At 42.2% G+C, this 72089-nt stretch overlaps 1 protein-coding gene and 1 long non-coding RNA gene across 2 annotated transcripts; both read left to right on the plus strand.

Moving 5' to 3' along the window:
- Positions 1-19819: 19819 nt before the first annotated feature.
- Positions 19820-20656, plus strand: LOC132142751 (mucin-5AC-like; the record flags this gene model as incomplete). Its single annotated transcript, XM_059552859.1, has 1 exon — positions 19820-20656. A coding segment is annotated over one exon (837 nt), but the record flags the coding sequence as incomplete, so codon positions are not given.
- A 44984-nt stretch (positions 20657-65640) lies between these two features.
- Positions 65641-66298, plus strand: LOC132142764 (uncharacterized). Its single transcript, XR_009434109.1, has 3 exons — positions 65641-65833; positions 65953-66011; positions 66151-66298. It is a non-coding gene; the product is annotated as an uncharacterized LOC132142764 (long non-coding RNA).
- Positions 66299-72089: the final 5791 nt, after the last annotated feature.

The raw sequence follows: 72089 nt of genomic DNA on the forward strand, positions 1-72089 counted from the left end.
AGCTCCTGTAGAAACCTCTATCACTAGAACAGCAGAAACATCTACAACAACAGAGACTTCCACATTCACAACAGCTCCTGCTGAAACATCCACCACTAGTGCAGCAGAAACATCTACAACAACAGAGCCCTCCACATTCACAACAACTCCTGCAGAAACATCTACCACTAGTACAGCAGAAACATCTACAACAACAGAGACTTCCACATTCAAAACAGCTCCTGCTGAAACATCCACCACTAGTACAGCAGAAACATCTACAACAACAGAGACTTCCACATTCACAACAGTTCCTGCTGAAACATCTACCACTAGTGCAGCAGAAACGTCTACAACAACTGAGCCCTCCACAATCACAACAAGTCCTGCAGAAACATCTATCACTAGTGCAGCAGGAACATCTACAACAACAGAGCCCTCCACAATCACAAGAACTCCTGCAGAAACATCTATCACTAGTACAGCAGAAACATCTACAACAACAGAGAATTCCACATTCACAACAGCTCCTGCTGAAACATCCACCACTACTGCAGCAGAAACATCTACAACAACAGAGCCCTTCACAATCACAACAACTCCTGCAGAAACCTCTATCACTAGTACAGCAGAAACATCTACAACAACAGACACTTCCACATTCACAACAGCTCCTGCTGAAACATCCACCACTAGTACAGCAGAAACATCTACAACCACAGAGACTTCCACATTCACAACAGCTCCTGCTGAAACATCCACCACTAGTGCAGCAGAAATATCTATGACAACAGAGACTTCCATGATCACAACAGGTCATGCTGTAACATTCACAACTATTGTAGCAGAAACAACTACAACAATAGAGACTTTGACAATTCCAACAACTCCAGTTGAAACATCCACAATTATCACAGCAGAAATATATACAACAACACAGCCCTCAACAATCACAAAAGCTACTGCAGAAACATCTACCACTAGTGCAGCAGAAACATCTACAACAACAGAGACTTCCACATTCACAACAGTTCATGTTGAAACATCCACAACTAGTAAAGCAGAAACATCTACAGCAACAGAGACTACCACAATCACAACAACTCCTGTTGAAACATCCACTTCCATTGCAGCAGAAACATCTACAGCAACAGAGACTTCCACATTCACAACAAATCCTGCAGAAACATCCACCACTAGTGCAGCAGAAACATCTACAACAACAGAGCTCCCCACAATCACAACAACTCCTGCTGAAACATCCACTTCCATTGCAGTAGAAACATCTTCAACAACGGAGACTTCCACATTCACAACAACTCCTGCAGAAACATCTACCACTAGTACAGCAGAAACATCTACAACAACAGAGACTTCCACATTCACAACAGCTCCTGCTGAAACATCTACCACTAGTGCAGCAGAAACATCTACAACAACAGAGCCCTCTACCATCACAACAACTCCTGCAGAAACATCTATCACTAGTACAGCAGAAACATCTACAATAACAGAGACTTCCACATTCACAACAGCTCCTGCTGAAACATCCACCACTAGTGCAGCAGAAACATCTACAACAACAGAGCCCTTCACAATCACAAGAACTCCTGCAGAAACCTCTATCACTAGTACAGCAGAAACGTCTACAACAACAGAGACTTCCACATTCACAACAGCTCCTGCAGAAACATCTACCATTAGTGCAGCAGAAACATCTACAACAACAGAGACTTCCACATTCACAACAGTTGCTGCTGAAACATCCACAACTAGTGTAGCAGAAACATCTACAGCTACAGAGACTACCACAATCACAACAACTCCTGTTGAAACATCCACTTCCATTGCAGCAGAAACATCTACAACAACAGAGCTCCCCACAATCACAACAACTCCTGCTGAAACATCCACTTCCATTGCAGTAGAAACATCTACAACAACGGAGACTTCCACCTTCACAACAACTACTGCTGTAACATCCACCTCTAGTGAAGCAGAAACATCTACAGCAACAGAGCCCTCCACAATCACAACAACTCCTGCAGAAACATCTACCACTAGTGCAGCAGAAAAGTCTACAAGAACTACAGCAGAAACATCTACCACTAGTGCAGCAGAAACATCTACAACATCAGAGACTTCCACATTCACAACAGCTCCTGCTGAAACATCTACCACTAGTGCAGCAGAAACATCTACAACAACAGAGCCCTCTACCATCACAACAACTCCTGCAGAAACATCTATCACTAGTACAGCAGAAACATCTACAATAACAGAGCTCCCCACAATCACAACAACTCCTGCTGAAACATCCACTTCCATTGAAGTAGAAACATCTACAACAACGGAGACTTCCACCTTCACAACAACTACTGCTGTAACATCCACCTCTAGTGAAGCAGAAACATCTACAGCAACAGAGCCCTCCACAATCACAACAACTCCTGCAGAAACATCTACCAATAGTGCAGCAGAAAAGTCTACAAGAACTACAGCAGAAACATCTACCACTAGTGCAGCAGAAACATCTACAACATCAGAGACTTCCACATTCACAACAGCTCCTGCAGAAACCTCTATCACTAGTACAGCAGAAACATCTACAACAACAGAGACTTCCACATTCACAATAGCTCCTGCTGAAACATCCACCACTAGTGCAGCAGAAACAACTACAACAACAGAGCCCTTCACAATCACAACAACTCCTGCAGAAACATCCACCACTAGTGCAGCAGAAACATCTACAACAACAGAGCCCTTCACAATCACAACAACTCCTGCAGAAACCTCTATCACTAGTACAGCAGAAACATCTACAACAACAGAGACTTCCACATTCACAACAGCTCCTGCAGAAACATCTACCACTAGTGCAGCAGAAACATCTACAACAACAGAGACTTCCACATTCACAACAGTTCCTGCTGAAACATCCACAACTAGTGTAGCAGAAACATCTACAGCAACAGAGACTACCACAATCACAAAAACTCCTGTTGAAACATCCACTTCCATTGCAGCAGAAACATCTACAGCAACAGAGACTTCCACATTCACAACAACTCCTGCAGAAACATCCACTACTAGTGCAGCAGAAACATCTACAACAACAGATCTCCCCACAATCACAACAACTCCTGCTGAAACATCCACTTCCATTGCAGTAGAAACATCTACAACAACGGAGACTTCCACATTCACAACAACTACTGTTGTAACATCCACCTCTAGTGAAGCAGAAACATCTACAGCAACAGAGACTTCCACATTCACAACAGCTGTTGTAGAAACCTCTATCACTAGTACAGCAGAAACATCTACAACAACAGAGACTTCCACATTCACAACAGCTCCTGCTGAAACATCCACCACTAGTGCAGCAGAAACATCTACAACAACAGAGCCCTCCACATTCACAACAACTCCTGCAGAAACATCTACCACTAGTACAGCAGAAACATCTACAACAACAGAGACTTCCACATTCAAAACAGCTCCTGCTGAAACATCCACCACTAGTACAGCAGAAACATCTACAACAACAGAGACTTCCACATTCACAACAGTTCCTGCTGAAACATCTACCACTAGTGCAGCAGAAACGTCTACAACAACAGAGCCGTCCACAATCACAACAAGTCCTGCAGAAACATCTATCACTAGTACAGCAGAAACATCTACAACAATAGAGACTTCAAAAATTCCAACAACTCCAGTTGAAACATCCACCATTATAACAGCAGAAATATATACAACAACAGAGCCCTCCACAATCACAACAACTACTGCAGAAACATCTACCACTAGTGCAGCAGAAACATCTACAACAACAGAGACTTCCACATTCACAACAGCTCCTGTAGAAACCTCTATCACTAGTACAGCAGAAACATCTACAACAACAGAGACTTCCACACTCACAACAGCTCCTCCTGAAACATCCACCACTAGTGCAGCAGAAACATCTACAACAACAGAGCCCTTCACAATCACAACAACTCCTGCAGAAACCTCTATCACTAGTACAGCAGAAACATCTACAACAACAGAGACTTCCACATTCACAACAGCTCCTGCAGAAACATCTACCACTAGTGCAGCAGAAACATCTACAACAACAGAGACTTCCACATTCACAACAGTTCCTGCTGAAACATCCACAACTAGTGTAGCAGTAACATCTACAGCAACAGAGACTACCACAATCACAACAACTCCTGTTGAAACATCCACTTCCATTGCAGCAGAAACATCTACAGCAACAGAGACTTCCACATTCACAACAACTCCTGCAGAAACATCCACCACTAGTGCAGCAGAAACATCTACAACAACAGATCTCCCCACAATCACAACAACTCCTGCTGAAACATCCACTTCCATTGCAGTAGAAACATCTACAACAACGGAGACTTCCACATTCACAACAACTACTGTTGTAACATCCACCTCTAGTGAAGCAGAAACATCTACAGCAACAGAGCCCTCCACAATCACAACAACTCCTGCACAAACATCTACCACTAGTACAGCAGAAACATCTACAACAACAGAGACTTCCACATTCACAACAGCTCCTGCTGAAACATCCACCACTAGTACAGCAGAAACATCTACAACAACAGAGACTTCCACATTCACAACAGCTCCTGCTGAAACATCTACCACTAGTGCAGCAGAAACGTCTACAACAACAGAGCCCTCCACAATCACAACAAGTCCTGCAGAAATGTCTATCACTAGTACAGCAGAAACATCTACAACAATAGAGACTTCGACAATTCCAACAACTCCAGTTGAAACATCCACCATTATCACAGCAGAAATATATACAACAACAGAGCCCTCCACAATCACAACAACTCCTGCAGAAACATCTATCACTAGTACAGCAGAAACATCTACAATAACAGAGACTTCCACATTCACAACAGCTCCTGCTGAAACATCTACCACTAGTGCAGCAGGAACATCTACAACAACAGAGCCCTCCACAATCACAAGAACTCCTGCAGAAACATCTATCACTAGTACAGTAGAAACATCTACAACAACAGAGAATTCCACATTCACAACAGCTCCTGCTGAAACATCCACCACTACTGCAGCAGAAACATCTACAACAACAGAGCCCTTCACAATCACAACAACTCCTGCAGAAACATCTATCACTAGTACAGTAGAAACATCTACAACCACAGAGACTTCCACATTCACAACAGCTCCTGCTGAAACATCCACCACTAGTGCAGCAGAAATATCTATGACAACAGAGACTTCCATGATCACAACAGGTCATGCCGTAACATTCACAACTATTGTAGCAGAAACAACTACAACAATAGAGACTTCGACAATTCCAACAACTCCAGTTGAAACATCCACAATTATCACAGCAGAAATATATACAACAACACAGCCCTCCACAATCACAAAAGCTACTGCAGAAACATCTACCACTAGTGCAGCAGAAACATCTACAGCAACAGAGACTTCCACATTCACAACAGTTCATGTTGAAACATCCACAACTAGTAAAGCAGAAACATCTACAGCAACAGAGACTACCACAATCACAACAACTCCTGTTGAAACATCCACTTCCATTGCAGCAGAAACATCTACAACAACAGAGACTTCCACATTCACAACAAATCCTGCAGAAACATCCACCACTAGTGCAGCAGAAACATCTACAACAACAGAGCTCCCCACAATCACAACAACTCCTGCTGAAACATCCACTTCCATTGCAGTAGAAACATCTTCAACAACGGAGACTTCCACATTCACAACAACTCCTGCAGAAACATCTACCACTAGTACAGCAGAAACATCTACAACAACAGAGACTTCCACATTCACAACAACTCCTGCAGAAACATCCACCACTAGTGCAGCAGAAACATCTACAACAACAGAGCCCTTCACAATCACAACAACTCCTGCTGAAACCTCTATCACTAGTACAGCAGAAACGTCTACAACAACAGAGACTTCCACATTCACAACAGCTCCTGCAGAAACATCTACCATTAGTGCAGCAGAAACATCTACAACAACAGAGACTTCCACATTCACAACAACTACTGCTGTAACATCCACCTCTAGTGAAGCAGAAACATCTACAGCAACAGAGCCCTCCACAATCACAACAACTCCTGCAGAAACATCTACCACTAGTGCAGCAGAAAAGTCTACAAGAACTACAGCAAAAACATCTACCACTAGTGCAGCAGAAACATCTACAACAACAGAGCCCTCCACAATCACAACAACTCTTGCAGAAACATCTGTCACTAGTGCAGCCGAAACATCTACAACAACAGACACTTCCATGATCACAACAACTCCTGCTGAAACATCCACCACTAGTGTAGCAGAAACATCTATAACAACAGAGATTTCCACAATCACAGCAGCTCCTGCTGAAACTTCCACCACTAGTACAGCAGAAACATCTACAACAACAGAGACTTCCACAATCACAACATATTCTGCTGAAACTTCCACCACTAGTGTAGCAGAAACATCTATAACAACAGACACTTCCATGATCACACCAATTCCTTCTGAAACATCCACCACTACTGTAGCAGAAATATCTACAGCAATAGAGACTTCGACAATTACAACAACCCCAGTTGAAACATCCACCATTATCAAAGCAGAAACATCTACAACAACAGAGCCCTCCACAATCATAACAACTACTGCAGAAACATCTACCACTAGTTCAGCAGAAACGTCTACAAGAACTACAGCAGAAACATATTCCACCAGTGCAGCAGAAACATCTACAACAACAGATTCCTCCACAATCACAACAACTCCTACAGAAACATCTATCACTAGTGCAGCAGAAAAACCTACAACAACAGACACTTCCATGATCATAACAACTCCTGCTGTAACATCCACCACTAGTGAAGCAGAAACATCTACAACAGCAGACACTTCCTCAATCACAACAACTCCTGTTCAAACATCCATGTTCATTGCAGCAGAAACATCTACAACAACAGACACTTCCATGATCACAACAACTTCAGCTGCAAAATTCACAACTAGTGTAGCAGAAACATCTACAGCAACAGAGACTTCCACATTTACAAGAATTCCTGCTGAAACATCCACCACTATTGTAGCAGAAACATCTACAGAAATAGAGACTTCGACAACTACAAAAACCCCAGTTGAAACATCCACCATTATCACAGCAGAAACATCTACAACAACAGAGCCCCCCACAATCACAACAACTACTGCAGAAACATCTATCACTAGTGCAGCAGAAACACCTACAACAACAGAAACTTCCATGATCACAACAACTCCTGCTGAAACATCCACCGTTAGTGTAGCAGTAACACCTACAACAACAGAGACTTCCACAATCACAACAACTCCTGTTCAAACATCCACATTCATTGCAGCAGAAACATCTACAACAACAGACACTTCCATGATCACAACAACTTCAGCTGCAAAATTCACAACTGGTGTAGCAGAAACATCTACAGCAACAGAGACTTCCACAATCACAACAACTCCTGCAGAAACATCTATCACTAGTGCAGCAGAAACATCTAAAACAACAGACACCTCCATGATCACAACAACTCCTGCAGAAACATCTATCACTAGTGTAGCAGAAACATCTGCAACAACAGAGACTTCCACAATCACAACAACTTCTGTTCAAACATCCACTTTCATTGCAGCAGAAACATCTACAACAACAGACACTTCAATGATCACAACAACTTCTGCTGAAACATTCACAACTAGTGTAGCAGAAACATCTACAGCAACAGAGACTTCCACATTTACAAGAATTCCTGCTGAAACATCCACCACTATTGTAGCAGAAACATCTACAGAAATAGAGACTTCGACAATTACAAAAACCCCAGTTGAAACATCCACCATTATCACAGCAGAAACATCTACAACAACAGAGCCCTCCACAATCACAACAACTACTGCAGAAACATCTACCACTAGTGCAGCAGAAACATCTACAACAACTGACACTTCCACAATCACAACAACTCCTGCTGAATCATCCACCACTAGTGTAGCAGAAATATCTACAACAATAGAGAATTCGACAATTACAACAACTCCAGTTGAAACATCCACCATTATCACTGCAGAAATATCTACAACAACAGAGCCCTCTACAATCATAACAACTACTGCAGAAACATCTACCACTAGTGCAGCAGAAACGTCTACAAAAACTACAACAGAAACATATACCACTAGTGCAGCAGAAACATCTACAACAACAGACACTTCCATGATCACAACAACTCCTGCTGAAACATCCACCACTAGAGTAGCAGAAACATCTACTTCCATGATCACAAAAACTCCTGCTGAAACATCCAAAACTAGTGTAGCAGAAACATCTATGACAACAGAGAGTTCCACATTCACAAAAGCTCCTGCTGAAACATCCACCACTAGTGTAGGAGAGACATCTACAACAACAAAGACTTCCACAATCACAACAACTCCTGGAGAAACATCCACCATTATGACAGCAAAAACATCTACAACAACAGAGCCCCCCACAATCACAACAACTACTGCAGATACATCTACCACTAGTGCAGCAGAAAAGTCTACAAGAACTACAGCAGAAACATCTACCACTAGTGCAGCCGAAACATCTACAACAACAGACACTTCCTTGATAACAACAACTCCTGCTGAAACATCTACCACTATTGTAGCAGAAACATCTATAACAACAGAGATTTCCACATTCACAACAGCTCCTGCTGAAACTTCCACCACTATTGTAGCAGAAACATCTACAACAACAGAGACTTCCACAATCACAACAAATACTGCGGTAACATCCACAACTAGTGAAGCAGAAACATCTACAGCAACAGAGACTTCCACATTCACAACAACTCCTGCAGAAACATCCACCACTAGTGCAGCAGAAACATCTATGACAACAGAGACTTCCATGATCACAACAGGTCATGCCGTAACATTCACAACTATTGAAGCAGAAACATCTACAACAATAGAGACTTCGACAATTCCAACAACTCCATTTAAAACATCCACCATTATCACAGCAGAAATATATACAACAAAAGAGCCCTCCACAATCACAAAAGCTACTGCAGAAACATCTACCACTAGTGCAGCAGAAACATCTACAACAACAGAGACTTTCACATTCACAACAGTTCCTGCTGAAACATCCACAACTAGTGTAGCAGAAACATCTACAGCAACAGAGACTACCACAATCACAACAACTCCTGTTGAAACATCCACTTCCATTGCAGCAGAAACATCTACAGCAACAGAGACATCCACATTCACAACAACTCCTGCAGAAACATCCACCACTAGTGAAGCAGAATCATCTACAACAACAGAGCCCTCCACATTCACAACAGCTCCTGCTGAAACATCTACCACGAGTGCAGCAGAAACGTCTACAAAAACTACAACAGAAACATATACCACTAGTGCAGCAGAAACATCTACAACAACAGACACTTCCATGATCACAACAACTCCTGCTGAAACATCCACCACTAGAGTAGCAGAAACATCTACTTCCATGATCACAAAAACTCCTGCTGAAACATCCAAAACTAGTGTAGCAGAAACATCTATGACAACAGAGAGTTCCACATTCACAAAAGCTCCTGCTGAAACATCCACCACTAGTGTAGGAGAGACATCTACAACAACAAAGACTTCCACAATCACAACAACTCCTGGAGAAACATCAGCCAGTATTGAAGCAGAAACATCTACAGCATTAGAGACTTCGACAATTACAACAACCCCAGTTGAAACATCCACCATTATCACAGCAAAAACATCTACAACAACAGAGCCCCCCACAATCACAACAACTACTGCAGATACATCTACCACTAGTGCAGCAGAAAAGTCTACAAGAACTACAGCAGAAACATCTACCACTAGTGCATCCGAAACATCTACAACAACAGACACTTCCTTGATAACAACAACTCCTGCTGAAACATCTACCACTATTGTAGCAGAAACATCTATAACAACAGAGATTTCCACATTCACAACAGCTCCTGCTGAAACTTCCACCACTATTGTAGCAGAAACATCTACAACAACAGAGACTTCCACAATCACAACAAATACTGCGGTAACATCCACAACTAGTGAAGCAGAAACATCTACAGCAACAGAGACTTCCACATTCACAACAACTCCTGCAGAAACATCCACCACTAGTGCAGCAGAAACATCTATGACAACAGAGACTTCCATGATCACAACAGGTCATGCCGTAACATTCACAACTATTGAAGCAGAAACATCTACAACAATAGAGACTTCGACAATTACAACAACTCCATTTAAAACATCCACCATTATCACAGCAGAAATATATACAACAAAAGAGCCCTCCACAATCACAAAAGCTACTGCAGAAACATCTACCACTAGTGCAGCAGAAACATCTACAACAACAGAGACTTTCACATTCACAACAGTTCCTGCTGAAACATCCACAACTAGTGTAGCAGAAACATCTACAGCAACAGAGACTACCACAATCACAACAACTCCTGTTGAAACATCCACTTCCATTGCAGCAGAAACATCTACAGCAACAGAGACATCCACATTCACAACAACTCCTGCTGAAACATCTAACACTAGTACAGCAGAAACATCTACAACAACAGAGCCCTCTACAATCATAACAACTACTGCAGAAACATCTACCACTAGTGCAGCAGAAACGTCTACAAAAACTACAACAGAAACATATACCACTAGTGCAGCAGAAACATCTACAACAACAGACACTTCCATGATCACAACAACTCCTGCTGAAACATCCACCACTAGAGTAGCAGAAACATCTACTTCCATGATCACAAAAACTCCTGCTGAAACATCCAAAACTAGTGTAGCAGAAACATCTATGACAACAGAGAGTTCCACATTCACAAAAGCTCCTGCTGAAACATCCACCACTAGTGTAGGAGAAACATCTACAACAACAAAGACTTCCACAATCACAACAACTCCTGGAGAAACATCAGCCAGTATTGAAGCAGAAACATCTACAGCATTAGAGACTTCGACAATTACAACAACCCCAGTTGAAACATCCACCATTATCACAGCAAAAACATCTACAACAACAGAGCCCCCCACAATCACAACAACTACTGCAGAAACATCTACCACTAGTGCAGCAGAAAAGTCTACAAGAACTACAGCAGGAACATCTACCACTAGTGCAGCCGAAACATCTACAACAACAGACACTTCCATGATAACAACAACTCCTGCTGAAACTTCCACCACTATTGTAGCAGAAACATCTACAACAACAGAGACTTCCACAATCACAACAAATACTGCGGTAACATCCACAACTAGTGAAGCAGAAACATCTACAACAAAAGAGACTTCGACAATTCCAACAACTCCATTTAAAACATCCACCATTATCACAGCAGAAATATATACAACAAAAGAGCCCTCCACAATCACAAAAGCTACTGCAGAAACATCTACCACTAGTGCAGCAGAAACATCTACAACAACAGAGACTTTCACATTCACAACAACTCCTGCTGAAACATCCACAACTAGTGTAGCAGAAACATCTACAGCAACAGAGACTACCACAATCACAACAACTCCTGTTGAAACATCCACTTCCATTGCAGCAGAAACATCTACAGCAACAGAGACATCCACATTCACAACAACTCCTGCAGAAACATCCACCACTAGTGAAGCAGAATCATCTACAACAACAGAGCCCTCCACATTCACAACAGCTCCTGCTGAAACATCTAACACTAGTACAGCAGAAACATCTACAACAACAGACCCCTCTACAATCATAACAACTACTGCAGAAACATCTACCACTAGTGCAGCAGAAACGTCTACAAAAACTACAACAGAAACATATACCACTAGTGCAGCAGAAACATCTACAACAACAGACACTTCCATGATCACAACAACTCCTGCTGAAACATCCACCACTAGTGTAGCAGAAACATCTATGACAACAGAGAGTTCCACATTCACAAAAGCTCCTGCTGAAACATCCACCACTAGTGTAGGAGAGACATCTACAACAACAAAGACTTCCACAATCACAACAACTCCTGGAGAAACATCAGCCAGTATTGAAGCAGAAACATCTACAGCATTAGAGACTTCGACAATTACAACAACCCCAGTTGAAACATCCACCATTATCACAGCAAAAACATCTACAACAACAGAGCCCCCCACAATCACAACAACTACTGCAGAAACATCTACCACTAGTGCAGCAGAAAAGTCTACAAGAACTACAGCAGAAACATCTACCACTAGTGCAGCCGAAACATCTACAACAACAGACACTTCCATGATAACAACAACTCCTGCTGAAACATCTACCACTATTGTAGCAGAAACATCTATAACAACAGAGATTTCCTCATTCACAACAGCTCCTGCTGAAACTTCCACCACTATTGTAGCAGAAACATCTACAACAACAGAGACTTCCACAATCACAACAAATACTGCGGTAACATCCACAACTAGTGAAGCAGAAACATCTACAGCAACAGAGCCCTCCACAATCACAACAACTCCTGCAGAAACATCTATCACTAGTACAGCAGAAACATCTACAACAACAGATCTCCCCACAATCACAACAACTCCTGCTGAAACATCCACTTCCATTGCAGCAAAAACATCTACAGCAACAGAGACTACCACAATCACAACAACTCCTGTTGAAACATCCACCATTAGTGCAGCAGAAACATCTACAACAACTGAGCTATCCACAATTACAACTACTGCAGAAACATCTATCACTAGTGCAGCAGAAACATCTACAACAAAAGACACTTCCATGATCACAACCACTCCTGTTGAAACATCCACCACTAGTGTAGCAGAAACATCTACAACAACAGAGACTCCCACATTCACAACAACTCCGGCAGAAACATCTACCACTAGTGCAGCAGAAACATCTACAACAACAGAGCCCTCCACATTCACAACAACTCCTGCAGAAACATCCACCTCTAGTGAAGCAGAATTATCTACAACAACAGAGCCCTCCACATTCACAACAACTCCTGCAGAAACATCTATCACTAGTGCAGCAGAAACATCTACAACAACAGAGCCCTCCACAATCACAACAACTCCTGCTGAAACATCCACTTCCATTGCAGCAAAAACATCTACAGCAACAGAGACTACCACAATCACAACAACTCCTGTTGAAACATCCACCATTAGTGCAGCAGAAACATCTACAACAACAGACACTTCCATGATCTCAACAACTTCTGCTGAAACATTCACAACTAGTGTAGCAGAAACATCTACAACAATAGAGACTTCGACAATCACAACAACTCCTGCTGAAACATCCACCACTAGTACAGCAGAAACATCTACAACAACAGAGACTTCCACATTCACAACAGCTACTGCTGTAACATCCACCTCTAGTGAAGCAGAATCATCTACAACAACAGAGGCCTCCACAATCACAACAACTCCTGCTGAAACATCCACCACTAGTACAGCAGAAACATCTACAACAACAGAGACTTCCACATTCACAACAGCTACTGCTGTAACTTCCACCACTAGTAAAGCAGAAACATCTACAACCACAGAGACTTCCACATTCACAACAGCTCCTGCTGAAACATCCACCACTAGTGCAGCAGAAACATCTACAACAACAGAGCCCTTCACAATCACAACAACTCCTGCAGAAACATCCACCACTAGTGCAGCAGAAACATCTACAACAAAAGACACTTCCATGATCACAACCACTCCTGTTGAAACATCCACCACTAGTGTAGCAGAAACATCTACAACAACAGAGACTCCCACATTCACAACAACTCCGGCAGAAACATCTACCACTAGTGCAGCAGAAACATCTACAACAACAGACACTTTCACGATCACAACAATTCCTGCTGAAACATCCACCACTAGTGCAGCAGAAACATCTACAAAAACAGAGACTCCCACATTCACAACAACTCCGGCAGAAAAATCTATCACTAGTGCAGCAGAAACATCTACAAAAACAGAGCTTTCCACAATTACAACAACTACTGCAGAAAAATCTATCACTAGTGTAGCAGAAACATCTACAACAACAGACACTTTCATGATCACAACAATTCCTGCTGAAACATCCACCACTAGTCTAGTAGAAACATCTACAACAATAGAGACTTCGACAATTACAAAAACTCCAGTTGAAACGTCCACCATTATCACAGCAGAAACATATACAACAACAGAGCCCTCCATAATCACAACAACAACTGAGGCTGAAATATCAATTACTAGTGCTTCAGAAACATCTACAATGACAGAGACTTCCACATTCACAACTACTGCTGAAATATCCACTACTAGTGTAGCAGAATCATCTACAACAGTGGAGCCAGTATATGAAGTGAATATTAAGCTGGAATTCCGCTCTAAAGATTCTTTCATAGATGACCTCAATGATCGACAGTCTCCTGCTTTCAAAAACAGGGCTATGCTTGTTCAGGATATTGTGAGTTCAAACCCACATACTGTATTCACTATATAATCATTAAAATTATGAACGTATTAATTATTTACATTTAATGAATTATAAATAGTTTCATCATAACTTTCTGTACTTTATTACAGCTTACACTTATTTTCAAGAATTTCCATTCCTTCCTTAGAGTCACTGTGCTACTATTCAGGTAAATACTGAATACTTCACTGCTGATAATTTTAAATGCAATGCCTTTGTGTATGTTTTCAACTGTGAGAGATAACTCATACATGCGATTAACCCATTTATTAGTCCAATATGACAGTATTTCTAAAAATGTATTTCAGCAAGGGATCGGTCATTACCACATCAGAACTTGCTTTCAACTCTACACAGACTGTGCCATCAGAACTCCAAATTGCAGAAGAATTTCTGAGTGATGATACAACTATCAATGCCCTGAACATAACTTCATTTTCAGTTAATAATACAGGTTTGTCTGACAATATATTAAAAGCAAAAGGTTAGAAAAAAACGTTGTATTGTACATACGTGAGGCATTGAACAGACTGTAAAAAATAGTCAGATTAGACATGGTTTTACATAAACTTTGGTGTTTTATAAATATTCTATTAAAATATGCATTCAAAATGTACACACAATTTATTTCTTTTGTCATTACTTTTGAGAGTGCCTTCTAAACTGATAAGCATTTTTTATGAACCAACAACAGAATACCTATCAATAACAACAACTCCTGCTACAACATCTAAAGCAACAACAGAGCTGTCCACAATCACAACTACTCCAACTGAAACAACCGCTACTAGTGCAGCAGAAACATCTACAACAGCAGACACTTCCTCAATTACAATATCTACTGCAGAAATATCTACCACTAGTGCAGCAGAAACATCTACAACAGCAGACACTTCCTCAATTACAATATCTACTGCAGAAACATCCACCACTAGTGAAGCAAAAACATCTACAGCAACAGAGACTTCGACAATAACAACAATTCCAGTTGAAACATCCACAATTATCACAGCAGAAACATATACAACAATACAGACTTCGACAGTTACATCAATTCCAGTTGAAACATCCACCATTATCACAGCAGAAACATCTACAACAACAGAGCTCTCCACAATCACAACTGTTGCAGAAAAACCTATCACTAGTGCAGCAGAAACATCTACAACAACAGACACTTCCACGATCACAACAACTCCTGCTGAATCATCCACCACTAGTGTAGCAGAAATATCTACAACAATAGAGACTTCGACAATTACAACAACTCCAGTTGAAACATCCACCATTATCACTGCAGAAACATATACAACCACAGAGCCCTCCACAATCACAACAACTACTGCAGAAACATCTACCACTAGTGCAGCAGAAACGTCTACAAAAACTACAACAGAAACATCTACCACTAGTGCAGCAGAAACATCTAAAACAACAGAGCTCCCCACAATCACAACAACTCCTGCTGAAACATCCACTTCCATTGCAGTAGAAACATCTACAACAACAGAGACTTCCACATTCACAAAAGCTACTGCTGTAACATCCACCTCTAGCGAAGCAGAATCATCTACAACAACAGAGCCCTCCACATTCACAACAACTCCTGCAGCAACATCTATCACTAGTGCAGCAGAAACATCTACAACAACAGAGACTTCCACATTCACAAAAGCTACTGCTGTAACATCCACCTCTAGCGAAGCAGAATCATCTACAACAACAGAGCCCTCCACATTCACAACAACTCCTGCTGAAACATCCACCACTAGTGTAGTAGAAACATCAACAACAACAGAGACTTCGACAATTACAACAACTCCAGTTGAAACATCCACCATTATCACAGCAGAAACATATACAACAACAGAGCCCTCCACAATCACAACAACTCCTGCAGAAACATCTATCACTAGTGCAGCAGAAACATCTACAACAAAAGAGACTTCCACATACACAACAGTTCCTGCTGAAACATCCACCACTAGTGCAGCAGAATCATCTACAACAACAGAGCTATCCACAATTACAACAACTGCTAGAGAAACATCTACCACTAGTGCAGCAGAAACATCTACAACAACAGAGACTTCCACATTCACAACAGCTTCCGCTGAACCATCTACCACTAGTGCAGCTGAAACATATACAACAACAGAGCCCTCCATAATCACAACAACTCCTGCAGAAACATCTATCACTAGTAAAGCAGAAACATCTACAACAACAGAGCCCTCCACCATCACAACAACTCCTGCAGAAACATCTATCACTAGTAAAGCAGAAACATCTATAACAACAGAGACTTCCACATTCACAACAGCTCCTGCAGAAACATCTATCAGTAGTGCAGCAGAAACATCTACAACAACAGAGACTTCCACATTCACAACAACTCCTGCAGAAACATCTATCAGTAGTGCAGCAGAAACATCTACAACAACAGAGCCCTCCACCATCACAACAACTCCTGCAGAAACATCTATCACTAGTAAAGCAGAAACATCTACAACAACAGAGACTTCCACATTCACAACAGCTCCTGCAGAAACATCTACCACTAGTGCAGCAGAAACATCTACAACAACAGAGCCCTCCACAATCACAACAACTCCTGCAGAAACATCTATCAGTAGTGCAGCAGAAACATCTACAACAACAGAGACTTCCACATTCAAAACAGTTCCTGCTGAAACATCCAGCACTAGTGTAGCAGAAACATTTACAACAACAGAGACTACCACAATCACAAAAGCTACTGCTGTAACATCCACCACTAGTGCAGCAGAAACATCTACAACAACAGAGCCCTCCACAATCACAACAACTCCTGCAGAAACATCTATCACTAGTGCAGCAGAAACATCTACAACAACAGAGACTTCCACATTCACAACAGCTACTGCTGTAACATCCACCTCTAGTGAAGCAGAATCATCTACAACAACAGAGCCCTCCACATTCACAACAACTCCTGCAGCAACATCCACCACTAGTGCAGCAGAAACATCTACAACAACAGAGCTATCCACAATTACAACAACTACTGCAGAAACATCTATCATTAGTGCAGCAGAAACATCTACAACAACAGACACTTCCATGATCACAACAACTTCTGCTGAAACATTCACAACTAGTGTAGCAGAAACATCTACAACAATAGAATCTTCGACAATTACAACAACTCCCGTTGAAACATCCACCATTATCACAGCAGAAACATATACAACAACAGAGCCCTCCACAATCACAAGAACTACTACTGCAGAAACACCTACCACTAGTGCAGCAGGAATGTCTACAAGGACTACAGCAGAAACAGCAACGGAGCCCTCCACATTCACAACAGTTCCTGCTGAAACATCTAGCACGAGTGTAGCAGAAACATCTACAACAACAGAGACTACCACAATCACAACAACTCCTGCAGAAACATCCACTTTCATTGCAGCAAAAACATCTACAGCTACAGAGACTTCCACATTCACAACAAGTCCTGCAGAAACATCCACCACTAGTGCAGCAGAAACATCTACAACAACAGAGACTTCCACATTCACAACAGTTCCTGCTGAAACATCCACCACTAGTGTAGCAAAAACATCTAAAGCAACAGAGACTACCACAATCACAACAACTCCTGTTGAAACATCCACTTCCATTGCAGCAGAAACATCTACAGCAACAGAGACTTCCACATTCACAACGGCTACTGCTGTAACATCCACCTCTAGCGAAGCAGAATCATCTACAACAACAGAGCCCTCCACATTCACAACAACTCCTGCATCAACATCCACCACTAGTGTTGCAGAAACATCTACAACAACAGACACTTCCATGATCACAACAACTTCTGCTGAAACATTCACACCTAGTGTAGCAGAAACATCTACAACAATAGAGACTTCGAAAATTACAACAACTCCAGTTGAAACATCCACCATTATCACAGCAGAAACATATACAACAACAGAGCCCTCCACAATCACAAAAACTACTACTGCAGAAACACCTACCACTAGTGCAGCAGAAATGTCTACAAGGACTACAGCAGAAACATCTACCAATAGTGCAGCAGAAACATCTACAGCAACAGAGCCCTCCACAATCACAACAACTCCTGCAGAAACATCTATCACTAGTGCAGCAGAATTATCTACAACAACAGAGACTTCCACATTCACAACAGTTCCTGCTGAAACATCCACCACTAGTGCAGCAGAAACATCTACAACAACAGATCTCCCCACAATCACAACAACTCCAGCTGAAACATCCATCACTAGTGCAGCAGAAACATCTACAACAACAGAGCCCTTCACAATCACAACAACTCCTGCAGAAACATCTACCACTAGTGCAGCAGAAACATCTAAAACAACAGAGACTTCCACATTCACAACAGCTCCTGCAGAAACATCTACCACTAGTGCAGCAGAAACATCTACAACAACAGAGACTTCCACATTCACAACAGTTCCTGTTGAAACATCCACAACTAGTGTAGCAGAAACATCTACAGCAACAGAGACTACCACAATCACAACAAGTCCTGCAGAAACATCCACCACTAGTGCAGCAGAAACATCTACAACAACAGAGCCCTCCACAATCACAACCAGTCCTGCAGAAACATCTATCACTAGTACAGCAGAAACATCTACAACAACAGACACTTCCATGATCACAACAACTTCTGCTGAAACATTCACAACTAGTGTAGCAGAAACATCTACAACAATAGTGACTTCGACAAATACAACAACTCCAGTTGAAACATCCACCATTATCACAGCAGAAACATATACAACAACAGACCCCTCCACAATCACAACAACTACTACTGCAGAAACATCTACCACTAGTGCAGCAGAAACATCTACAACAACAGAGACTACCACATTTACAACAGTTCCTGCTGAAACATCCACAACTAGTGTAGCAGAAACATCTACAGCAACAGAGACTACCACAATCACAACAACTCCTGTTGAAACATCCACTTCCATTGCAGCAGAAACATCTACAGCAACAGAGACTTCCACATTCACAACAACTCCTGCAGAAACATCCACCACTAGTGCAGCAGAAACATCTACAACAACAGATCTCCCCACAATCACAACAACTCCTGCTGAAACATCCACTTCCATTGCAGTAGAAACATCTACAACAACGGAGACTTCCACATTCACAACAACTACTGTTGTAACATCCACCTCTAGTGAAGCAGAAACATCTACAACAACAGAGCCCTCCACAATCACAACAACTCCTGCAGAAACATCTACCACTAGTACAGCAGAAACATCTACAACAACAGAGACTTCCACATTCACAACAGCTCCTGCTGAAACATCCACCACTAGTACAGCAGAAACATCTACAACAACAGAGACTTCCACATTCACAACAGTTCATGCTGAAACATCTACCACTAGTGCAGCAGAAACGTCTACAACAACAGAGCCCTCCACAATCACAACAAGTCCTGCAGAAACATCTATCACTAGTACAGCAGAAACATCTACAACAACAGAGACTTCCACATTCACAACAACTCCTGCAGAAACATCCACCACTAGTGCAGCAGAAACATCTACAACAACAGAGCCCTCCACAATCACAACAACTACTGCAGAAACATCTACCACTAGTGCAGCAGAAACATCTACAACAACAGAGCCCTCCACAATCACAACAACTACTGCAGAAACATCTACCACTAGTGCAGCAGAAACATCTACAACAACAGAGCCCTTCACAATCACAACAACTCCTGCAGAAACCTCTATCACTAGTACAGCAGAAACATCTACAACAACAGAGCCCTTCACAATCACAACAACTACTGCAGAAACATCCACCACTAGTGCAGCAGAAACATCTACAACAACAGAGCCCTCCACAATCACAACAACTACTGCAGAAACATCTACCACTAGTGCAGCAGAAACATCTACAACAACAGAGACTTCCACATTCACAACAGCTCCTGCAGAAACCTCTATCACTAGTACAGCAGAAACATCTACAACAACAGAGACTTCCACATTCACAACAGCTCCTGCTGAAACATCCACCACTAGTGCAGCAGAAACATCTACAACAACAGAGCCCTTCACAATCACAACAACTCCTGCAGAAACCTCTATCACTAGTACAGCAGAAACATCTACAACAACAGAGACTTCCACATTCACAACAGCTCCTGCAGAAACATCTACCACTAGTGCAGCAGAAACATCTACAACAACAGAGCCCTTCACAATCACAACAACTCCTGCAGAAACATCCACCACTAGTGCAGCAGAAACATCTACAACAACAGAGCCCTTCACAATCACAACAACTCCTGCAGAAACCTCTATCACTAGTACAGCAGAAACATCTACAACAACAGAGACTTCCACATTCACAACAGTTCCTGCTGAAACATCCACAACTAGTGTAGCAGAAACATCTACAGCAACAGAGACTACCACAATCACAACAACTCCTGTTGAATCATCCACTTCCATTGCAGCAGAAACATCTACAGCAACAGAGACTTCCACATTCACAACAACTCCTGCAGAAACATCCACCACTAGTGCAGCAGAAACATCTACAACAACAGAGCCCTCCACAATCACAACCAGTCCTGCAGAAACATCTATCACTAGTACAGCAGAAACATCTACAACAACAGACACTCCCATGATCACAACAACTTCTTCTGAAACATTCACAACTAGTGTAGCAGAAACATCTACAACAATAGAGACTTCGACAATTACAACAACTCCAGTTGAAACATCCACCATTATCACAGCAGAAACATATACAACAACAGAGCCCTCCACAATCACAACAACTCCTGCTGAAACATCCACCTCTAGTGAAGCAGAATCATCTACAACAACAGAGGCCTCCACATTCACAACAACTGCTGCAGCAACTTCCACCATTAGTGCAGCAGAAACATCTACAACAACAGACACTTCCATGATCACAACAACTTCTGCTGAAACATTCACAACTAATGTAGCAGAAACATCTACAACAACAGAGACTTCGACAATTACAACAACTCCAGTTGAAACATCCACCATTATCACAGCAGAAACATATACAACAACAGACCCCTCCACAATCACAACAACTACTACTGCAGAAACATCTACCACTAGTGCAGCAGAAACATCTACAACAACAGAGACTACCACATTCACAACAGTTCCTGCTGAAACATCCACAACTAGTGTAGCAGAAACATCTACAACAACAGAGCCCTTCACAATCACAACAACTCCTGCAGAAACCTCTATCACTAGTACAGCAGAAACATCTACAACAACAGAGACTTCCACATTCACAACAGCTCCTGCAGAAACATCTACCATTAGTGCAGCAGAAACATCTACAACAACAGAGACTTCCACATTCACAACAGTTCCTGCTGAAACATCCACAACTAGTGTAGCAGAAACATCTACAGCAACAGAGACTACCACAATCACAACAACTCCTGTTGAATCATCCACTTCCATTGCAGCAGAAACATCCACAGCAACAGAGACTTCCACATTCACAACAACTCCTGCAGAAACATCCACCACTAGTGCAGCAGAAACATCTACAACAACAGAGCCCTCCACAATCACAACCAGTCTTGCAGAAACATCTATCACTAGTACAGCAGAAACATCTACAACAACAGACACTTCCACATTCACAACAGTTCCTGCTGAAACATCCACAACTAGTGTAGCAGAAACATCTACAGCAACAGAGACTACCACAATCACAACTACTCCTGTTGAATCATCCACTTCCATTGCAGCAGAAACATCTACAGCAACAGAGACTTCCACATTCACAACAACTCCTGCAGAAACATCCACCACTAGTGCAGCAGAAACATCTACAACAACAGAGCCCTCCACAATCACAACCAGTCCTGCAGAAACATCTATCACTAGTACAGCAGAAACATCTACAACAACAGACACTCCCATGATCACAACAACTTCTGCTGAAACATTCACAACTAGTGTAGCAGAAACATCTACAACAATAGAGACTTCGACAATTACAACAACTCCAGTTGAAACATCCACCATTATCACAGCAGAAACATATACAACAACAGAGCCCTCCACAATCACAACAACTCCTGCTGAAACATCCACCTCTAGTGAAGCAGAATCATCTACAACAACAGAGGCCTCCACATTCACAACAACTGCTGCAGCAACTTCCACCACTAGTGCAGCAGAAACATCTACAACAACAGACACTTCCATGATCACAACAACTTCTGCTGAAACATTCACAACTAATGTAGCAGAAACATCTACAACAACAGAGACTTCGACAATTACTACAACTCCAGTTGAAACATCCACCATTATCACAGCAGAAACATATACAACAACAGACCCCTCCACAATCACAACAACTACTACTGCAGAAACATCTACCACTAGTGCAGCAGAAATATCTACAACAACAGAGACTACCACATTCACAACAGTTCCTGCTGAAACATCCACAACTAGTGTAGCAGAAACATCTACAACAACAGAGCCCTTCACAATCACAACAACTCCTGCAGAAACCTCTATCACTAGTACAGCAGAAACATCTACAACAACAGAGACTTCCACATTCACAACAGCTCCTGCAGAAACATCTACCATTAGTGCAGCAGAAACATCTACAACAACAGAGACTTCCACATTCACAACAGTTCCTGCTGAAACATCCACAACTAGTGTAGCAGAAACATCTACAGCAACAGAGACTACCACAATCACAACAACTCCTGTTGAATCATCCACTTCCATTGCAGCAGAAACATCCACAGCAACAGAGACTTCCACATTCACAACAACTCCTGCAGAAACATCCACCACTAGTGCAGCAGAAACATCTACAACAACAGAGCCCTCCACAATCACAACCAGTCCTGCAGAAACATCTATCACTAGTACAGCAGAAACATCTACAACAACAGACACTTCCACATTCACAACAGCTACTGCTGTAACATCCACCTCTAGTGAAGCAGAATCATCTACAACAACAGAGGCCTCCACATTCACAACAACTGCTGCAGCAACTTCCACCACTAGTGCAGCAGAAACATCTACAACAACAGAGCTATCCACAGTTACAACTACTGCAGAAACATCTATCACTAGTGCAGCAGAAACATCTACAACAACAGACACTTCAATGATCACAACAACTTCTGCTGAAACATTCACAACTAATGTAGCAGAAACATCTACAACAACAGAGACTTCGACAATTACAACAACTCCAGTTGAAACATCCACCATTATCACAGCAGAAACATATACAACAACAGACCCCTCCACAATCACAACAACTCCTGCAGAAACCTCTATCACTAGTACAGCAGAAACATCTACAACAACAGAGACTTCCACATTCACAACAGTTCCTGCTGAAACATCCACAACTAGTGTAGCAGAAACATCTACAGCAACAGAGACTACCACAATCACAACAACTCCTGTTGAATCATCCACTTCCATTGCAGCAGAAACATCTACAGCAACAGAGACTTCCACATTCACAACAACTCCTGCAGAAACATCCACCACTAGTGCAGCAGAAACATCTACAACAACAGAGCCCTCCACAATCACAACCAGTCCTGCAGAAACATCTATCACTAGTACAGCAGAAACATCTACAACAACAGACACTCCCATGATCACAACAACTTCTTCTGAAACATTCACAACTAGTGTAGCAGAAACATCTACAACAATAGAGACTTCGACAATTACAACAACTCCAGTTGAAACATCCACCATTATCACAGCAGAAACATATACAACAACAGAGCCCTCCACAATCACAACAACTCCTGCTGAAACATCCACCTCTAGTGAAGCAGAATCATCTACAACAACAGAGGCCTCCACATTCACAACAACTGCTGCAGCAACTTCCACCACTAGTGCAGCAGAAACATCTACAACAACAGACACTTCCATGATCACAACAACTTCTGCTGAAACATTCACAACTAATGTAGCAGAAACATCTACAACAACAGAGACTTCGACAATTACAACAACTCCAGTTGAAACATCCACCATTATCACAGCAGAAACATATACAACAACAGACCCCTCCACAATCACAACAACTACTACTGCAGAAACATCTACCACTAGTGCAGCAGAAACATCTACAACAACAGAGACTACCACATTCACAACAGTTCCTGCTGAAACATCCACAACTAGTGTAGCAGAAACATCTACAACAACAGAGCCCTTCACAATCACAACAACTCCTGCAGAAACCTCTATCACTAGTACAGCAGAAACATCTACAACAACAGAGACTTCCACATTCACAACAGCTCCTGCAGAAACATCTACCATTAGTGCAGCAGAAACATCTACAACAACAGAGACTTCCACATTCACAACAGTTCCTGCTGAAACATCCACAACTAGTGTAGCAGAAACATCTACAGCAACAGAGACTACCACAATCACAACAACTCCTGTTGAATCATCCACTTCCATTGCAGCAGAAACATCCACAGCAACAGAGACTTCCACATTCACAACAACTCCTGCAGAAACATCCACCACTAGTGCAGCAGAAACATCTACAACAACAGAGCCCTCCACACTCACAACCAGTCCTGCAGAAACATCTATCACTAGTACAGCAGAAACATCTACAACAACAGACACTTCCACATTCACAACAGTTCCTGCTGAAACATCCACAACTAGTGTAGCAGAAACATCTACAGCAACAGAGACTACCACAATCACAACAACTCCTGTTGAATCATCCACTTCCATTGCAGCAGAAACATCTACAGCAACAGAGACTTCCACATTCACAACAACTCCTGCAGAAACATCCACCACTAGTGCAGCAGAAACATCTACAACAACAGAGCCCTCCACAATCACAACCAGTCCTGCAGAAACATCTATCACTAGTACAGCAGAAACATCTACAACAACAGACACTCCCATGATCACAACAACTTCTGCTGAAACATTCACAACTAGTGTAGCAGAAACATCTACAACAATAGAGACTTCGACAATTACAACAACTCCAGTTGAAACATCCACCATTATCACAGCAGAAACATATACAACAACAGAGCCCTCCACAATCACAACAACTCCTGCTGAAACATCCACCTCTAGTGAAGCAGAATCATCTACAACAACAGAGGCCTCCACATTCACAACAACTGCTGCAGCAACTTCCACTACTAGTGCAGCAGAAACATCTACAACAACAGACACTTCCATGATCACAACAACTTCTGCTGAAACATTCACAACTAATGTAGCAGAAACATCTACAACAACAGAGACTTCGACAATTACAACAACTCCAGTTGAAACATCCACCATTATCACAGCAGAAACATATACAACAACAGAGCCCTCCACAATCACAACAACTCCTGCTGAAACATCCACCTCTAGTGAAGCAGAATCATCTACAACAACAGAGGCCTCCACATTCACAACAACTGCTGCAGCAACTTCCACCACTAGTGCAGCAGAAACATCTACAACAACAGACACTTCCATGATCACAACAACTTCTGCTGAAACATTCACAACTAATGTAGCAGAAACATCTACAACAACAGAGACTTCGACAATTACAACAACTCCAGTTGAAACATCCACCATTATCACAGCAGAAACATATACAACAACAGACCCCTCCACAATCACAACAACTACTACTGCAGAAACATCTACCACTAGTGCAGCAGAAACATCTACAACAACAGAGACTACCACATTCACAACAGTTCCTGCTGAAACATCCACAACTAGTGTAGCAGAAACATCTACAACAACAGAGCCCTTCACAATCACAACAACTCCTGCAGAAACCTCTATCACTAGTACAGCAGAAACATCTACAACAACAGAGACTTCCACATTCACAACAGCTCCTGCAGAAACATCTACCATTAGTGCAGCAGAAACATCTACAACAACAGAGACTTCCACATTCACAACAGTTCCTGCTGAAACATCCACAACTAGTGTAGCAGAAACATCTACAGCAACAGAGACTACCACAATCACAACAACTCCTGTTGAATCATCCACTTCCATTGCAGCAGAAACATCCACAGCAACAGAGACTTCCACATTCACAACAACTCCTGCAGAAACATCCACCACTAGTGCAGCAGAAACATCTACAACAACAGAGCCCTCCACAATCACAACCAGTCCTGCAGAAACATCTATCACTAGTACAGCAGAAACATCTACAACAACAGACACTTCCACATTCACAACAGTTCCTGCTGAAACATCCACAACTAGTGTAGCAGAAACATCTACAGCAACAGAGACTACCACAATCACAACAACTCCTGTTGAATCATCCACTTCCATTGCAGCAGAAACATCTACAGCAACAGAGACTTCCACATTCACAACAACTCCTGCAGAAACATCCACCACTAGTGCAGCAGAAACATCTACAACAACAGAGCCCTCCACAATCACAACCAGTCCTGCAGAAACATCTATCACTAGTACAGCAGAAACATCTACAACAACAGACACTCCCATGATCACAACAACTTCTGCTGAAACATTCACAACTAGTGTAGCAGAAACATCTACAACAATAGAGACTTCGACAATTACAACAACTCCAGTTGAAACATCCACCATTATCACAGCAGAAACATATACAACAACAGAGCCCTCCACAATCACAACAACTCCTGCTGAAACATCCACCTCTAGTGAAGCAGAAACATCTACAACAACAGAGACTTCGACAATTACAACAACTCCAGTTGAAACATCCACCATTATCACAGCAGAAACATATACAACAACAGACCCCTCCACAATCACAACAACTTCTACTGCAGAAACATCTACCACTAGTGCAGCAGAAACATCTACAACAACAGAGACTTCCACATTCACAACAGTTCCTGCTGAAACATCCCCAACTAGTGTAGCAGAAACATCTACAGCAACAGAGACTACCACAATCACAACAACTCCTGTTGAAACATCCACTTCCATTGCAGCAGAAACATCTACAGCAACAGAGACTTCCACATTCACAACAACTCCTGCAGAAACATCCACCACTAGTGCAGCAGAAACATCTAAAACAACAGATCTCCCCACAATCACAACAACTCCTGCTGAAACATCCACTTCCATTGCAGTAGAAACATCTACAACAACGGAGACTTCCACATTCAAAACAACTACTGTTGTAACATCCACCTCTAGTGAAGCAGAAACATCTACAGCAACAGAGACTTCCACATTCACAACAGCTCCTGCAGAAACATCTACCACTAGTGCAGCAGAAACATCTACAACAACAGAGACTTCCACATTCACAACAGTTCCTGCTGAAACATCTACCACTAGTGCAGCAGAAACATCTACAACAACAGAGACTACCACAATCACAACAACTCCTGTTGAATCATCCACTTCCATTGCAGCAGAAACATCTACAGCAACAGAGACTTCCACATTCACAACAGCTCCTGCAGAAACATCTACCACTAGTGCAGCAGAAACATCTACAACAACAGAGACTTCCACATTCACAACAGCTCCTGCAGAAACATCTACCACTAGTGCAGCAGAAACATCTACAACAACAGAGACTACCACAATCACAACAACTCCTGTTGAATCATCCACTTCCATTGCAGCAGAAACATCTACAGCAACAGAGACTTCCACATTCACAACAACTCCTGCAGAAACATCCACCACTAGTGCAGCAGAAACATCTACAACAACAGAGCCCTCCACAATCACAACCAGTCCTGCAGAAACATCTATCACTAGTACAGCAGAAACATCTACAACAACAGACACTCCCATGATCACAACAACTTCTGCTGAAACATTCACAACTAGTGTAGCAGAAACATCTACAACAATAGAGACTTCGACATTTACAACAACTCCAGTTGAAACATACACCATTATCACAGCAGAAACATATACAACAACAGAGCCCTCCACAATCACAACAACTCCCGCTGAAACATCCACCTCTAGTGAAGCAGAATCATCTACAACAACAGAGGCCTCCACATTCACAACAACTGCTGCAGCAACTTCCACCACTAGTGCAGCAGAAACATCTACAACAACAGAGCTATCCACAGTTACAACTACTGCAGAAACATCTATCACTAGTGCAGCAGAAACATCTACAACAACAGACACTTCCATGATCACAACAACTTCTGCTGAAACATTCACAACTAATGTAGCAGAAACATCTACAACAACAGAGACTTCGACAATTACAACAGCTCCAGTTGAAACATCCACCATTATCACAGCAGAAACATATACAACAACAGACCCCTCCACAATCACAACAACTACTACCGCAGAAACATCTACCACTAGTGCAGCAGAAACATCTACAACAACAGAGACTACCACATTCACAACAGTTCCTGCTGAAACATCCACAACTAGTGTAGCAGAAACATCTACAACAACAGAGCCCTTCACAATCACAACAACTCCTGCAGAAACCTCTATCACTAGTACAGCAGAAACATCTACAACAACAGAGACTTCCACATTCACAACAGCTCCTGCAGAAACATCTACCATTAGTGCAGCAGAAACATCTACAACAACAGAGACTTCCACATTCACAACAGTTCCTGCTGAAACATCCACAACTAGTGTAGCAGAAACATCTACAGCAACAGAGACTACCACAATCACAACAACTCCTGTTGAATCATCCACTTCCATTGCAGCAGAAACATCCACAACAACTCCTGCAGAAAAATCCACCACTAGTGCAGCAGAAACATCTACAACAACAGAGCCCTCCACAATCACAACCAGTCCTGCAGAAACATCTATCACTAGTACAGCAGAAACATCTACAACAACAGACACTTCCATGATCACAAAAACTTCTGCTGAAACATTCACAACTAGTGTAGCAGAAACATCTACAACAATAGAGACTTCGACAATTACAACAACTCCAGTTGAAACATCCACCATTATCACAGCAGAAACATATACAACAACAGAGCCCTCCACAATCACAACAACTCCTGCTGAAACATCCACCACTAGTACAGCAGAAACATCTACAACAACAGAGACTTCCACATTCACAACAGCTACTGCTGTAACATCCACCTCTAGTGAAGCAGAATCATCTACAACAACAGAGGCCTCCACATTCACAACAACTGCTGCAGCAACTTCCACCACTAGTGCAGCAGAAACATCTACAACAACAGAGCTATCCACAGTTACAACTACTGCAGAAACATCTATCACTAGTGCAGCAGAAACATCTACAACAACAGACACTTCCATGATCACAACAACTTCTGCTGAAACATTCACAACTAATGTAGCAGAAACATCTACAACAACAGAGACTTCGACAATTACAACAACTCCAGTTGAAACATCCACCATTATCACAGCAGAAACATATACAACAACAGACCCCTCCACAATCACAACAACTTCTACTGCAGAAACATCTACCACTAGTGCAGCAGAAACATCTACAACAACAGAGACTTCCACATTCACAACAGTATCTGCTGAAACATCCACAACTAGTGTAGCAGAAACATCTACAGCAACAGAGACTACCACAATCACAACAACTCCTGTTGAAACATCCCCTTCCATTGCAGCAGAAACATCTACAGCAACAGAGACTTCCACATTCACAACAACTCCTGCAGAATCATCCACCACTAGTGCAGCAGAAACATCTAAAACAACAGATCTCCCCACAATCACAACAACTCCTGCTGAAACATCCACTTCCATTGCAGTAGAAACATCTACAACAACGGAGACTTCCACATTCACAACAACTACTGTTGTAACATCCACCTCTAGTGAAGCAGAAACATCTACAGCAACAGAGACTTCCACATTCACAACAGCTCCTGCAGAAACCTCTATCACTAGTACAGCAGAAACATCTACAACAACAGAGACTTCCACATTCACAACAGCTCCTGCTGAAACATCCACCACTAGTACAGCAGAAACATCTACAACAACAGAGACTTCCACATTCACAACAGTTCCTGCTGAAACATCTACCACTAGTGCAGCAGAAACGTCTACAACAACAGAGCCCTCCACAATCACAACAAGTCCTGCAGAAACATCTATCACTAGTACAGCAGAAACATCTACAACAATAGAGACTTCGACAATTCCAACAACTCCAGTTGAAACATCCACCATTATCACAGCAGAAATATATACAACAACAGAGCCCTCCACAATCACAACAACTACTGCAGAAACATCCACCACTAGTGCAGCAGAAACATCTACAACAACAGAGCCCTTCACAATCACAACAACTCCTGCAGAAACCTCTATCACTAGTACAGCAGAAACATCTACAACAACAGAGACTTCCACATTCACAACAGCTCCTGCAGAAACATCTACCACTAGTGCAGCAGAAACATCTACAGCAACAGAGACTACCACAATCACAAAAACTCCTGTTGAAACATCCACTTCCATTGCAGCAGAAACATCTACAGCAACAGAGACTTCCACATTCACAACAACTCCTGCAGAAACATCCACTACTAGTGCAGCAGAAACATCTACAACAACAGATCTCCCCACAATCACAACAACTCCTGCTGAAACATCCACTTCCATTGCAGTAGAAACATCTACAACAACGGAGACTTCCACATTCACAACAACTACTGTTGCAACATCCACCTCTAGTGAAGCAGAAACATCTACAGCAAAAGAGACTTCCACATTCACAACAGCTCCTGTAGAAACCTCTATCACTAGTACAGCAGAAACATCTACAACAATAGAGACTTCAAAAATTCCAACAACTCCAGTTGAAACATCCACCATTATAACAGCAGAAATATATACAACAACAGAGCCCTCCACAATCACAACAACTACTGCAGAAACATCTACCACTAGTGCAGCAGAAACATCTACAACAACAGAGACTTCCACATTCACAACAGCTCCTGCAGAAACCTCTATCACTAGTACAGCAGAAACATCTACAACAACAGAGACTTCCACATTCACAACAGCTCCTCCTGAAACATCCACCACTAGTGCAGCAGAAACATCTACAACAACAGAGCCCTTCACAATCACAACAACTCCTGCAGAAACATCCACCACTAGTGCAGCAGAACCATCTACAACAACAGAGCCCTTCACAATCACAACAACTCCTGCAGAAACCTCTATCACTAGTACAGCAGAAACATCTACAACAACAGAGACTTCCACATTCACAACAGCTCCTGCAGAAACATCTACCACTAGTGCAGCAGAAACATCTACAACAACAGAGACTTCCACATTCACAACAGTTCCTGCTGAAACATCCACAACTAGTGTAGCAGTAACATCTACAGCAACAGAGACTACCACAATCACAACAACTCCTGTTGAAACATCCACTTCCATTGCAGCAGAAACATCTACAGCAACAGAGACTTCCACATTCACAACAACTCCTGCAGAAACATCCACCACTAGTGCAGCAGAAACATCTACAACAACAGATCTCCCCACAATCACAACAACTCCTGCTGAAACATCCACTTCCATTGCAGTAGAAACATCTACAACAACAGAGACTTCCACATTCACAACAACTACTGTTGTAACATCCACCTCTAGTGAAGCAGAAACATCTACAGCAACAGAGCCCTCCACAATCACAACAACTCCTGCACAAACATCTACCACTAGTACAGCAGAAACATCTACAACAACAGAGACTTCCACATTCACAACAGCTCCTGCTGAAACATCCACCACTAGTACAGCAGAAACATCTACAACAACAGAGACTTCCACATTCACAACAGTTCCTGCAGAAACATCTACCACTAGTGCAGCAGAAACGTCTACAACAACAGAGCCCTCCACAATCACAACAAGTCCTGCAGAAACATCTATCACTAGTACAGCAGAAACATCTACAACAATAGAGACTTCGACAATTCCAACAACTCCAGTTGAAACATCCACCATTATCACAGCAGAAATATATACAACAACAGACCCCTCCACAATCACAACAACTTCTACTGCAGAAACATCTACCACTAGTGCAGCAGAAACATCTACAACAACAGAGACTTCCACATTCACAACAGTTCCTGCTGAAACATCCACAACTAGTGTAGCAGAAACATCTACAGCAACAGAGACTACCACAATCACAACAACTCCTGTTGAAACATCCACTTCCATTGCAGCAGAAACATCTACAGCAACAGAGACTTCCACATTCACAACAACTCCTGCAGAAACATCCACCACTAGTGCAGCAGAAACATCTAAAACAACAGATCTCCCCACAATCACAACAACTCCTGCTGAAACATCCACTTCCATTGCAGTAGAAACATCTACAACAACGGAGACTTCCACATTCACAACAACTACTGTTGTAACATCCACCTCTAGTGAAGCAGAAACATCTACAGCAACAGAGACTTCCACATTCACAACAGCTCCTGCAGAAACCTCTATCACTAGTACAGCAGAAACATCTACAACAACAGAGACTTCCACATTCACAACAGCTCCTGCTGAAACATCCACCACTAGTGCAGCAGAAACATCTACAACAACAGAGCCCTCCACATTCACAACAACTCCTGCCGAAACATCTACCACTAGTACAGCAGAAACATCTACAACAACAGAGACTTCCACATTCAAAACAGCTCCTGCTGAAACATCCACCACTAGTACAGCAGAAACATCTACAACAACAGAGACTTCCACATTCACAACAGTTCCTGCTGAAACATCTACCACTAGTGCAGCAGAAACGTCTACAACAACAGAGCCGTCCACAATCACAACAAGTCCTGCAGAAACATCTATCACTAGTACAGCAGAAACATCTACAACAATAGAGACTTCAAAAATTCCAACAACTCCAGTTGAAACATCCACCATTATAACAGCAGAAATATATACAACAACAGAGCCCTCCACAATCACAACAACTACTGCAGAAAAATCTACCACTAGTGCAGCAGAAACATCTACAACAACAGAGACTTCCACATTCACAACAGCTCCTGCAGAAACCTCTATCACTAGTACAGCAGAAACATCTACAACAACAGAGACTTCCACATTCACAACAGCTCCTCCTGAAACATCCACCACTAGTGCAGCAGAAACATCTACAACAACAGAGCCCTTCACAATCACAACAACTCCTGCAGAAACATCCACCACTAGTGCAGCAGAAACATCTACAACAACAGAGCCCTTCACAATCACAACAACTCCTGCAGAAACCTCTATCACTAGTACAGCAGAAACATCTACAACAACAGAGACTTCCACATTCACAACAGCTCCTGCAGAAACATCTACCACTAGTGCAGCAGAAACATCTACAACAACAGAGACTTCCACATTCACAACAGTTCCTGCTGAAACATCCACAACTAGTGTAGCAGAAACATCTACAGCAACAGAGACTACCACAATCACAAAAACTCCTGTTGAAACATCCACTTCCATTGCAGCAGAAACATCTACAGCAACAGAGACTTCCACATTCACAACAACTCCTGCAGAAACATCCACTACTAGTGCAGCAGAAACATCTACAACAACAGATCTCCCCACAATCACAACAACTCCTGCTGAAACATCCACTTCCATTGCAGTAGAAACATCTACAACAACGGAGACTTCCACATTCACAACAACTACTGTTGTAACATCCACCTCTAGTGAAGCAGAAACATCTACAGCAACAGAGACTTCCACATTCACAACAGCTCCTGTAGAAACCTCTATCACTAGTACAGCAGAAACATCTACAACAACAGAGACTTCCACATTCACAACAGCTCCTGCTGAAACATCCACCACTAGTGCAGCAGAAACATCTACAACAACAGAGCCCTCCACATTCACAACAACTCCTGCAGAAACATCTACCAATAGTACAGCAGAAACATCTACAACAACAGAGAATCCCACATTCAAAACAGCTCCTGCTGAAACATCCACCACTAGTACAGCAGAAACATCTACAACAACAGAGCCGTCCACAATCACAACAAGTCCTGCAGAAACATCTATCACTAGTACAGCAGAAACATCTACAACAATAGAGACTTCAAAAATTCCAACAACTCCAGTTGAAACATCCACCATTATAACAGCAGAAATATATACAACAACAGAGCCCTCCACAATCACAACAACTACTGCAGAAACATCTACCGCTAGTGCAGCAGAAACATCTACAACAACAGAGACTTCCACATTCACAACAGCTCCTGCAGAAACCTCTATCACTAGTACAGCAGAAACATCTACAACAACAGAGACTTCCACATTCACAACAGCTCCTCCTGAAACATCCACCACTAGTGCAGCAGAAACATCTACAACAACAGAGCCCTTCACAATCACAACAACTCCTGCAGAAACATCCACCACTAGTGCAGCAGAAACATCTACAACAACAGAGCCCTTCACAATCACAACAACTCCTGCAGAAACCTCTATCACTAGTACAGCAGAAACATCTACAACAACAGAGACTTCCACATTCACAACAGCTCCTGCAGAAACATCTACCACTAGTGCAGCAGAAACATCTACAACAACAGAGACTTCCACATTCACAACAGTTCCTGCTGAAATATCCACAACTAGTGTAGCAGTAACATCTACAGCAACAGAGACTACCACAATCACAACAACTCCTGTTGAAACATCCACTTCCATTGCAGCAGAAACATCTACAGCAACAGAGACTTCCATATTCACAACAATTCCTGCAGAAACATCCACCACTAGTGCAGCAGAAACATCTACAACAACAGAGACTTCCACATTCACAACAGTTCCTGCTGAAATATCCACAACTAGTGTAGCAGTAACATCTACAGCAACAGAGACTACCACAATCACAACAACTCCTGCTGAAACATCCACTTCCATTGCAGTAGAAACATCTACAACAACGGAGACTTCCACATTCACAACAACTACTGTTGTAACATCCACCTCTAGTGAAGCAGAAACATCTACAGCAACAGAGCCCTCCACAATCACAACAACTCCTGCACAAACATCTACCACTAGTACAGCAGAAACATCTACAACAACAGAGACTTCCACATTCACAACAGCTCCTGCTGAAACATCCACCACTAGTACAGCAGAAACATCTACAACAACAGAGACTTCCACATTCACAACAGTTCCTGCTGAAACATCTACCACTAGTGCAGCAGAAACGTCTACAACAACAGAGCCCTCCACAATCACAACAAGTCCTGCAGAAACATCTATCACTAGTACAGCAGAAACATCTACAACAATAGAGACTTCGACAATTCCAACAACTCCAGTTGAAACATCCACCATTATCACAGCAGAAATATATACAACAACAGACCCCTCCACAATCACAACAACTTCTACTGCAGAAACATCTACCACTAGTGCAGCAGAATCATCTACAACAACAGAGACTTCCACATTCACAACAGTTCCTGCTGAAACATCCACAACTAGTGTAGCAGAAACATCTACAGCAACAGAGACTACCACAATCACAACAACTCCTGTTGAAACATCCACTTCCATTGCAGCAGAAACATCTACAGCAACAGAGACTTCCACATTCACAACAACTCCTGCAGAAACATCCACCACTAGTGCAGCAGAAACATCTAAAACAACAGATCTCCCCACAATCACAACAACTCCTGCTGAAACATCCACTTCCATTGCAGTAGAAACATCTACAAAAACGGAGACTTCCACATTCACAACAACTCCTGCAGAAACCTCTATCACTAGTACAGCAGAAACATCTACAACAACAGAGACTTCCACATTCACAACAGCTCCTGCTGAAACATCCACCACTAGTGCAGCAGAAACATCTACAACAACAGAGCCCTCCACATTCACAACAACTCCTGCCGAAACATCTACCACTAGTACAGCAGAAACATCTACAACAACAGAGACTTCCACATTCAAAACAGCTCCTGCTGAAACATCCACCACTAGTACAGCAGAAACATCTACAACAACAGAGACTTCCACATTCACAACAGTTCCTGCTGAAACATCTACCACTAGTGCAGCAGAAACGTCTACAACAACAGAGCCGTCCACAATCACAACAAGTCCTGCAGAAACATCTATCACTAGTACAGCAGAAAAATCTACAACAATAGAGACTTCAAAAATTCCAACAACTCCAGTTGAAACATCCACCATTATAACAGCAGAAATATATACAACAACAGAGCCCTCCACAATCACAACAACTACTGCAGAAAAATCTACCACTAGTGCAGCAGAAACATCTACAACAACAGAGACTTCCACATTTACAACAGCTCCTGCAGAAACATCTACCACTAGTGCAGCAGAAACATCTACAACAACAGAGACTTCCACATTCACAACAGTTCCTGCTGAAACATCCACAACTAGTGTAGCAGAAACATCTACAGCAACAGAGACTACCACAATCACAAAAACTCCTGTTGAAACATCCACTTCCATTGCAGCAGAAACATCTACAACAACAGAGCCCTCCACATTCACAACAACTCCTGCAGAAACATCTACCAATAGTACAGCAGAAACATCTACAACAACAGAGACTTCCACATTCAAAACAGCTCCTGCTGAAACATCCACCACTAGTACAGCAGAAACATCTACAACAACAGAGCCGTCCACAATCACAACAAGTCCTGCAGAAACATCTATCACTAGTACAGCAGAAACATCTACAACAATAGAGACTTCAAAAATTCCAACAACTCCAGTTGAAACATCCACCATTATAACAGCAGAAATATATACAACAACAGAGCCCTCCACAATCACAACAACTACTGCAGAAACATCTACCACTAGTTCAGCAGAAACATCTACAACAACAGAGACTTCCACATTCACAACAGCTCCTGCAGAAACCTCTATCACTAGTACAGCAGAAACATCTACAACAACAGAGACTTCCACATTCACAACAGCTCCTCCTGAAACATCCACCACTAGTGCAGCAGAAACATCTACAACAACAGAGCCCTTCACAATCACAACAACTCCTGCAGAAACATCCACCACTAGTGCAGCAGAAACATCTACAACAACAGAGCCCTTCACAATCACAACAACTCCTGCAGAAACCTCTATCACTAGTAAAGCAGAAACATCTACAACAACAGAGACTTCCACATTCACAACAGCTCCTGCAGAAACATCTACCACTGGTGCAGCAGAAACATCTACAACAACAGAGACTTCCACATTCACAACAGTTCCTGCTGAAACATCCACAACTACTGTAGCAGTAACATCTACAGCAACAGAGACTACCACAATCACAACAACTCCTGTTGAAACATCCACTTCCATTGCAGCAGAAACATCTACAGCAACAGAGACTTCCACATTCACAACAACTCCTGCAGAAACATCCACCACTAGTGCAGCAGAAACATCTATAACAACAGAGCCCTCCACAATCACAACCAGTCCTGCAGAAACATCTATCACTAGTACAGCAGAAACATCTACAACAACAGACACTCCCATGATCACAACAACTTCTGCTGAAACATTCACAACTAGTGTAGCAGAAACATCTACAGCAATAGAGACTTCGACATTTACAACAACTCCAGTTGAAACATCCACCATTATCACAGCAGAAACATATACAACAACAGAGCCCTCCACAATCACAACAACTCCCGCTGAAACATCCACCTCTAGTGAAGCAGAATCATCTACAACAACAGAGGCCTCCACATTCACAACAACTGCTGCAGCAACTTCCACCACTAGTGCAGCAGAAACATCTACAACAACAGAGCTATCCACAGTTACAACTACTGCAGAAACATCTATCACTAGTGCAGCAGAAACATCTACAACAACAGACACTTCCATGATCACAACAACTTCTGCTGAAACATTCACAACTAATGTAGCAGAAACATCTACAACAACAGAGACTTCGACAATTACAACAGCTCCAGTTGAAACATCCACCATTATCACAGCAGAAACATATACAACAACAGACCCCTCCACAATCACAACAACTACTACCGCAGAAACATCTACCACTAGTGCAGCAGAAACATCTACAACAACAGAGACTACCACATTCACAACAGTTCCTGCTGAAACATCCACAACTAGTGTAGCAGAAACATCTACAACAACAGAGCCCTTCACAATCACAACAACTCCTGCAGAAACCTCTATCACTAGTACAGCAGAAACATCTACGACAACAGAGACTTCCACATTCACAACAGTTCCTGCTGAAACATCCACAACTAGTGTAGCAGAAACATCTACAGCAACAGAGACTACCACAATCACAACAACTCCTGTTGAATCATCCACTTCCATTGCAGCAGAAACATCCACAACAACTCCTGCAGAAACATCCACCACTAGTGCAGCAGAAACATCTACAACAACAGAGCCCTCCACAATCACAACCAGTCCTGCAGAAACATCTATCACTAGTACAGCAGAAACATCTACAACAACAGACACTTCCATGATCACAAAAACTTCTGCTGAAACATTCACAACTAGTGTAGCAGAAACATCTACAACAATAGAGACTTCGACAATTACAACAACTCCAGTTGAAACATCCACCATTATCACAGCAGAAACATATACAACAACAGAGCCCTCCACAATCACAACAACTCCTGCTGAAACATCCACCACTAGTACAGCAGAAACATCTACAACAACAGAGACTTCCACATTCACAACAGCTACTGCTGTAACATCCACCTCTAGTGAAGCAGAATCATCTACAACAACAGAGGCCTCCACATTCACAACAACTGCTGCAGCAACTTCCACCACTAGTGCAGCAGAAACATCTACAACAACAGAGCTATCCACAGTTACAACTACTGCAGAAACATCTATCACTAGTGCAGCAGAAACATCTACAACAACAGACACTTCCATGATCACAACAACTTCTGCTGAAACATTCACAACTAATGTAGCAGAAACATCTACAACAACAGAGACTTCGACAATTACAACAACTCCAGTTGAAACATCCACCATTATCACAGCAGAAACATATACAACAACAGACCCCTCCACAATCACAACAACTTCTACTGCAGAAACATCTACCACTAGTGCAGCAAAAACATCTACAACAACAGAGACTTCCACATTCACAACAGTATCTGCTGAAACATCCACAACTAGTGTAGCAGAAACATCTACAGCAACAGAGACTACCACAATCACAACAACTCCTGTTGAAACATCCACTTCCATTGCAGCAGAAACATCTACAGCAACAGAGACTTCCACATTCACAACAACTCCTGCAGAATCATCCACCACTAGTGCAGCAGAAACATCTAAAACAACAGATCTCCCCACAATCACAACAACTCCTGCTGAAACATCCACTTCCATTGCAGTAGAAACATCTACAACAACGGAGACTTCCACATTCACAACAACTACTGTTGTAACATCCACCTCTAGTGAAGCAGAAACATCTACAGCAACAGAGACTTCCACATTCACAACAGCTCCTGCAGAAACCTCTATCACTAGTACAGCAGAAACATCTACAACAACAGAGACTTCCACATTCACAACAGCTCCTGCTGAAACATCCACCACTAGTACAGCAGAAACATCTACAACAACAGAGACTTCCACATTCACAACAGTTCCTGCTGAAACATCTACCACTAGTGCAGCAGAAACGTCTACAACAACAGAGCCCTCCACAATCACAACAAGTCCTGCAGAAACATCTATCACTAGTACAGCAGAAACATCTACAACAATAGAGACTTCGACAATTCCAACAACTCCAGTTGAAACATCCACCATTATCACAGCAGAAATATATACAACAACAGAGCCCTCCACAATCACAACAACTACTGCAGAAACATCCACCACTAGTGCAGCAGAAACATCTACAACAACAGAGCCCTTCACAATCACAACAACTCCTGCAGAAACCTCTATCACTAGTACAGCAGAAACATCTACAACAACAGAGACTTCCACATTCACAACAGCTCCTGCAGAAACATCTACCACTAGTGCAGCAGAAACATCTACAGCAACAGAGACTACCACAATCACAAAAACTCCTGTTGAAACATCCACTTCCATTGCAGCAGAAACATCTACAGCAACAGAGACTTCCACATTCACAACAACTCCTGCAGAAACATCCACTACTAGTGCAGCAGAAACATCTACAACAACAGATCTCCCCACAATCACAACAACTCCTGCTGAAACATCCACTTCCATTGCAGTAGAAACATCTACAACAACGGAGACTTCCACATTCACAACAACTACTGTTGCAACATCCACCTCTAGTGAAGCAGAAAAATCTACAGCAACAGAGACTTCCACATTCACAACAGCTCCTGTAGAAACCTCTATCACTAGTACAGCAGAAACATCTACAACAATAGAGACTTCAAAAATTCCAACAACTCCAGTTGAAACATCCACCATTATAACAGCAGAAATATATACAACAACAGAGCCCTCCACAATCACAACAACTACTGCAGAAACATCTACCACTAGTGCAGCAGAAACATCTACAACAACAGAGACTTCCACATTCACAACAGCTCCTGCAGAAACCTCTATCACTAGTACAGCAGAAACATCTACAACAACAGAGACTTCCACATTCACAACAGCTCCTCCTGAAACATCCACCACTAGTGCAGCAGAAACATCTACAACAACAGAGCCCTTCACAATCACAACAACTCCTGCAGAAACATCAACCACTAGTGCAGCAGAAACATCTACAACAACAGAGCCCTTCACAATCACAACAACTCCTGCAGAAACCTCTATCACTAGTACAGCAGAAACATCTACAACAACAGAGACTTCCACATTCACAACAGCTCCTGCAGAAACATCTACCACTAGTGCAGCAGAAACATCTACAACAACAGAGACTTCCACATTCACAACAGTTCCTGCTGAAACATCCACAACTAGTGTAGCAGTAACATCTACAGCAACAGAGACTACCACAATCACAACAACTCCTGTTGAAACATCCACTTCCATTGCAGCAGAAACATCTACAGCAACAGAGACTTCCACATTCACAACAACTCCTGCAGAAACATCCACCACTAGTGCAGCAGAAACATCTACAACAACAGATCTCCCCACAATCACAACAACTCCTGCTGAAACATCCACTTCCATTGCAGTAGAAACATCTACAACAACGGAGACTTCCACATTCACAACAACTACTGTTGTAACATCCACCTCTAGTGAAGCAGAAACATCTACAGCAACAGAGCCCTCCACAATCACAACAACTCCTGCACAAACATCTACCACTAGTACAGCAGAAACATCTACAACAACAGAGACTTCCACATTCACAACAGCTCCTGCTGAAACATCCACCACTAGTACAGCAGAAACATCTACAACAACAGAGACTTCCACATTCACAACAGTTCCTGCTGAAACATCTACCACTAGTGCAGCAGAAACGTCTACAACAACAGAGCCCTCCACAATCACAACAAGTCCTGCAGAAACATCTATCACTAGTACAGCAGAAACATCTACAACAATAGAGACTTCGACAATTCCAACAACTCCAGTTGAAACATCCACCATTATCACAGCAGAAATATATACAACAACAGACCCCTCCACAATCACAACAACTTCTACTGCAGAAACATCTACCACTAGTGCAGCAGAAACATCTACAACAACAGAGACTTCCACATTCACAACAGTTCCTGCTGAAACATCCACAACTAGTGTAGCAGAAACATCTACAGCAACAGAGACTACCACAATCACAACAACTCCTGTTGAAACATCCACTTCCATTGCAGCAGAAACATCTACAGCAACAGAGACTTCCACATTCACAACAACTCCTGCAGAAACATCCACCACTAGTGCAGCAGAAACATCTAAAACAACAGATCTCCCCACAATCACAACAACTCCTGCTGAAACATCCACTTCCATTGCAGTAGAAACATCTACAACAACGGAGACTTCCACATTCACAACAACTACTGTTGTAACATCCACCTCTAGTGAAGCAGAAACATCTACAGCAACAGAGACTTCCACATTCACAACAGCTCCTGCAGAAACCTCTATCACTAGTACAGCAGAAACATCTACAACAACAGAGACTTCCACATTCACAACAGCTCCTGCTGAAACATCCACCACTAGTGCAGCAGAAACATCTACAACAACAGAGCCCTCCACATTCACAACAACTCCTGCCGAAACATCTACCACTAGTACAGCAGAAACATCTACAACAACAGAGACTTCCACATTCAAAACAGCTCCTGCTGAAACATCCACCACTAGTACAGCAGAAACATCTACAACAACAGAGACTTCCACATTCACAACAGTTCCTGCTGAAACATCTACCACTAGTGCAGCAGAAACGTCTACAACAACAGAGCCGTCCACAATCACAACAAGTCCTGCAGAAACATCTATCACTAGTACAGCAGAAACATCTACAACAATAGAGACTTCAAAAATTCCAACAACTCCAGTTGAAACATCCACCATTATAACAGCAGAAATATATACAACAACAGAGCCCTCCACAATCACAACAACTACTGCAGAAAAATCTACCACTAGTGCAGCAGAAACATCTACAACAACAGAGACTTCCACATTCACAACAGCTCCTGCAGAAACCTCTATCACTAGTACAGCAGAAACATCTACAACAACAGAGACTTCCACATTCACAACAGCTCCTCCTGAAACATCCACCACTAGTGCAGCAGAAACATCTACAACAACAGAGCCCTTCACAATCACAACAACTCCTGCAGAAACATCCACCACTAGTGCAGCAGAAACATCTACAACAACAGAGCCCTTCACAATCACAACAACTCCTGCAGAAACCTCTATCACTAGTACAGCAGAAACATCTACAACAACAGAGACTTCCACATTCACAACAGCTCCTGCAGAAACATCTACCACTAGTGCAGCAGAAACATCTACAACAACAGAGACTTCCACATTCACAACAGTTCCTGCTGAAACATCCACAACTAGTGTAGCAGAAACATCTACAGCAACAGAGACTACCACAATCACAAAAACTCCTGTTGAAACATCCACTTCCATTGCAGCAGAAACATCTACAGCAACAGAGACTTCCACATTCACAACAACTCCTGCAGAAACATCCACTACTAGTGCAGCAGAAACATCTACAACAACAGATCTCCCCACAATCACAACAACTCCTGCTGAAACATCCACTTCCATTGCAGTAGAAACATCTACAACAACGGAGACTTCCACATTCACAACAACTACTGTTGTAACATCCACCTCTAGTGAAGCAGAAACATCTACAGCAACAGAGACTTCCACATTCACAACAGCTCCTGTAGAAACCTCTATCACTAGTACAGCAGAAACATCTACAACAACAGAGACTTCCACATTCACAACAGCTCCTGCTGAAACATCCACCACTAGTGCAGCAGAAACATCTACAACAACAGAGCCCTCCACATTCACAACAACTCCTGCAGAAACATCTACCAATAGTACAGCAGAAACATCTACAACAACAGAGACTCCCACATTCAAAACAGCTCCTGCTGAAACATCCACCACTAGTACAGCAGAAACATCTACAACAACAGAGCCGTCCACAATCACAACAAGTCCTGCAGAAACATCTATCACTAGTACAGCAGAAACATCTACAACAATAGAGACTTCAAAAATTCCAACAACTCCAGTTGAAACATCCACCATTATAACAGCAGAAATATATACAACAACAGAGCCCTCCACAATCACAACAACTACTGCAGAAACATCTACCACTAGTGCAGCAGAAACATCTACAACAACAGAGACTTCCACATTCACAACAGCTCCTGCAGAAACCTCTATCACTAGTACAGCAGAAACATCTACAACAACAGAGACTTCCACATTCACAACAGCTCCTCCTGAAACATCCACCACTAGTGCAGCAGAAACATCTACAACAACAGAGCCCTTCACAATCACAACAACTCCTGCAGAAACATCCACCACTAGTGCAGCAGAAACATCTACAACAACAGAGCCCTTCACAATCACAACAACTCCTGCAGAAACCTCTATCACTAGTACAGCAGAAACATCTACAACAACAGAGACTTCCACATTCACAACAGCTCCTGCAGAAACATCTACCACTAGTGCAGCAGAAACATCTACAACAACAGAGACTTCCACATTCACAACAGTTCCTGCTGAAATATCCACAACTAGTGTAGCAGTAACATCTACAGCAACAGAGACTACCACAATCACAACAACTCCTGTTGAAACATCCACTTCCATTGCAGCAGAAACATCTACAGCAACAGAGACTTCCACATTCACAACAACTACTGTTGTAACATCCACCTCTAGTGAAGCAGAAACATCTACAGCAACAGAGCCCTCCACAATCACAACAACTCCTGCACAAACATCTACCACTAGTACAGCAGAAACATCTACAACAACAGAGACTTCCACATTCACAACAGCTCCTGCTGAAACATCCACCACTAGTACAGCAGAAACATCTACAACAACAGAGACTTCCACATTCACAACAGTTCCTGCTGAAACATCTACCACTAGTGCAGCAGAAACGTCTACAACAACAGAGCCCTCCACAATCACAACAAGTCCTGCAGAAACATCTATCACTAGTACAGCAGAAACATCTACAACAACAGAGACTTCGACAATTCCAACAACTCCAGTTGAAACATCCACCATTATCACAGCAGAAATATATACAACAACAGACCCCTCCACAATCACAACAACTTCTACTGCAGAAACATCTACCACTAGTGCAGCAGAAACATCTACAACAACAGAGACTTCCACATTCACAACAGTTCCTGCTGAAACATCCACAACTAGTGTAGCAGAAACATCTACAGCAACAGAGACTACCACAATCACAACAACTCCTGTTGAAACATCCACTTCCATTGCAGCAGAAACATCTACAGCAACAGAGACTTCCACATTCACAACAACTCCTGCAGAAACATCCACCACTAGTGCAGCAGAAACATCTAAAACAACAGATCTCCCCACAATCACAACAACTCCTGCTGAAACATCCACTTCCATTGCAGTAGAAACATCTACAACAACGGAGACTTCCACATTCACAACAACTACTGTTGTAACATCCACCTCTAGTGAAGCAGAAACATCTACAGCAACAGAGACTTCCACATTCACAACAGCTCCTGCAGAAACCTCTATCACTAGTACAGCAGAAACATCTACAACAACAGAGACTTCCACATTCACAACAGCTCCTGCTGAAACATCCACCACTAGTGCAGCAGAAACATCTACAACAACAGAGCCCTCCACATTCACAACAACTCCTGCCGAAACATCTACCACTAGTACAGCAGAAACATCTACAACAACAGAGACTTCCACATTCAAAACAGCTCCTGCTGAAACATCCACCACTAGTACAGCAGAAACATCTACAACAACAGAGACTTCCACATTCACAACAGTTCCTGCTGAAACATCTACCACTAGTGCAGCAGAAACGTCTACAACAACAGAGCCGTCCACAATCACAACAAGTCCTGCAGAAACATCTATCACTAGTACAGCAGAAACATCTACAACAATAGAGACTTCAAAAATTCCAACAACTCCAGTTGAAACATCCACCATTATAACAGCAGAAATATATACAACAACAGAGCCCTCCACAATCACAACAACTACTGCAGAAAAATCTACCACTAGTGCAGCAGAAACATCTACAACAACAGAGACTTCCACATTCACAACAGCTCCTGCAGAAACCTCTATCACTAGTACAGCAGAAACATCTACAACAACAGAGACTTCCACATTCACAACAGCTCCTCCTGAAACATCCACCACTAGTGCAGCAGAAACATCTACAACAACAGAGCCCTTCACAATCACAACAACTCCTGCAGAAACATCCACCACTAGTGCAGCAGAAACATCTACAACAACAGAGCCCTTCACAATCACAACAACTCCTGCAGAAACCTCTATCACTAGTACAGCAGAAACATCTACAACAACAGAGACTTCCACATTCACAACAGCTCCTGCAGAAACATCTACCACTAGTGCAGCAGAAACATCTACAACAACAGAGACTTCCACATTCACAACAGTTCCTGCTGAAACATCCACAACTAGTGTAGCAGAAACATCTACAGCAACAGAGACTACCACAATCACAAAAACTCCTGTTGAAACATCCACTTCCATTGCAGCAGAAACATCTACAACAACAGAGCCCTCCACATTCACAACAACTCCTGCAGAAACATCTACCAATAGTACAGCAGAAACATCTACAACAACAGAGACTTCCACATTCAAAACAGCTCCTGCTGAAACATCCACCACTAGTACAGCAGAAACATCTACAACAACAGAGCCGTCCACAATCACAACAAGTCCTGCAGAAACATCTATCACTAGTACAGCAGAAACATCTACAACAATAGAGACTTCAAAAATTCCAACAACTCCAGTTGAAACATCCACCATTATAACAGCAGAAATATATACAACAACAGAGCCCTCCACAATCACAACAACTACTGCAGAAACATCTACCACTAGTGCAGCAGAAACATCTACAACAACAGAGACTTCCACATTCACAACAGCTCCTGCAGAAACCTCTATCACTAGTACAGCAGAAACATCTACAACAACAGAGACTTCCACATTCACAACAGCTCCTCCTGAAACATCCACCACTAGTGCAGCAGAAACATCTACAACAACAGAGCCCTTCACAATCACAACAACTCCTGCAGAAACATCCACCACTAGTGCAGCAGAAACATCTACAACAACAGAGCCCTTCACAATCACAACAACTCCTGCAGAAACCTCTATCACTAGTAAAGCAGAAACATCTACAACAACAGAGACTTCCACATTCACAACAGCTCCTGCAGAAACATCTACCACTAGTGCAGCAGAAACATCTACAACAACAGAGACTTCCACATTCACAACAGTTCCTGCTGAAACATCCACAACTACTGTAGCAGTAACATCTACAGCAACAGAGACTACCACAATCACAACAACTCCTGTTGAAACATCCACTTCCATTGCAGCAGAAACATCTACAGCAACAGAGACTTCCACATTCACAACAACTCCTGCAGAAACATCCACCACTAGTGCAGCAGAAACATCTACAACAACAGATCTCCCCACAATCACAACAACTCCTGCTGAAACATCCACTTCCATTGCAGTAGAAACATCTACAACAACGGAGACTTCCACATTCACAACAACTCCTGCAGAAACATCTACCACTAGTGCAGCAGAAACATCTACAACAACAGAGACTTCCACATTCACAACAGCTCCTGCAGAAACCTCTATCACTAGTACAGCAGAAACATCTACAACAACAGAGACTTCCACATTCACAACAGCTCCTCCTGAAACATCCACCACTAGTGCAGCAGAAACATCTACAACAACAGAGCCCTTCACAATCACAACAACTCCTGCAGAAACATCCACCACTAGTGCAGCAGAAACATCTACAACAACAGAGCCCTTCACAATCACAACAACTCCTGCAGAAACCTCTATCACTAGTAAAGCAGAAACATCTACAACAACAGAGACTTCCACATTCACAACAGCTCCTGCAGAAACATCTACCACTAGTGCAGCAGAAACATCTACAACAACAGAGACTTCCACATTCACAACAGTTCCTGCTGAAACATCCACAACTACTGTAGCAGTAACATCTACAGCAACAGAGACTACCACAATCACAACAACTCCTGTTGAAACATCCACTTCCATTGCAGCAGAAACATCTACAGCAACAGAGACTTCCACATTCACAACAACTCCTGCAGAAACATCCACCACTAGTGCAGCAGAAACATCTACAACAACAGATCTCCCCACAATCACAACAACTCCTGCTGAAACATCCACTTCCATTGCAGTAGAAACATCTACAACAACGGAGACTTCCACATTCACAACAACTACTGTTGTAACATCCACCTCTAGTGAAGCAGAAACATCTACAGCAACAGAGCCCTCCACAATCACAACAACTCCTGCACAAACATCTACCACTAGTACAGCAGAAACATCTACAACAACAGAGACTTCCACATTCACAACAGCTCCTGCTGAAACATCCACCACAAGTACAGCAGAAACATCTACAACAACAGAGACTTCCACATTCACAACAGTTCATGTTGAAACATCCACAACTAGTAAAGCAGAAACATCTACGGCAACAGAGACTACCACAATCACAACAACTCCTGTTGAAACATCCACTTCCATTGCAGCAGAAACATCTACAGCAACAGAGACTTCCACATTCACAACAAATCCTGCAGAAACATCCACCACTAGTGCAGCAGAAACATCTACAAAAACAGAGCTCCCCACAATCACAACAACTCCTGCTGAAACATCCACTTCCATTGGAGTAGAAACATCTTCAACAACGGAGACTTCCACATACACAACAACTCCTGCAGAAACATCTACCACTAGTACAGCAGAAACATCTACAACAACAGAGACTTCCACATTCACAACAGCTCCTGTTGAAACATCTACCACTAGTGCAGCAGAAACATCTACAACAACAGAGCCCTCTACCATCACAACAACTCCTGCAGAAACCTCTATCACTAGTACAGCGAAAACATCTACAACAACAGAGACTTCCACATTCACAACAGCTCCTGCTGAAACATCCACCACTAGTGCAGCAGAAACATCTACAACAACAGAGCCCTTCACAATCACAACAACTCCTGCTGAAACCTCTATCACTAGTACAGCAGAAACGTCTACAACAACAGAGACTTCCACATTCACAACAGCTCCTGCAGAAACATCTACCATTAGTGCAGCAGAAACATCTACAACAACAGAGACTTCCACATTCACAACAGTTCATGTTGAAACATCCACAACTAGTAAAGCAGAAACATCTATGGCAACAGAGACTACCACAATCACAACAACTCCTGTTGAAACATCCACTTCCATTGCAGCAGAAACATCTACAGCAACAGAGACTTCCACATTCACAACAAATCCTGCAGAAACATCCACCACTAGTGCAGCAGAAACATCTACAAAAACAGAGCTCCCCACAATCACAACAACTCCTGCTGAAACATCCACTTCCATTGGAGTAGAAACATCTTCAACAACGGAGACTTCCACATTCACAACAACTCCTGCAGAAACATCTACCACTAGTACAGCAGAAACATCTACAACAACAGAGACTTCCACATTCACAACAGCTCCTGTTGAAACATCTACCACTAGTGCAGCAGAAACATCTACAACAACAGAGCCCTCTACCATCACAACAACTCCTGCAGAAACCTCTATCACTAGTACAGCGAAAACATCTACAACAACAGAGACTTCCACATTCACAACAGCTCCTGCTGAAACATCCACCACTAGTGCAGCAGAAACATCTACAACAACAGAGCCCTTCACAATCACAACAACTCCTGCTGAAACCTCTATCACTAGTACAGCAGAAACGTCTACAACAACAGAGACTTCCACATTCACAACAGCTCCTGCAGAAACATCTACCATTAGTGCAGCAGAAACATCTACAACAACAGAGACTTCCACATTCACAACAGTTCCTGCTGAAACATCCACAACTAGTGTAGCAGAAACATCTACAGCTACAGAGACTACCACAATCACAACAACTCCTGTTGAAACATCCACTTCCATTGCAGCAGAAACATCTACAACAAAAGAGCTCCCCACCATCACAACAACTCCTGCTGAAACATCCACTTCCATTGCAGTAGAAACATCTACAACAACGGAGACTTCCACCTTCACAATAACTACTGCTGTAACATCCACCTCTAGTGAAGCAGAAACATATACAGCAACAGAGCCCTCCACAATCACAACAACTCCTGCAGAAACATCTACCACTAGTGCAGCAGAAAAGTCTACAAGAACTACAGCAGAAACATCTACCACTAGTGCAGCAGAAACATCTACAACAACAGAGCCCTCCACAATCACAACAACTCTTGCAGAAACATCTGTCACTAGTGCAGCCGAAACATCTACAACAACAGACACTTCCACATCAACTCCTGCTGAAACATCCACCACTAGTGTAGCAGAAACATCTATAACAACAGACACTTCCATGATCACACCAATTCCTTCTGAAACATCCACCACTACTGTAGCAGAAATATCTACAGCAATAGAGACTTCGACAATTACAACAACCCCAGTTGAAACATCCACCATTATCAAAGCAGAAACATCTACAACAACAGAGCCCTCCATAATCATAACAACTACTGCAGAAACATCTACCACTAGTTCAGCAGAAACGTCTACAAGAACTACAGCAGAAATATATTCCACCAGTGCAGCAGAAACATCTACAACAACAGGTTCCTCCACAATCACAACAACTCCTACAGAAACATCTATCACTAGTGCAGCAGAAAAACCTACAACAACAGACACTTCCATGATCACAACAACTCCTGCTGTAACATCCACCACTAGTGAAGCAGAAACATCTACAACAACAGAGCTCCCCACAATCACAACAACTCCTGCTGAAACATCCACTTCCATTGCAGTAGAAACATCTTCAACAACGGAGACTTCCACATTCACAACAACTACTGCTGTAACAACCACCTCTAGTGCAGCAGAAACATCTACAGCAAAAGAGCCCTCCACAATCACAACAACTCCTGCAGAAACATCTACCACTAGTACAGCAGAAACATCTACAACAACAGAGACTTCCACATTAACAACAGCTCCTGCTGAAACATCTACCACTAGTGCAGCAGATACATCTACAGCAACAGAGCCCTCTACAATCACAACAACTCCTGCAGAAACATCTACCACTAGTACAGCAGAAACATCTACAACAATAGAGACTTCGACAATTCCAACAACTCCAGTTGAAACATCCACCATTATCACAGCAGAAATATATACAACAACAGAGCCCTCCACAATCACAACAACTCCTGCAGAAACATCTATAACTAGTGCAGTAGAAACATCTACAACAACAGAGCCCTCCACAATCACAACAACTCCTGCAGAAACATCTACCACTAGTGCAGCAGAAACATCTACAACAACAGAGCCCTCCAAAATCACAACAACTCCTGCAGAAACATCTATCACTAGTACAGCAGAAACATCTACAATAACAGAGACTTCCACATTCACAACAGCTCCTGCTGAAACATCCACCACTAGTGCAGCAGAAACATCTACAACAACAGAGCCCTTCACAATCACAACAACTCCTGCAGAAACATCTACCACTAGTGTAGCAGAAACATCTACAACAACAGAGACTTCCACATTCACAACAGCTCCTGCAGAAAAATCTACCACTAGTGCAGCAGAAACATCTACAACAACAGAGACTTCCACATTCACAACAGTTCCTGCTGAAACATCCACAACTAGTGTAGCAGAAACATCTACAGCAACAGAGACTACCACAATCACAACAACTCCTGTTGAATCATCCACTTCCATTGCAGCAGAAACATCTACAGCAACAGTGACTTCCACATTCACAACAACTCCTGCTGTAACATCCACCTCTAGTGCAGCAGAAACATCTACAGCAAAAGAGCCCTCCACAATCACAACAACTCCTGCAGAAACATCTACCACTAGTACAGCAGAAACATCTACAACAACAGAGACTTCCACATTAACAACAGCTCCTGCTGAAACATCTACCACTAGTGCAGCAGATACATCTACAGCAACAGAGCCCTCTACAATCACAACAACTCCTGCAGAAACATCTACCACTAGTACAGCAGAAACATCTACAACAATAGAGACTTCGACAATTCCAACAACTCCAGTTGAAACATCCACCATTATCACAGCAGAAATATATACAACAACAGAGCACTCCACAATCACAACAACTCCTGCAGAAACATCTATAACTAGTGCAGTAGAAACATCTACAACAACAGAGCCCTCCACAATCACAACAACTCCTGCAGAAACATCTACCACTAGTGCAGCAGAAACATCTACAACAACAGAGCCCTCCAAAATCACAACAACTCCTGCAGAAACATCTATCACTAGTACAGCAGAAACATCTACAATAACAGAGACTTCCACATTCACAACAGCTCCTGCTGAAACATCCACCACTAGTGCAGCAGAAACATCTACAACAACAGAGCCCTTCACAATCACAACAACCCCTGCAGAAACATCTACCACTAGTGTAGCAGAAACATCTACAACAACAGAGACTTCCACATTCACAACAGCTCCTGCAGAAACATCCACCACTAGTGCAGCAGAAACATCTACAACAACAGAGACTTCCACATTCACAACAGTTCCTGCTGAAACATCCACAACTAGTGTAGCAGAAACATCTACAGCAACAGAGACTACCACAATCACAACAACTCCTGTTGAATCATCCACTTCCATTGCAGCAGAAACATCTACAGCAACAGTGACTTCCACATTCACAACAACTCCTGCAGAAACATCCACCACTAGTGCAGCAGAAACATCTTCAACAACAGAGCTCCCCACAATCACAACAACTCCTGCTGAAACATCCACTTCCATTGCAGTAGAAACATCTACAACAATGGAGACTTCCACATTCACAACAACTACTGCTGTAACATCCACCTCTAGTGAAGCAGAAACATCTACAGCAACAGAGCCCTCCACAATCATAACAACTCCTGCAGAAACATCTACCACTAGTACAGCAGAAACATCTACAACAACAGAGACTTCCACATTCACAACAGCTCCTGCTGAAACATCCACCACTAGTGCAGCAGAAACATCTATGACAACAGAGACTTCCATGATCACAACAGGTCATGCCGTAACATTCACAACTATTGTAGCAGAAACAACTACAACAATAGAGACTTCGACAATTCCAACAACTCCATTTGAAACATCCACCATTATCACAGCAGAAATATATACAACAACAGAGCCCTCCACAATCACAAAAGCTACTGCAGAAATATCTACCACTAGTGCAGCAGAAACATCTACAACAACAGAGACTTCCACATTCACAACAGTTCCTGCTGAAACATCCACAACTAGTGTAGCAGAAACATCTACAGCAACAGAGACTACCACAATCACAACAACTCCTGTTGAAACATCCACCACTAGTGCAGCAGAAACATCTACAACAACAGATCTCCCCACAATCACAACAACTCCTGCTGAAACATCCACCATTATCACAGCAGAAATATATACAACAACACAGCCCTCCACAATCACGAAAGCTACTGCAGAAACATCTACCACTAGTGCAGCAGAAACATCTACAACAACAGAGCTCCTCACAATCACAACAACTCCTGCTGGAACATCGACTTCCATTGCAGTAGAAACATCTTCAACAACGGAGACTTCCACATTCACAACAACTCCTGCAGAAACATCTACCACTAGTACAGCAGAAACATCTACAGCAACAGAGACTACCACAATCACAACAACTCCTGTTGAAACATCCACTTCCATTGCAGCAGAAACATTTACAGTAACAGAGACTTCCACATTCACAACAACTCCTGCAGAAACATCCACCACTAGTGCAGCAGAAACATCTACAATAAAAGATCTCCCCACAATCACAACAACTCCTGCTGAAACATCCTCTTCCATTGCAGTAGAAACATCTACAACAACGGAGACTTCCACATTCACAACAACTATTGTTGTAACATCCACCTCTAGTGAAGCAGAAACATCTACAGCAACAGAGCCCTCCACAATCACAACAACTCCTGCAGAAACATCTACCACTAGTACAGCAGAAACATCTACAACAACAGAGACTTCCACATTCACAACAGCTCCTGCTGAAACATCCACCACTAGTACAGCAGAAACATCTACAACAACAGAGACTTCCACATTCACAACAGTTCCTGCTGAAACATCTACCACTAGTGCAGCAGAAACGTCTACAACAACAGAGCCCTCCACAATCACAACAAGTCCTGCAGAAACATCTATCACTAGTACAGCAGAAACATCTACAACAATAGAGACTTCGACAATTCCAACAACTCCAGTTGAAACATCCACCATTATCACAGCAGAATTATATACAACAACAGAGCCCTCCACAATCACAACAACTCCTGCAGAAACATCTATCACTAGTACAGCAGAAACATCTACAATAACAGAGACTTCCACATTCACAACAGCTCCTGCTGAAACATCTACCACTAGTGCAGCAGAAACATCTACAACAACAGAGCCCTCCACAATCACAACAACTCCTGCAGAAACATCTATCACTAGTACAGCAGAAAAATCTACAACAACAGAGAATTCCACATTCACAACAGCTCCTGTTGAAACATCCACCACTAGTGCAGCAGAAACAACTACAACAACAGAGACTTCCACATTCACAACAGCTCCTGCCGAAACATCCACCACTAGTGCAGCAGAAATATCTATGACAACAGAGACTTCCATGATCACAACAGGTCATGACGTAACATTCACAACTATTGTAGCAGAAACAATCACAACAACTCCTGCTGAAACATCCACTTCCATTGCAGTAGAAACATCTTCAACAACGGAGACTTCCACATTCACAACAACTCCTGCAGAAACATCTAACACTAGTACAGCAGAAACATCTACAGCAACAGAGACTACCACAATCACAACAACTCCTGTTGAAACATCCACTTCCATTGCAGCAGAAACATCTACAGCAACAGAGACTTCCACATTCACAACAACTCCTGCAGAAACATCTATCACTAGTACAGCAGAAACATCTACAATAACAGAGACTTCCACATTCACAACAGCTCCTGCTGAAACATCCACCACTAGTGCAGCAGAAACATCTACAACAACAGAGCCCTTCACAATCACAACAACTCCAGCAGAAACCTCTATCACTAGTACAGCAGAAACATCTACAACAACAGAGACTTCCACATTCACAACAGCTCCTGCTGAAACATCCACCACTAGTGCAGCAGAAACATCTACAACAACAGAGCCCTTCACAATCACAACAACTCCTGCTGAAACCTCTATCACTAGTACAGCAGAAACGTCTACAACAACAGAGACTTCCACATTCACAAAAGCTACTGCAGAAACATCTACCACTAGTGCAGCAGAAACATCTACAACAACAGAGACTTCCACATTCACAACAGTTCCTGTTGAAACATCCACAACTAGTAAAGCAGAAACATCTACAGCAACAGAGACTACCACAATCACAACAACTCCTGTTGAAACATCCACTTCCATTGCAGCAGAAACATCTACAGCAACAGACACTTCCACATTCACAACAACTCCTGCAGAAACATCCACCACTAGTGCAGCAGAAACATCTACAACAACAGAGCTCCCCACAATCACAACAACTCCTGCTGAAACATCCACTTCCATTGCAGTAGAAACATCTTCAACAACGGAGACTTCCACATTCACAACAACTCCTGCAGAAACATCTACCACTAGTACAGCAGAAAGATCTACAACAACAGAGACTTCCACATTCACAACAGCTCCTCCTGAAACATCCACCACTAGTGCAGCAGAAACATCTACAACAACAGAGCCCTCCACAGTCACAACAACTCCTGCAGAAACATCTAACACTAGTACAGCAGAAACATCTACAACAACAGAGACTTCCACATTCACAACAGCTCCTGCTGAAACATCTACCACTAGTGCAGCAGAAACATCTACAACAACAGAGCCCTCCACAATCACAACAACTCCTGCAGAAACATCTATCACTAGTACAGCAGAAACATCTACAATAACAGAGACTTCCACATTCACAACAGCTCCTGCTGAAACATCCACCACTAGTGCAGCAGAAACATCTACAACAAAAGAGCCCTTCAAAATCACAACAACTCCTGCAGAAACCTCTATCACTAGTACACCAGAAACATCTACAACAACAGAGACTTCCACATTCACAACAGCTCCTGCTGAAACATCCACCACTAGTGCAGCAGAAACATCTACAACAACAGAGCCCCTCACAATCACAACAACTCCTGCAGAAACCTCTATCACTAGTACAGCAGAAACATCTACAACAACAGAGACTTCCACATTCACAACAGCTCCTGCTGAAACATCCACCACTAGTGCAGCAGAAACATCTACAACAACAGAGCCCTTCACAATCACAACAACTCCTGCAGAAACCTCTATCACTAGTACAGCAGAAACATCTACAACAACAGAGACTTCCACATTCACAACAGCTCCTGCTGAAACATCCACCACTAGTGCAGCAGAAACATCTACAACAACAGAGCCCTTCACAATCACAACAACTCCTGCTGAAACCTCTATCACTAGTACAGCAGAAACATCTACAACAACAGAGACTTCCACATTCACAACAGTTCCTGCTGAAACATCCACAACTAGTGCAGCAGAAAAATCTGCAACAACAGAGCTCCCCACAATCACAACAACTCCTGCTGAAACATCCACTTCCATTGCAGTAGAAACATCTACAACAACGGAGACTTCCACATTCACAACAACTACTGTTGTAACATCCACCTCTAGTGAAGCAGAAACATCTACAGCAACAGAGCCCTCCACAATCACAACAACTCCTGCAGAAACATCTACCACTAGTGCAGCAGAAAAGTATACAAGAACTACAGCAGAAACATCTACCACTAGTGCAGCAGAAACATCTACAACAACAGAGCCCTCCAGAATCACAACAACTCTTGCAGAAACATCTGTCACTAGTGCAGCCGAAACATCTACAACAACAGACACTTCCATGATCACAACAACTCCTGCTGAAACATCCACCACTAGTGTAGCAGAAACATCTATAACAACAGAGATTTCCACATTCACAGCAGCTCCTGCTGAAACTTCCACCACTAGTGTAGCAGAAACATCTACAACAACAGAGACTTCCACAATCACAACAATTCCTTCTGAAACATCCACCACTATTGTAGCAGAAATATCTACAGCAATAGAGACTTCGACAATTACAACAACCCCAGTTGAAACATCCACCATTATCACAGCAGAAACATCTACAACAACAGAGCCCTCCACAATCACAACAACTACTGCAGAAACATCTACCACTAGTGCAGCAGAAAAGTCTACAACAACAGACACTTCCACGATCACAACAACTCCTGCTGAATCATCCACCACTAGTGTAGCAGAAATATCTACAACAATAGAGACTTCGACAATTACAACAACTCCAGTTAAAACATCCACCATTATCACTGCAGAAATATCTACAACAACAGAGCCCTCCACAATCACAACAGCTACTGCAGAAACATCTACCACTAGTGCAGCAGAAACGTCTACAAAAACTACAACAGAAACATATACCACTAGTGCAGCAGAAGCATCTATGACAACAGAGAGTTCCACATTCACAACAGCTCCTGCTGAAACATCCACCACTAGTGTAGGAGAGACATCTACAACAATAAAGACTTCCACAATCACAACAAATACTGCGGTAACATCCACAACTAGTGAAGCAGAAACATCTACAACAACAGAGACTTCCACAATCACAACAAATACTGCGGTAACATCCACCACTAGTGCAGCAGAAACATCTATAACAACAGACACTTCCACATTCACAACAGCTCCTGCTGAAACATCTACCACTAGTGCAGCAGAAACATCTACAGCAATAGAGACTTCAACAATTACAACAACCCCAGTTGAAACATCCACCATTATCACAGCAGAAACATCTACAACAACAAAGCCCTCCACAATCATAACAACTACTGCAGAAACATCTATCACTAGGGCAGCAGAAACGTCTACAAGAACTACAGCAGAAACATATTCCACCAGTGCAGCAGAAACATCTACAACAACAGAGCCCTCCACAATCACAACAACTCCTGCAGAAACATCTATCACTAGGGCAGCAGAAACACCTACAACAACAGACACTTCCATGATCACACCAACTCCTGCTGTAACATCCATCACTAGTGAAGCAGAAACATCTACAACAACAGAGACTTCCACATTTACAACAAGTCCTGCAGAAACCTCCACCACTAGTGCGGCAGAAACATCTATAACAACAGAGCTCTCCACAATTACAACAATTACTGCAGAAACATCTATCACTAATGCGACAGAAGCATCTACAACAACAGACACTTCCATGATCACAACAATTCCTGTTGAAACATCCACCACTAGTTTAGCAGAAACATCTACAGCAATAGAGACTTCGACAATTACAACAACCCCAGTTGAAACATCCACCATTATCACTGCAGAAATATCGACAACAACAGAGCCCTCCACAATGACAACAACTACTGCAGAAACATCTACCGCTAGTGCAGCAGAAAAGTCTACAAGAACTACAGCAGAAACATCTACCACTAGTACAGCAGAAAAATCTACTACAACCGAGCCCTCCACAATCACAACTCCTGCAGAAACATCTAACACCAGTGCAGCAGAAACATCTACAACAACAGACACTTCCACGATCACAACAATTACTGCTGTAACATCCACAACTAGTGAAGCAGAAACATCTACAGCAACTGAGACTTCCACATTCACAACAATTCCTGCAAGAACATCCACCACTAGTAGTGCAGCAGAAACATCTACAACAACAGAGACTTCCACATTCACAACAGCTCCTGCAGAAACATCCACCACTAGTGTAGCAGAAACATCTACAACAACAGAGACTTCCACAATCACAACAACTCCTGTTGAAACATCCACTTCCATTGCAGCAGAAACATCTACAACAACAGAGCCCTCCACAATCACAACAACTCCTGCAGAAACATCTATCACTAGTGCAGCAGAAACATCTACAACAACAGAGCCCTCCACAATCACAACAACTACTGCAGAAACATCCACCACTAGTGCAGCAGAAACATCTACAACAACAGACACTTCCAAGATCACAACAACTCCTCCTGAAACATCCACCTCTACTGTAGCAGAAACATCGACAACAACAGAAACTTCCACAATCACAACAACTCCTGGAGAAACATCAACCACTATTGCAGTGGAATCATCTACAACAACAGACACTTCCATGATCACACCAACTCCTGCTGAAACATCCACCACTAGTGTAGCAGAAACATCTACAACAACAGAGACTTCCATGATCACAACAACTCCTGCTGAAACATCCACCACTAGTGTAGCAGAAACATCTACAACAACAGGGACTTCCATGATCACAACAACTCCTGCTGAAACATCCATTTCCATTGCAGCAGAAACATCTACGAAAACAGACACTTCCACGATCACAACAACTACTGCTGTAACATCCACCTCTAGGGAAGCAGAAAGATCTACAGCAACAGAGAAATTCACATTCACAACAACTTCTGCAGAAACATCCATCACTAGTGCAGCAGAAACATACATAACAACAGAGCTCTCAACGATTACAACAACTACTGCAGAAACATCTGTAACTAGTGCGACAGACACATCTACAATAACAGACACTTCCATGATCACAACAACCCCAGTTGAAACATCCACCATTATCACTGCAGATATATCTAAAACAACAGAACCCTCAACAATCACAGCAACTACTGCAAAAACATCTAACACTAGTACAGCAGAAACATCTACATCAACAGAGCCCTCCTCAATCACAACAACTCCTGCAGGAACATCTATTACTAGTGCAGCAGAAACATCTATAACAACAGAGCTCTCCACAATTACAACAACTACTGCAGAAACATCTATCACTAGTGCGACAGAAGCATCTACAACAACAGGCACGTCCATGATCACAACAACTCCTACTGAAACATCCACCACTAGAGTAGCAGAAACATCTAATTCCATGATCATAACAACTCCTGCTGAAACATCCACCACTAGTGTAGCAGAAACATCTATAATAACAGTGACTTCCACATTTACAACATCTCCTGCTGAAACATCCACCACTAGACGAGCAGAAACATCTACTTCCATGATCACAACAACTCCTTTTGAAACATCCACCACTAGACTAGCAGAAACATCTACTTCCATGATCACAACAACTCCTGTTGAAACATCCACTTCCATTGCAGCAGAAACATCTACGAAAAAAACAGACACTTCCACGATCACAACAACTACCGCTGTAACATCCAACTCTAGTGAAGCAGAAAGATCTACAGCAACAGAGACTTCCACATTCACAACAACTCCTGCAGAAACATCCACCACTAGTGCAGCAGAAACATCTATAACAACAGAGCTCTCCACAATTACAAAAACTACTGCAGAAACATCTGTCACTAGTGCAGCAGAAACATCTACAATAACAGACACTTCCATGATCAAAACAACCCCAGTTGAAACATCCACCATTATCACTGCAGAAATATCTACAACAACAGAACCCTCCACAATCACAACAACTAATGCAGAAACATCTACCACTAGTGCAGCAGAAACATCTACAACAACAGACACTTCCATTATCACAACAATTCCTGTTGAAACATCCACAACTATTGTAGCAGAAATATCTACAGCAATAGAGACTTCGACAATTACAACAACCCCAATTGAAACATCCACCATTATCACAGCAGAAACATCTACAACAACAGAGCCCTCCACAATCACAACAACTACTGCAGAAACATCTACCACTAGTGCAGCAGAAAAGTCTACAAGAACTTCAGCAGAAACATCTACCACTAGTGCAGCAGAAACATCTACAACAACAGAGCCCTCCACATTCACAACAACTCCTGCAGAAACATCTATCACTAGTGCAGCAGAAACATCTACAACAACAGACACTTCCATGATGACAACAACTCCTCCTGAAACATCCACCACTAGAGTAGCAGAAACATCTACTTCCATGATCACAACAACTCTTGCTGAAACATCCATCACTAGTGTAGCAGAAACATCTATAACAACAGAGATTTCCACATTCACAACATTTCCTGCTGAAACTTCCACGACTAGTGTAGCAGAAACATCTCCAACAACAGAGACTTCCACAATCACAACAACTACTGCTGTAACATCCACAACTAGTGAAACAGAAACATCTACAACAACAGACACTTCCACAATCACACCAAATACTGCTGTAACATCTACAACTAGTGAAGTAGAAACATCTATAACAACAGACACTTCCATGATCACAACAGTTCCTGCTGAAACATCCACCACTATTGTAGCAGAAACATCTACAGCAATAGAGACTTCGACAATTACAACAACCCCAGTTGAAACATCCACCATTATCACAGCAGAAATATCTACAACAAATGAGCCCTCCACAATCACAATAACTCCTGGAGAAAAATCAACCACTAGTGCAGCAGAAACATCTACAACAACAGAGCCCTCCACAATCACAAAAAATCCTGCAGAAACATCCACCACTAGAGTAGCAGAAACATCTACTTCAATGATCACAACAACTCCGGCTGAAACATCCACCACTAGTGTAGCAGAAACATCTATAGCAACAGAGATTTCCACATTCACAACAGCTCCTGCTGAAGCTTCCACCACTAGTGTAGCAGAAACATCTACAACAACCAAGACTTCCACAATCACAAGAACTCCTGCAGAAACATCCACTTCCATTGCTGCAGAAACACCTACAACAACAGACTCTTCCACGATCACAACAATTACTGCTGTGACATCCACAACTAGTGAAGCAGAAACATCAACAAAAACAGAGACTTCCACAATCACAACAACTCCTGGAGAAACATCAAACACTATTGCAGTGGAATCATCTACAACTACAGACACTTCCATTATCACAACAGTTCCTGCTGAAACATCCACCACTAGAGTAGCAGAAACATCTACTTCCATGATCACAACAAGTCTTGCTGAAACATCCACCACTAGTGTAGCAGAAACATCTACAACAACAGAGACTTCCATGATCACAACAACTCCTGCTGAAACATCCACCACTAGTGTAGCAGAAACATCTACAACAACAGAGACTTCCATGATCACAACAACTCCTGCTGAAACATCCATTTCCATTGCAGTAGAAACATCTACGAAAACAGACACGTCCACGATCCCAACAACTACTGCTGTAACATCCACCTCTAGGGAAGCAGAAAGATCTACAGCAACAGAGACTTTAACATTCACAACAACCTCTGCAGAAACATCCATCACAAGTGCAACATCTATAACAACAGAGCTCTCCAAGATTACAACAACTACTGCAGAAACATCTGTCACTAGTGCGACAGAAGCATCTACAACAACAGGCACGTCCATGATCACAACAACCCCAGTTGAAACATCCACCATTATCACTGCAGATATATCTAAAACAACAGAACCCTCCACAGTCACAACAACTACTGCAGAAACATCTACCACTAGTACAGCAGAAACATCTACATCAACAGAGCCTTCCACAATCACAACAACTCCTGCAGAAACATCTATCACTAGTGCGACAAAAGCATCTACAACAACAGGCACATCCATGATCACAACAACTCCTACTCAAACATCCACCACTAGAGTAGCAGAAACATCTACTTCCATGATCACAACATCTCCTACTGAAACATCCACCACTAGACTAGCAGAAACATCTACTTCCATGATCACAACAACTCCTGCTGAAACATCCACCACCAGTGTAGCAGAAACATCTATAACAACAGAGACTTCCACATTCACAACTGCTCCTGCAGAAACATCCACCACTATTGCAGCAGAAACAACTACAACAACAGAGACTTCCACAATCACAACAACTCCTGCAGAAACATCTACCACTAGTGCAGCAGAAACATCTACAACAACAGAGCTCTCCACAATTACAACAACTACTGCAGAAACATCTGTCACTAGTGCAGCAGAAACATCTACAATAACAGACACTTCCATGATCACAACAATCCCAGCTGAAACATCCACCATTATCACAGCAGAAACATCTACAACACCAGAGCCCTCCACAATCACAACAACTACTGCTGTAACATACACAACTAGTGAAGCAGAAACATCTACAGCAACAGAGACTTCCACATTCACAACAACTCCTGCAGAAACATCCACCACTAGTGCAGCAAAAACATCTATAACAACAGAGCAGTCCACGATTACAACAACTACTGCAGAAACATCTATCACTAGTGCAGCAGAAACATCTACAACAACAGACACTTCCATGATCACATCAATTCCTGCTGAAACATCCACCACTATTGTAGCAGCAACATCTACAGCAATAGAGCCCTCCACAATCACAACAACTACTGCAGAAACATCTACAACTAGTGCAGCAGAAAAGTCTACAAGAACTACAGCAGAAACATTTACCACTAGTGCAGCAGAAACATCTACAACAACAGAGCCCTCCACAATCACAACAACTCCTGCAAAAACATCTATCACTAGTGCAGCAGAAACATCTACAACAACAGACACTTCCATGATCACAACAACTCCTGCTGAAACATCCACCACTAGAGTAGCAGAAACATCTACTTCCATGATCACACCAACTCCTGCTGAAACATCCACCACTAGTGTAGCAGAAACATCTATAACAACAGAGACTTCCACATTCACAACAGCTCCTGCTGAAACTTCCACCACTAGTGCAGCAGAAATATCTATAACAACAGGTACTTTTACATTCACAACAACTCCTGCAGAAACATCCACCACTAGTGCAGCAGAAACATTTATAACAACAGAGCTCTCCACGATTACAACAACTACTGCAGAAACATCTATCGCTAGTGCAACAGAAACATCTACAACAACAGACACTTCCATGATCACAACAATTTCTGCTGAAACATCCACCACTATTGTAGCAGAAATATCTACAGCAATAGAGACTTCGACAATTACAACAACCCCAGTTGAAACATCCACCATTATCACAGCAGAAACATCTACAACAACAGAGCCCTCCACAATCACAACAATTACTGCAGAAACATCTAACACTAGTGCAGCAGAAACATCTACAAGAACTACAGCAGAAACATCTACCACTAGTGCAGCAGAAACATCTACAACAACAGACACTTCCATGATCACAACAACTCCTGCTGAAACATCTACCACTAGTGTAGCAGAAACATCTATAACAACCGAGACTTCCACAATTACAACAACTCCTATTGAAACATCCACTTCCATTGCAGCAGAAACATCTACAACAACAGACACTTCCACAATCACAACAGCTACTGCTGTAACATCCACCTCTAGTGAAGCAGAAACATCTACAGCAACAGAGCCCTCCACAATCACAACAACTCCTGCAGACATATCCACCACTAGTGCAGAAGAAACATCTTCAACAACAGAGCTCTCCACAATTACAACAACTATTGCAGAAACATCTATCACTAGTGCTGCAGAAACATCTACAACAACAGAGCCCTCCACAATCACAACAACTCCTGCAGAAACATCCACCACTAGTGTAGCAGAAACATCTACAACAATAGAGACTTCGACAATTACAAAAACTCCAGTTGAAACGTCCACCATTATCACAGCAGAAACATATACAACAACAGAGCCCTCCATAATCAAAACAACAACTGAGGCTGAAATATCAATTACTAGTGCTTCAGAAACATCTACAATGACAGAGACTTCCACATTCACAACTACTGCTGAAATATCCACTACTAGTGTAGCAGAATCATCTACAACAGTGGAGCCAGTATATGAAGTGAATATTAAGCTGGAATTCCGCTCTAAAGATTCTTTCATAGATGACCTCAATGATCGACAGTCTCCTGCTTTCAAAAACAGGGCTATGCTTGTTCAGGATATTGTGAGTTCAAACCCACATACTGTATTCACTATATAATCATTAAAATTATGAACGTATTAATTATTTACATTTAATGAATTATAAATAGTTTCATCATAACTTTCTGTACTTTATTACAGCTTACACTTATTTTCAAGAATTTCCATTCCTTCCTTAGAGTCACTGTGCTACTATTCAGGTAAATACTGAATACTTCACTGCTGATAATTTTAAATGCAATGCCTTTGTGAATGTTTTCAACTGTGAGAGATAATTCATACATGCGACTAACCCATTTATTAGTCCAATATGACAGTATTTCTAAAAATGTATTTCAGCAAGGGATCGGTCATTACCACATCAGAACTTGCTTTCAACTCTACACAGACTGTGCCATCAGAACTCCAAATTGCAGAAGAATTACTGAGTGATGATACAACTATCAATGCCCTGAACATAACTTCATTTTCAGTTAATAATACAGGTTTGTCTGACAATATAATAAAAGCAAAAGGTTAGAAAAAAATGTTGTATTGTACATACGTGAGACATTGAACAAACTGTAAAAAATAATCAGATTAGACATGGTTTTACATAAACTTTGGTGTTTATAAATATTCTGTTAAAATATACATTCAAAATGTACACACAATTTATTTCTTTTGACATTACTTTTGAGAGTGCCTTCTAAACTGATAAGCATTTTTTTATGAACCAACAACAGAATACCTATCAATAACAACAACTCCTGCTACAACATCTAAAGCAACAACAGAGCTGTCCACAATCACAACTACTCCAACTGAAACAACCGCTACTAGTGCAGCAGAAACATCTACAACAGCAGACACTTCCTCAATCACAATATCTACTGCAGAAATATCTACCACTAGTGCAGCAGAAACATCTACAACAATAGAGACTTCGACAATAACAACAATTCCAGTTGAAACATCCACAATTATCACAGCAGAAACATATACAACAATACAGACTTCGACAGTTACAACAATTCCAGTTGAAACATCCACCATTATCACAGCAGAAACATATACAACCACAGAGCCCTCCACAATCACAACAACTACTGCAGAAACATCTACCTTTAATGCAGCAGAAACATCTACAACAACAGAGCTCTCCACAATCACAACAACTGTTGCAGAAAAAACTATCACTAGTGCAGCAGAAACATCTACAACAACAGACACTTCCATGATCACAACAACTCCTGCTGAAACATCCACCACTAGTGTAGCAGAAACATATATGACAACAGAGACTTCCACATTCACAACAGCTCCTGCTGAAACATCCTCCACTAGTGTAGGAGAGACATCTACAACAACAAAAACGTCCACAATCACAACAACTCCTGCAGAAACATCTATCACTAGTGCAGCTGAAACATCTACAATAACAGAGACTTCCACATTCACAACAGCTCCTGCTGAAACATCCACCACTAGTGCAGCAGAAACGTCTACAACAACAGAGCCCTCCACAATCACAACAACTCCTGCAGAAACATCTACCACTAGTGCAGCAGAAGCATCTACAACAACAGAGACTTCCACATTCACAACAACTCCTGCTGAAACATCTACCACTAGTGCAGCAGAAACGTCTACAACAACAGAGCCCTCCACAATCACAACAACTCCTGCAGAAACATCTATCACTAGTACAGCAAAAACATCTACAACAACAGAGACTTCCACATTCACAAAAGCTCCTGCTGAAACATCCACCACTAGTGCAGCAGAAACATCTATGACAACAGAGACTTCCATGATCACAACAGGTCCTGCTGTAACATTCACAACTAGTGTAGCAGAAACAACTACAACAATAGAGACTTCGACAATTCCAACAACTCCAGTTGAAACATCCACCATTATCACAGCAGAAATATATACAACAGAGCCCTCCACAATCACAAAAACTACTGCAGAAACATCTATCACTAGTGCAGCTGAAACATCTACAACAACAGAGACTTCCACATTCACAACAGTTCCTGCTGAAACATCCACCACTAGTGTAGTAACAACATCTACAGCAACAGAGACATCCACAATCACAACAACTCCTGCAGAAACATCTATCACTAGTGCAGCAAAAACATCTACAACAACAGAGACTTCCACATTCACAACAGTTCCTGCTGAAACATCCAGCACTAGTGTAGCAGAAACATCTACAACAACAGAGACTACCACAATTACAACAACTACTGCCGAAACATCCACCTTTATCACAGCAGAAACATCTACAACAACAGAGCCCTCCACAATCACAACAACCTCTGCAGAAACATCTATCACTAGTACAGCAGAAACATCTACAACAACAGAGACTTCCACATACACAACAGTTCCTGCTGAAACATCCACAACTAGTGTAGTAGAAACATCAACAACAAGAGAGACTACCACAATCACAACAACTCCTGCTGAAACATCCACCACTAGTGCAGAAGAAACATCTACAACAACGGAGCCCTCCACAATCACAACAACTCCTGCAGAAACATCTAACACTATTACAGCAGAAACATCTACAACAACAGAGACTTCCACATTCACAACAGCTCCTGCTGAAACATCTACCACTAGTGCAGCAGAAACATCTACAAAAACAGAGCCCTCCACAATCACAACAACTCCTGCTGAATCATCCACCACTAGTGTAGCAGAAAAATCTACAACAATAGAGACTTCAACAATTACAACAACTCCAGTTGAAACATCCACCATTATCACTGCAGAAATATCTACAACAACAGAGCCCTCCACATTCACAACAGCTACTGCAGAAACATCTACCACTAGTGCAGCAGAAACGTCTACAAAAACTACAACAGAAACATATACCACTAGTGCAGCAGAAACATCTATGACAACAGATAGTTCCTCATTCACAACAGCTCCTGCTGAAACATCCACCACTAGTGTAGGAGAGACATCTACAACAATAAAGACTTCCACAATCACAACAACTCCTGGAGAAACATCAGCCAGTATTGTAGCAGAAACATCTACAGCATTAGAGACTTCGACAATTACAACAACCCCAGTTGAAACATCCACCATTATCACAGCAAAAACATCTACAACAACAGAGCCCCCCACAATCACAACAACTACTGCAGAAACATCTACCACTAGTGCAGCAGAAAAGTCTACAAGAACTACAGCAGAAACATCTACAACAACAGAGCCCTCCACAATCAAAACAACTCCTGCAGAAACATCTATCACTAGTACAGCAGAAACATCTACAACAACAGAGACTACAACAATCACAACAACTCCTGTTGAAACATCCACTTCCATTGCAGCAAAAACATCTACAGCTACAGAGCTCCCCACAATCACAACAACTCCTGCTGAAACATCCACCACTAGTACAGCAGAAACATCTACAACAACAGAGACTTCCATGACCGCAACAACACCTTTTGAAACATCCACTTCCATTGCAGCAGAAACATTTACAACAACAGACACTTCAACGATCACAACAGCTACTGCTGTAACATCCACCACTAGTGTAGCAGAAACGTCTACAACAACAGAGAATTCCAAAATCACAACAACACTTGTTGAAACATCCACTTCCATTGCAGCAGAAACATCTACAACAACAGACTCTTCCACGATCACAACAGCTACTGCTGTAACATCCACCACTAGTGAAGCAGAAATATCTACAGCAACAGAGACTTCCACATTCACAAAAACTTCTGCAGAAACATTCACCACTAGTGCAGCAGAAACATTTACAACAATAGAGCCCTTTACAATCACAACAACTACTACTGCAGAAACATCTACCACTAGTGCAGCAGAAACATCTACAACAACAGAGACTTCCACATTCACAACAGCTTCTGATGAAACATCTACCACTAGTGCAGCTAAAACATCTACAACAACAGAGCCCTCCACAATCACAACAACTCCTGCAGAAACATCTATCACTAGTACAGCAGAAACATCTACAACCACAGAGCCCTCCACATTCACAACAACTCTTGCAGAAACATCTATCACTAGTACAACAGAAACATCTACAACAACAGAGACTTCCACATTCACAACAGCTTCTGCTGAAACATCTACCACTAGTGCAGCTGAAACATCTACAACAACAGAGCCCTCCACAATCACAACAACTCCTGCAGAAACATCTATCACTAGTACAACAGAAACATCTACAACAACAGAGACTTCCACATTCAAAACAGCTTCTGCTGAAACATCTACCACTCGTGCAGCAGAAACATCTACAACAACCGAGCCCTCCACAATCACAACAACTCCTGCAGAAACATCTACCACTAGTGCAGCAGAAACATCTACAACAACAGAGCCCTCCACAATCACAACAACTCCTGCAGAAACATCTATCACTAGTACAGCAGAAACATCTACAACAACAGAGACTTCCACATTCACAACAGCTCCTGCTGAAACATCCACCACTAGTGCAGCAGAAACATCTATGACAACAGAGACTTCCATGATCACAACAGGTCCTGCTGTAACATTCACAACTATTGTAGCAGAAACAACTACAACAATAGAGACTTCGACAATTCCAACAACTCCAGTTGAAACATCCACCATTATCACAGCAGAAATATATACAACAACAGAGCCCTCCACAATCACAAAAACTACTGCAGAAACATCTATCACTAGTGCAGCAGAAACATCTACAACAACAGAGACTTCCACATTCACAACAGTTCCTGTTGAAACATCCAACACTAGTGTAGCAGAAACATCTACAACAACAGAGACAACCACAATCACAACAACTCCTGTTGAAACATCCACTTCCACTGCAGCAAAAACGTCTCCAGTTACAGAGACTTTAACCTTCACAACAACTCCTGCAGAAACATCCACCACTAGTGCAGCAGAAACATCAACAACAACAGAGCTCCCCAAAATCACAACAACTTCTGCTGAAACATCCACTTCCATTGCAGTAGAAACATCTACAACAACAGAGACTTCCACATTGACAAAAACTACTGCTGTAACATCCACCTCTAGTGAAGCAGAAACATCAACAACAACAGAGCTCCCCACAATCACAACAACTCCTGCTGAAACATCCACTTCCATTGCAGTAGAAACATCTACATCAACAGAGACTTCCACATTCACAAAAGCTACTACTGTAACATCCACCTCTAGTGCAGCAGAAACATCTACAACAACAGAGCTCTCCACAATCACAACAACTACTACTGCAGAAACACCTACCACTAGTGCAGCAGAAACGTCTACAAGGACTACAGCAGAAACATCTACCACTAGAGCAGCAGAAAGATCTACAACAACAGAGCCCTCCACAATCACAACAACTCCTGCTGAAACATCCACCAATAGTACAGCAGAAACATCTACAACAACAGAGACTTCCATGACCACAACAGCTCCTGCTGTGACATCCACAACTAGTGTAGCAGAAACGTCTACAACAACAGAGACTTCCAAAATCACAACAACACCTGTTGAAACATCCACATCCATTGCAGCAGAAACATCTACAACAACAGACACTTCCACGATCACAACAGCTACTGCTGTGACATCCACAACTACTGTAGCAGAAACATTTACAACAATAGAGACTTCGACAATTACAACAACTCCAGATGAAACATCCACCATTATCACAGCAGAAACATATACAACAACAGAGCCCTCCACAATCACAACAACTACTACAGCAGAAACATCTACCACTAGTGCAGCAGAAACGTCCATAAGAACTACAGCAGAAACATCTACAACAACAGAGCCCTCCACAATCACAACAAATCCTGCAGAAACATCTATCACTAGTACAGCAGAAACATCTACAACAGAGACTTCCACATTCACAATAGCTTTTGCTGAAACATCTACAACAACAGAGCCCTCCACAATCACAACAACTCCTGCAGAAACATCTACCACTAGTACAGCAGAAACATCTACAACAGAGACTTCCACATTCACAACAGCTCCTGTTGAAACATCCACCACTAGTGCAGCAAAAACATCTGCAACAACAGAGCCCTCCACAATCACAACAACTCCTGCAAAAACATCTATCACTAGTGCAGCAGAAACATCTACAACAACAGAGACTTCCACATTCACAACAGTTCCTGCTGATACATCCACCACTAGTGCAGCAGAAACATCTACAGCAACAGAGACTACCACAATCACAACAACTCCTGTTGAAACATCCACTTCCATTGCAGCAG

The sequence above is a fragment of the Carassius carassius genome, chromosome 6 (genome assembly GCF_963082965.1).
Source record: "Carassius carassius chromosome 6, fCarCar2.1, whole genome shotgun sequence".
NCBI lineage: Eukaryota > Metazoa > Chordata > Actinopteri > Cypriniformes > Cyprinidae > Carassius > Carassius carassius.